Raw genomic sequence first — 70,357 nt, forward strand, 5'->3', positions numbered from 1 at the left:
GCTCAAACCACGAGAGCTCAGCCCCACAGGGTGATGGTGACTTGAGGCTTTAATAAAACACACAGAACTTTCAGACTTCACTCCAGCTTGGCAGATGGTAACAAGTGTCAGGAACATTTAATTAGTCCCTGCATTAGCTCATGATTTAATGAGCCCTGTCTAGCTGTGTACCTGTGATGTGTGGATCTGCAGAGACATAAGCTTCTGAAGGACTATAAAAAGCTTTTTAAGAATGATGGATTTGAGTATTTCAAATTCCCAGACTGCCATAAAAGGCAAAAGGCCAGCCCCCGCACCTCTGTTCCTCTTCTCTGTGCACACACAACAAAGTGAACCTCCAAAGGCAATGAATTCTACAGTCTCCAATTCCATGGGGGATTGTGGGCTGCGCACACAGCTTCATAGCACCACTGAGCCAGAGGGACCTCGCCCTATAATCCCTTGTGTTTATATGCCTTGGAAAGGCTTTTCAAAGCCAATTCGCTCCCACTATAATGTTTGAGCCTCATAAAATCCTGTTAAGTAGAACAGTTATTACCCCATTTGACAGGGGAGAAAACCGCTGTCCAAAGTCTGAGGTCAACAGTGAATGAGTGAAAAAGCTAACAGAGAACCCACCTGCCTCCGTGCTGAGCTGGGCCCAGGCTCCAGCCAGCATGGCACCAGGGTAAAGTCCTAAAGACAAGGACTGTACTTTTGGTCCAGGAATTCTGGCAGCTCAACAGTGCCTGGCACTTAGCCATTAATTTGGGGAGGGTGAATCCAACAATTCATAAGAACCACCCCAGGATATTGTTGTCTTGATGACCAGGAAGTGGAACCCAAATCCTCCTGATTTGCAGCAGGCTTCAGTCCTCTGTGGACCAGGAGATGAATGGATTTACATCCTCTTTGTGAGTGCTCCATATACCTGGCGGCAATAAGCAAGCCATGGCTCAGACAATGAGAAATTTCTCCCCAGGAAGACAAAGCAGATTCCTTAATCTCTCTCCATGGAGAAACGGTGTCTTCCACTCTCAATAACCACCGGCGCCGCCCCCCATCATACTACATGCATAGGGGTGAGATGTTCTGCGTGTGATCTCTGAATGTCCTCAGATCCCAGGCTGACCTCTCCACTACAGTGGGCGAAGGAATCAAGGAACCAACCCAAGATTCTTTTGCAGGCACACCTTTGGGAAGCGTACCCTCCAGCCCTGGCCCCTCCCATTTTGCCGACCAAGCATTTTCTAGCTGAGCTGGAAGGCTGCACTCTTTCACTCCTAGGTTTGTAAGGTCTGGTGCACTGGCAGGGACTACAGTGGAGGAAATGGTTTGGAAAGAAACATCAGTGGCAGCTGTGGAGGCAGAACAAGCAGTAGAGAGGCAGTATCAGCTCCCCGCAGCTCCTCCAGGCAGAGCAAATTTTACATCCTAAAGCTCCGTGGCTCACAAGACACCCACACTCAACTTCTGCTCTCTAATTCCTGGGGGTCTCAGAGAAGGGAAGAGTGATAACCACCTTAGAGCAAAGTTCCTCTGCCTGCACATTTGAATCACCTGGGCTGCTTTTGCCCCAAAGCAAGTCAATCACTCTCTGGGGTGAGGTTCTGGCATCAGTGTTTCTAACGTCCCCTTATGAGGGGGATTTGAATGTCCAGCCAGAGTTGAGAATCACTCCCTTAAGGGAACCTTTGATGAAAGGGTTTCTTAACTCTGACTGCATTTGGAACTCTCTGGAAGCTTTTCTTTTTCTTTCTTTTCTTTTCTTTTTTTTAAGTAGGCTCCACACCCAGCATGGAGCCCAATGTGGGGCTTGAACTCACGACCCTGAGATCAAGACCTGAGCTGAGATCAAGAGTCAGACGCTTAACTGACTGAGCCACCCAGGTGCCCTGGAACTCTCAGGAAGCTTTTTTTTTTAAATTTTTTTTAAAGATTTTATTTATTTATTTGACAGAGAGAGACACGGCGAGAGAGGGAACACAAGCAGGGGGAGTGTGAGAGGGAGAAGCAGGCTTCCGCTGAGCAGAGAGCCCGATGTGGGGCTCGATCCCAGGACCCTGGGATCATGACCTGAGCTGAAGGCAGACGCCTATTGACTGAGCCACCCAGGCGCCCCTGTTAGGAAGCTTTAAATAATACTGATGTCAGGACTGCTCCAGAGACTCTGACTTTATGGGCTGGGGGCACAGCCTGGGAAGCAGCATTTTTTTTTAAAGATTTCATTTATTTGACAGAGAGAGACACCGTGAGAGAGGGAACACAAGCGGGGGTGGGGGTGGGAGAGGGAGAAGCAGGCCTCCTGCGGAGCAGGGAGCCCGATGTGGGGCTCAATCCCAGGACCCTGGGATCACGACCTGAGCTGAAGGCAGATGCCCAACGACTGAGCCACCCATGCTCCCGGAAGCAGCATTTTTAATGCTCCCCAGGTAAGCCTAATGCTCAGCCGAGGTTGTGCTACTGCTCTAAACACTTTTATCCTTGTGCTTCAAAATGAGCTCCTAGAAACTCTGGGTCCCTCTGGCTTTAAGAAAGTCACTCAATTCTGCATAGCATCTGCCCACAGGTAAAACTGACCTTGAAAATCTTGGTGACTTGGCAAATTAACTGATAGACTGGACCCCCAGGAATTACTTGATTTCTTTCAAGAGTAATAATAACCCAAACTCTGTGTCATGTTTAAACACCATATAAACCCCTTTGTATATGTTCTCATTTGACCACGGGAAAGTATGACTCTTTGAACTCTTATTTCCGCATCTGTAAAATGGAGCTGAGTGACTTATTCATGATTGTTGGGTTTACAGGCCTCTGACTCTGAGCTCAGGGCCTTTCCACCTGAACTGCCTTATGACACACAGTAAATACAGGCCTAGGAAGGGATGTAGGCTGTGTAGGGGCAGAAGGGAGTGTTCTTTTCTGCAGAAAAAGAACATCAGGGTATGGGGAAACACCTGTGGCCACTGAGTATGTAAGGCTCACCCAAGGCTGGCCCCCAGGCTGGTATCCAAAGCAAGAGCTCATTCCATATGATCTTACAGAGGATATAAATCATGTGATCGGGTTAGCACTTGAGCAGGCTGGTTGGGAAGACAGGGATATATCTGCAAGGCCAGACCAGCTGGGGTGAACCCTGGGCAGATGCAGGAGACAGACTCCTCTGGAGGCTGAGGCCCCACAGCTTGTCCTCCTCTTGTGACACCTGGAACTCACCTGACTCCGGCCTGAAATTTGGTTCTAAATGACTTTGTCTCTTTGGATTATGGAGGGAGTTAGTGGGAGGACTGAGCAGAGTAGGGCCTTCTATATAGAAGGATTTCAGAGTCCCCAGGACACTTACCCCCACTTACCCCTTCTATGAAAGCTTCAGAGGATGTGCTCCAGCAAAATGAGGACATAAATCAAGTTAGACAAAAACATAGGATCCAAGTAACAGGAGATTCAGCACAGGAAAATAGTGAGAGGAAGTCTCAGAATGACAGAGAGGGAAAAAATGATGGAAAGGATGGCTCCAGATCAGAGCAAAAAGAGAGGTCTCCAAGAAAAGAATGGAACAGATATATTATCTAATGCCTGTGAACATTTGGAAGATATTATTGATAGGCATCTGAAACCTTTTCAAAGGATGTGGGGAAATATTATCAAAGCCAAACTGAAAACTATACAAATAAAAAAGTGAGGCAATGATTAACACCAGGAAAAACAAAAAGCTATAGAAGAAAGAAAACAGCAATATTTACATAGGCATAACAAGGCAAACACTGACTAATAATAATAAGAAAGTAATGTAACCATATTGGAAGGGCTGTGGGAAAGAAAGGGTGTGGTATTGGAGTATAAGAGAGCTAAATCCTCACCTACTTGAATAGGAAATAGACAATATCTAAGTTAATAAATCAAGAAAATAACAGTGTGAGCATAGCATTTAGAATCATGGAGACAAAACGCAGAAGTAAAAGATGAAAATACTGTAACTGGCTGTCCCACAACTGAGGGTTGGGCCAGGGTAAGGGTGGGGCTGCAATTTTGTGTTATTATTTGATCTTTTAAACTATAGGCATATTAACATCAACATTGGATTTCACTTAAAAGCAAAATGGGAAAGAGAACATTTTCGAAAAGGCAACCAAGAACAGACAAGTAGGTGCTTAGTCTACTCCACCAGGGACCCCAACTCTGGCCCTGGTTAACCCCATTAACCCATTATTGCAATGGAGAAGGAGTTAGAGCATGCTTGACTATGCTAAGGATGCCTCACAGGCACTCTCCTTCCTCCCTCGTTCACGCTCTGATGCCAGCCCCAATCAATTACCTAACATCTGCGAACATTTGGAAAGTATTATTGATGGGCACTTAAAACCTCTTCAAAGCACTAGGAAAAAAATAGCAGAAGATAAATCGAAAACTGTGCGAATAGAAAACTCCCTCAGTTGCACTGTGATGTCAGCCACATCAAGGCCAAGTCTATCCAAAAAGCAGTGACAGAAGCTAAATTCCAGCCTCCTCCACCTCCCCACGTACCCTGTGAGCTGAACAGAAGTTGCAGCCTTGCAAGCAGAGCTGCAGGCTACCTCCCTGCCCTGCCAGGCCTATTGGTTTAAACTGTCACTTTGAGGGGCGCCTGGGTAGTTCCGTCATTAAGCATCAGCCTTCGGCTCAGGTCATGATCTCAGGGTCCTGGGATCAAGCCCCGCATCAGGCTCCCTGCTCCGTGGGAAGCCTGCTTCTCCCTCTCCCACTCCCCCCTGTTTGTGTTCCCTCTCTCACTGTCTCTCTCTGTCAAATAAATAAATAAAATCTTAAAAAAAAATAAACTGTCACTTTGAATACTACCTGCTGTCCCTGAAAAGGAGCCAGGCAGGCAGTCCAGGGGCCCAGGGACCCAAGCATGATGCCCATCTCAAACTGTACCCCAGCTGCTCAAGGCAGGGTCTCCTCTCCAGGAGGCTCCACTTCAGGATCCCCGATGAGGAGCTTCTCCGCAGGGCTACTTCCCAGTCTATGAAGATGAAGAATGAAGAGCCAGAGGAGATCCTGGGAGTGGGCCAGCTGAGACCCTGGGTCAGCCACATGGCACTGTCTTCCCATCACTTGCTGGAGACAGCACGGCCAGTGGTGAGGTGTGGAGTCTTTGCAGCCAAACAGACATGGGTTTAGAGACAGACTCCACCATCCATTAGTCTGTGTCTGTGGATGAAGGACTGGCCTCTCCAGCCTCTGTTTTCCTCATCCACAAAATGGGAAAAACACTTGACTCTGAGGGCAAAGTTGAAAATTAGATGCAATTCTTCTTGCAAAAAGCACCTGACACAAGCCATGCACTAAAAAAGCTCTGATTATTATTGTTAGTGAATATCCCCTATTCTTCTTGAATTCCTTGGAGAAACAAGTCAAGGAAAATTTCTACACTCCCCCCCCTCCGCCACCCTCCTTCCAGCCCCACCCCCAGCAGTACCCAGTTCCCATCGAGACCCTTCGCCCACAGCTCTGCTTCCCCAGGACTCTCTGCCCTTTGCTCAGGCCAGATTCCCAGGGACATTCTCTCTCCTCTCGCTGTGCAGCCCCACTTCATTCAGAGCCCCCGCCTGCTGTCTTCACCACAAAGGCCTATCAAGGCATCTTCCTTGCAAAACCAAACACGCATGTTGAATTACCTCCTCCTGACCCTGTTGGTGAGAGAGGACTAAGCACATAGCACCCAGCCCTGGACAGAAGAGATTATCCATGGTTTTTTAGTCCCGTGTACTCACAGCCTGGGGGGAGGACCCTGCACGTCATGCAGGGCCACTCAGGGGTTGTACTCGGGAACAGAGTGAGCATGGCTATGGGCTGTGGGAGACAGACTCTGTAGTATCAAAAGGCTAAGGTGACCTCTGTTTCCACGGTAGGATGTGATTGGTTTGTTTGCGTAATTCCATGGACCAGTAGAAAGCTAAAGCCCACGACTTGGGAAAAGCAGGAATTATGCTTGGTCACCTCAGTAAGAACAGTTGTTTGGCTAGGGGACTTACCTGGGCTTTAATTTTAGGCCTTGTACCAGAACCTTCCCCAGGGATGGACAGAAATGGGTGCACTTGGGTTTCATTTAGTGTCGTCTTAAATGCCAATTTTGTTCTTCCCACTATAGAAGGAACATGCTATCCCCAGCGTGCTGGGGTGGGAGGGGTATGGGAGAAGGTGTCCATCTGCTGATCGTCTTTCCCCTGTTTCGATGGATCCCAGGGCTTCTGGAAAAGGTCCAAACTCTTCAGCATGACACGTGAGTCCTCCCCACTGGCAGCTCCCACCCCCACCACCTTCACAGCGCACCAGCTACCCTGTGCCCTTCTGTGTCAGGAGTTCCTTGGGGTGATGGACCGCTGCGTCTTCAGTCTTTGTAGAGCCGTGCCTGGTATTGCTCCAGGCATGCTGGTGCTTGAGAAACGTCTCCCAAAGGAATACCTTCATGGCTTCTCACGTTCTTCCCTCTCCCTGAAATACTCACTGTCCAGTCCTCATCTGGAACTGTAATTCCATTTCCTTGTCCATAAAACAGTGGTTCAGGGGCACCTGGGGGGCTCAGCCCGTGAAGCATCTGCCTTCGGCTCAGGTCATGATCCCAGGGTCCTGGGATTGAGTCCCGCATCGGGCTCCCTGCTCAGTGGGGAGTCTGCTCTTCCCCCTGCTTGTGCTCACACGCTCCCTCTCTCTATCAGATAAATAAATAAAATCTTAAAAAAAGAAAACAAACAAACAAACAGTGGTTCAGATAGCACTGGGCTCGCTGGCTGTGGAGGAGTAAGGCAGAGGGAGCATTTGGAAGAGTCTGGCCCAAGGTAGGCACCCCCGAGCCCTCAGCTACCACCGCCCTCCACGTGGTAATGATCACCGCGCTCCGGAGTCAGAGAGCCCTGCATTCAAATCCTGCCTCTGCTCTTTCTGCTTTGGGGAACCTGGGCTGCAGGCCTGACCACACGGCCTGCCCAGGCAGCAGCATCTTGAGGGAGGACAGCCTCAGGACCAAGCACTTGGAGTTCAGGCTTCAAGAAGGTCAGGCTTCATCTTGAGTGCTGAGGAGAAACCTAGTGAGGAGGGCTTGGGCAGTCTGAGGGGCAGGTCCAGGCCGCCCCTTCCGGTGAGTACCAGGCCTCTTGCTGGAAGCCCCGAGCCCCTTCTCATCCTCCAGTGGGCTGCCTGGAGCAGATATATGGGAGGCTGGGCTGTCCTGCCCTCCCCACGCCCCTGTGTGGCCCCATCCATCTCTCCCTTTCTGCCCATTCTGGTCCCTGTCACTGACCTGGTGCTGCCGTCTGCACCCTCGCCCCTCACCCCGGGCCAGAGGGAACCCAGGGCATCTGGACAGTGGTCTGGGGTTGGGGCCTCAGAGCCTCCGGCCAGGTCAAGCAGCGTGTCTGTTGCCTGCATGTCACCTACAGGCTCTCCCTATCGCATTGGGGCCCAGGTGGTGTGAAGACACTCTTAAGGAGAGAAGGTCTCAGTGTTGGGGCATTGCGGGCTCGCGGTGTCCAGAAGGCGGCCCAGTACAAATACTCCTGCACTCTCCTGTGGGTCACCTGCTGTCCATCTCGGGTAACACCTGACTGGAAGGCCCTGCTCTCCCTGGCCTCCGCCTTCTCTCCCCCCCACACCCCCCTGTCTCTTTCTAGTTCCCTGGCTTCTCTGCCTCCACGCCCCTTCTCCACCCCAGGGTCCCAGCTCCGTCCTGGAGTCAGACCCCGTGGGACACCTCATTCCTACAAACCTCTGCAGGCTAGATGTTCATCCTCTTCTGAACCAGCTCTGCCTGGAATCATGCAAAGGAAGCTCTCCTTACTCCTTCTTATAGAAAGGCCCCTCCCAGGATGAGGTGGGTGGAAAGAGAAGAAGGGGCAAATCCCATGAGAAAAAAATAGGTTCATTAAAAAAAAAAAAGTGTGCAAGGAGGGAGCAGGTCTTTGAAGGACCAGAGAAGAGGGACCTTGGGGGTGGGGGGCCCGAGAGGGTGGCTGTGCAGCCTGTGTGCTGGGGCCAGAGAGCAGAATGTGAGGAGAGAGGAAGGTAGAGTCCAGGTGGGAGAGGCCTCAGCCGAAGCCAGAGGAGGCTGTTCTCTAACAGCCGAGAAGCTGGTGAAGGCAGTAGCCTCCGCAGCCCGGGGGATGGGGCGGGGGTGCCCCCCCAGCATCCACGGTGAAAACAGACAACTCCCAGCTCTGTTTTCAAGGTTTCACAGGTCACTGAGCAGAGCCGGGCCGAGGTGACAGCTCTGCAGGCCAGCAGGAGGGGGACATCACCCTGCCTCTCTGTCACTTGCCCTGGGCGGCGGGGGGGAGGGGTGTTCAGCCAGCTATGCCATCAGCCTGGCCAAGCCCAGGTCTGCTCCTTTCTTCCCAGGGACCCAGCTCCCCAGCTCGGTGAGGAAAAACACAGCCACCGGGGCAATTGACTTTAGGGGCCCTTCAGTGGCCTGTCAGCAGGCAAATCACTGGATTTCCACTTCACTCACCACTTGGCTCCATGGGGCTGATTATGTGGAACCAAGAACCTGCAGGTTTGGCTTGTACCAGCCTCCACATTTTTTTTGTTCATTCTGGAGTGTCTTGTCATTACCTCCAACTGGGAGGTTGGCGTGTGCGTACCTGTGGGCCTGTGTGCGCGCGTGTCTGTGAGCGTACCGCGGGTGTGCGTGTGCGCGTGTCTGTGCGTGCCCGAGTACGCATGTGTGTGCGCGCGTGTCTGTGAGCGGACCACAGGTGTGCGTGTCTGTGCATGCCCATGTACGCATGTGTGTGTGTGCGTGTCTGAGTGGACCGCGGGTGTGCGTGTGCGTGCCCGTGTACGCATCTGTGTGTGCGTGTCTGTGCGTGCCCGTGTACGCATGTGTGTGTGTGCATGTCTGTGAGCGGACCACGGGTGTGCATGTGTGCGTGTCTGTGCGTGCCCGTGTACGCGTGTGGGTGCGCGTGTGTCTGTGAGCAGACCGCGGGTGTGCGCTGTGCATGTCTGTGTGTGTCTGTGCGTGCCCGTGGATACACGCATGTGTGCGCGCGTGTGTCGACCAGCTCTGGGCGATCCTCCGGTTCTCTGCTGGCCGGGATGAGATCAAGTCTCCTGTCAGCAAGCCCGGGGCGGAAGCATCCCGCCAGCACCAGCCAGGCGCCCTGCCGGTCGTCAGGACACACGATGTGCAGTCACACGCGCATGGCCACACTCGTGCACACCCTCTCTCACACATTCCCACACACACTTGGGTATTCTGCTGCTGCGTGGCGGAGGCTCTGGAGAGCCCCAGCAGCCGGGCCTTAACTTTGAGCAGATGTTTTTCGGGGCCCAAGCCCCACTGTTCACCCCACAGGCTGCCGCCCTCGGGGACCCTCCAGGCTGCCCGACAGATGGGCTGGGAGGGGCCAGCTCTGAACCCCTCGGTCCTCTGGCCCCTCTGGGCACCCGAAGCCTCTGCCTCCTGCCTCCCAGCCTCCTTCACAAGCCTCTGCTCTTTTGGGGAAGAGCACACATCCTCTGCGGATGGCCTTCCACCTCCAGGCCCTGTCCCGAGGCCAGGCAGAGAAATTATTCCAAACCCACTCCTAGCCACCCCCTCAGCCGCTCCTCAGCCCTGCTTGCACCACCCGGTGTTAGGAAGGATCCGCGGCGGCGAAAGCATCGCCCCTCGCCTTAAGAAGATGATTTTCCGTCTTCTTTTACGGGAGGCGCAGCCAAGCTCCGGAGCTCCCCCTTGTGGCAAAGCTGTGCAGGCACAGCGGCTGGACACCTGGGGTCGAAGAGCTTTCATGGATGCCTGGAAACGATACCTCCACTAGGCGGAAAGCCACCCTCAGGTGTCACCCTGGACTCCAGCCCGATGCAGTTGTAGACCTGTCATAGCAACAATCAGCTGAAAGCACTCCGAAGCCCTCTGAATTTCTAGAATCTATAGGGGACCTTAGAGGAGACATGGAATGAGGGGAGGCTCTCACCCCATCCTGGGACAATTGCCAGGGACAAGAAGGGCTGCCTTTCTTCCCACATCCGTGGGGCCAGCCGCCGCCCGCCCCCCAGGACTCCCCACAGACCCTCCCTGCCCTCTCTGGGGTGCACACTCCAATCCTCAGGAAGGGTGGAAAGAAGTATTTTTTCTTTAAAAATGGTCTGTTTCTAAGCAGAAATCATTATAACGAGAGCAAAGAGTTCTATTGCAGTTACTCTGCAGCAAGCCCAATTCTAAGTCTTTCAGATGCATTAACTCATTTAATCCTCCTAACGTTTTCAAAGCAGAAAATTTGTAGAATACAAAATTACAAGGAAGGGAAATAAAGCTCATAGTCCCATCATGCATTTTCTCACAGCTCTTCATCTGTGCACAGGGATTTTTCAACCAAATAATGATCACATCGCATATTAGACACTGGCATTCTGCCTGTTCTACTGAACATAATCTCATGACCCAGAGCCATCAGTCTTGGAAAATTGTCCTAATGGCTGCATCGTATTCCATATTCTGAATGTACTATCACTTATTTGGCCATTCTCAGGGAGGAAATTCTGTTTTTACTAAGTATATCTCTGGGATTTGGTCTAACAGTGCGGTCCTGGAGCCTGCATGATGCCAACGCATAGGGTTCATCTCATTCCAGTCCCTAAACTGCTTGTATACCAACTTGGGGGTGTAAGAGCAGTAACATTCTGGTTTCGCAGATGTGTGTGTGGGCACGAGCATGAGCAGGCACATGTGTGAGCGTGTGTGTGTGCCTGTACGCTTAGACTTACCCTCGAAGAACTTCCTAGAAACATGTCCTAAAATAAATAAAATAAAACATGTCCCAAAGAATTAAAAACAGGTATTCAAACAAATCCATGTACATGAATGTTCAAGCAGTATTATTCATAAGAGCCCAAAGGTGGAAACAACCCAAATGTCCATCAACAGGCGAGTGGATAATCAAAATGTTGTATATCCAGGGGCGCCGGTGTGGCTCAGTCGGTTGAGTGTCTGCCTTTGGCTCAGGTCATGATCCCAGGATCCTGGGATCGAGTCCTGTGTCCGGCTCCGTGCTCAGTGGGGAGTCTGCTTCTCCCTCTCCCTCTGTCCTTCCCCCTGCTTGTGGGCTCTCTCTGTTAAATAAATAAATAAAATCTTCTTTAAAAATGTGGTATAATCAGAACAAACAAACAAACAAAAACCCCAAAATGTGGTATATCCATACAATGGAATATTATTCAGGTGTAATGGTATTCCGGAGTGAGATACTGATACACAATATACAGATGAACCTTGAAAACATGATTCTAAGTGAAAGCAGCCAGAACTAAAGGTCACATATCATATGATCCCATTTTTATGAAATATCCAGAATAGGTAAATCCATAGAGACAGAAGATTGGTGGTTGCTGGGGTAAGGAAGGAAGGGAGAGTGACTTGCTTAGTGGGTCTGGAGTGTCCTTCTGGGGTGACTACATGTCTTGGAACTAGTTAGAGGTGGTGGTCACACAACCTTGTGAATGTACTAAATGCCATTGAATTGTTCACTTTTAAGTTGGTTATTTGATATTATGTGAGTTTTATTGCAATTTTTATACAAAAAAACAGAGTCCCACTCATGACTCCTGATTCACCGATGAGTAATGACTTCAAGCCTGGCTTTCACACAAATTACCCCTTTATGGTCAAATTACTTCTTCCTGTTTCGCCGTCCGCTTCCCAGAGCCCGGCAGCAGACGCTCTGACCTTGCGTGACCCAGGCACCCAGCTCCATCATCATCTTCTCTCCCCTTCCCTCGCTCTGTTCCGGGACCCGTGTTTGTCAGAGAAAATACTTCAGTTAAGCTGTGGCATCTGAATGGCCTTTGCTGAGGACTTTGGACCTTACTTTTTTATTTTTAGACCATGTCCAAAAGAAACAAAAAACCTTGCAGCCCAAGGCAGGGTTTGGACAGTGGCCAAGCGCTTTTGCGATTCTACTGTCCTGCTCACTAGCACCCAAAGCAAAGTTGGATCAGCCACTGCCCCAGCGAGGCTAATCCAATAACTGAGGGTTTATTTGTCTCCTTAAGCCATACCCAGGAGAGCAAATCCCTTTTGATTCTCCTCAAATTCTGTAAAGCAGTCTCCCCACATGAAATTAGTGAGGAAGCAGCCCCACTTCCCCTACCTCACTCTCCACGGGAGCTTAAAAGAACTTGGAGAGCCCCCTTGGCATCCGCCCCTCCCCTCAAATCTCTTGCTAGCCCGGGGCACCCGTTATTGGACAAACTGAAACCTTTGTTTGATCCAATTTTTGCACAATGCAGGTGCGCACAGCACTCCTAACACTGGCTACCAGGTGGTCCTTGCCGTTCTGACCTTGAAACTTGGGCACAGGGAGAAAGATTAGCATCCTCTCCCACCTCACATGCCAACATCTGATCCCCACATCATCACCAGCTCTGTCCATGAGAATCTTCGTGAAGCACCTAAGTGAGCTGTGCCAGGTACTGGGGATAGCTCCATTCTAGCATATGTCTCGCCGTTTGGCAATTGCTTGTAGGTTGGTCAGCTTAGGTGTTTTTAGCTGCAGTCACAGAGGCCCTGAATCCATTTGGCTTTCTTCATGAGGGACCTTGCTATCTCCAGAGCAAGAGAAGTGCCGGAAGGGCAGGGAGCAAGCTAGTGTCAGCTGATCAGCAATGTCACAAGGACTCGGTCTCTTTCTCTCCCGGCTCTCTCCCCCGGGGGGCTGGCCGTGGCGCCAGGCTGGCTCCCCCCAGGGCTACGAGATGGCCGAGGTAGCTCCAGGCACCAAGTCCAGAGAAGAGCATCCAAAGGAAGAAAAGAGGCAGAAAACCCTTTCCTAGAAGCACTTCCGCAGACTTCCTCAGCACTCATTGGTCAGGATGGAGTCACATGCTCATTGCTGAGCCAATCACTGGCCACGGAGACAGGGTTGCCCGGATCAAACTGACCAGCGGTCGTCCAAGTGTGGTGGTACCCAGCCCAGCAGCCTCAGGACTGAGGGAGAACTTGTTAGAAATGCAGATTCTTGGACCCCATCCCGGAGCCGCTGAATCAGAAGCTGTGGGGGTGGGCCTCAGCGGACTGCACTTTTTAAACTATATTTCATTAGCTATAATTAGTATAATTACCATGGTTTGACCACTGTTCAACGCAAGATGAACTTCTAATTTCCTAGGGAAATAAAGATCTCCTAAATACAAATCCCTAAGATTGTATATGTGAGAAGCACATGATTTTATATAAAAACATTTTATCTAGGTGAGACCTGAAAATGCTACTCCTTTTTTCAAGTGGCATCTTAATAGGCTTTCCAGGAGATTCTAACACATGGTAAAGTTTGAGAATCCCTGGTTGAGACTAACAATTTGGGATGGTGCATCATTACCTATTTCTGTAGAACAAACCACCCCAAAACTTAGCATCCTAAACAGTAACAATTTTATTTGCCAGTGACACCATAGGTTAACAGTTCAGGCTGCACTCCACTGGCTGGATCTTCTATAGTCTCACCTCTGATAGGATTACCAGACTTAGCAAATAAAAATGCACGATGCCGCGTTAAAGTTTAATTTCAAAGACACAACAAATAATTTTTTTTTAGGATAAGTATGTCTCAGGCAATAATTTATGCTAAAAAATTATTCATTGTTTACATAAAATTCAAATCTAGCCAGGCATCCTATATACCTTCTTTGGCAACCTAGCCTAGGGTCACTTTCACGGCTGTGGTCGTCTGGTGGTCGGCAGAGCCTGGACAGTCTGATGGCCTCGCTCATCCCGTCTGGCAGCTGGTACTGGCGGTCAGGTGGCATCTCCCTCCATGTGGTCTCTCACCCTCAGGGAGGCCAGCCTGGTGATAGGAACATTCCAAGAGGGCTCAAGTGGAAATTGCTAAGGCCTCTTGAGGTCTAGGCTCAGAATAACCTCGCCCGGAGAGAGGTCTGGTGTCCGCCCTCCGCTACTGGGAGGTGATCTCTAGGACCCTGCAGTGTCTTGCCTGATGGGGTTTTGGCCCCTGGGAACTCCGACAGTGTGATTCATGGTGGGCTTTGGGACATGCCACAGCACTTGCAACGCCCAGAGGAGCTGGTGACTGAAGGTCAGCGCGTGGCAGTGTGAGGTCAAGCTCCAGAGAGACTCTGGACGCCAAGGCTCGGCGAGCTTCCCCCGTGGCAATACTCTTGTGTGCGCTCACAAATCATAACCAGGGGGATGTTACACCGCCCAGGACTCCACAGGGAGGGTGACCGGAAGCTTCACGTTTGGACACCTACCTGCCATTCAACCTTGTCCTTTGGCTGGTTCTAATTTGTATCCTTTTGCTATTATAAAACTGTAATCCTAAGTATAACACTTTCTTGAGCTCTATGAGTCATTCTAAATGAATTGTCCAACAGGAGGGTGCTTGTGGGGAGCCCCAAATTCATAGCCAGCCCCTGAACTGATGTCTGAATTGAGGACAGTTATGTGGAAGACAGTGCCTGCAAACCACATGGTTTGCTTAAACTCCAACACACATGCTTCTGGAACATTCTGTTGGTCGAAGCAAATCACAAGGTTAGACCAAGTCAAAGCAATGTACAGTAGACTCACCTCTGGATGGAAGGGTTGGCAAAGTCACACTGCAAGGGACACTCCTGCAGGGATGAAAGGAATTTTCATTTGGCCAATTTTTCAAATTTACTGCAGACACAGTGGGTGTTGGGGAATAGACACCAGGACTGTGGTACTGGGCGGCCTGTTTTCCCCATGGGACTTGCGCTGTAAGTTCCTCAGGGCTGGGACAATGGCTTCTTCACCTATTTCCCCAATGTCTGGGTCATACCAGGGACTTGGTACACAGGAGGAGATCTGTGTTTGATGAATGAATGTTTGAGTGAATTAACTAATATGAATCACATCTCCAGCTCCGTTGCACATTAAACCACCTCATGAGTTTTTAAACCACCCATTGTTGGATGCACCCAAGAGCCAATAATTCTGAATGTAGGGGTAGCATATAACCCAGGCCTCAGAATTTTTAAAAGCCTCCCAGATGATCTCAGCGTCCAGCTGGGGTCCAGGATCACTAACCGGACATCCAGGAGCTTAAAACCTCCAACTAACATTCACCCACCACTGAGATCCCCATGGAGGCTGTGGAAGCGGACCAGAAAATGTAAGTCGGGACCCAAAGATACAAAGTATTAAATCATGCACAAAGAATGAGTGGGAGGGTGTTGAGGGAAAGGTAAGCTCCTATTTCCTGGACCAATGCCTGCTGAGGGTCTGCCTATTCTGTGTCTCCCTCTCCCGGGGGTTGTGTGATCTCAGCGGAGAGCCTTGCTAAAAAACCCCATTCTTCAGATCACACTTCTCAATGGCTTGGCTCCTGTCCAGCCGCCCGGCTTGGAGCTGCTCTGGCTTTTATATCTCTGGGATTTTGTCTAACAGTGCGGTCCTGGAGCCAGCTCCTACTTGCTCACAAGATTGTGAAAATCTCAGGACTCTGGCAAAGCAATTGTGAAATGCAGTCATTATTAAAAAATAAATAAGTAAATTACGCAAACTTACAGTGACATGGATTCTGTAAAAAGATCATGAACACTCAAGCTCATCACCTTCTTAACCACTCCATTTTGCTGTTCTCTGTGCTCCTGAGGTTATTTACGTCTATTGTATCTATAGGGTGGAAATACTAAATGAACGGTATCTGGTAACTCTGTGTTCACGCTGATAGATTGAAATCAACCACAGTGGGAGTATTTACAACACAGAAATTGGTAAATACTATAAATCATGGCTTTTTTTTTTTTACTTTTGGTCCAGAGAGTCAGTAATTAAAATTTACCAATGCACCCCTAGATCTAAAGGTTAAAAAAAGAAAGCGGAATGCCAGCCCTGGGTTTCCTGGAGTCCATGTTGAAACCAATTGCTCTCCGTAGGAAACGCATTTGGAAAGATTCAAGCACTCTTACCAGGCGCCACACACCCGCGGTTGCTGCCGGCACCTCTAAAAGGCTCTGTGGTCTCAGGACTTGTCCAGACTCTGCCTCCCTGCCTCCTTCTTGCTCATTTTCAGCAGAACCCTCCACTTTGAATCCCCCTCCTGCGTTCTGCCCATCCATCCCTTAGGACTGATGACGGGAATGGTGCTGTTCCCCAGGTTTGCCCCTGGGGGCTGGGCTTCCCCTAGGCACACACCCTGCAGCCCTGACCCAGACCTTCCTGGCCTCCACACACCAACCCTGTCAAACCCTCCTCAGTCCTGCCAGAGCCCAGGTCCCTGCCGCCTGGGAAGGGAGGTCGGATATATCCCTTCCCCTTCATGCAGTTAGAACTGATGCTCCATGGACCTGCAGGCAGGGCCACCTGAGCTCTCTACCCCCACCTGCCCCCTCCAAAGGACAACGCTCCCCCCCCAAGGTAAGCAGGCATAGCCAGCTCAAACCCAACCTTTAATGTCAGCAGGGATCACCCAACACTATAACACCCCAGTGCTTGAGGAAGTGTTTTCTCAAAACCAGGGAACCCCTCTGAACACCAAACACCCTCCCAGTCTCTCCTGCACACGAATGGCAGCTGGGTGGTGGTGGGGGGGGGCCCCAAACCCACCTGACAGGCACCTCAGAACATCCTGTGCTCCAGGCCCCGCTTTGGGAAGACCGAAACCACATACCAGAATTTCCCATTCTCTCTCAGCCCGTGACGCATTGATAAACTTTCCATCCCGTCAGACCCACCAGGGACAGAGCAGCAGAAGTAGACCACCTGTCTGTCACCCTCGGACCCCAGAGCCAATCCTGCCCATTGAAGTGTGTTATTTGGACGCTGGAGAGAAATGTGTTTTCTTCACCTGTAAGTCCGTAGCACCTCTCCTCTAAGTGACCTAGGCTTGTTCACAAGACTCAATTTTTTTCCTAAGCAATTATTTTACTTTTTTTCCCAATCTTTAATCCAAGTAGAATTTACATACATTGAAATGTATATACCTTAAGTATACAACTGGATAACTTTTGACAAATACATATCTCCGTGTATCCCACCGTCTTACCAAAATATAGAACATTTCTCTCCTCCAGCCCCGTGCCAGTCGATCCTCACCCCCCTCCCAATGCCCCACCCCCACCCCCACGCCCAAGGCAACCACTTGTCTGATTTCTGTCACCAAAGATTCGTTGTGCCTCTCCTAGAATCTCACAGAAGTGGAATCACACAGAATGAGCTCTTTTGTGTCTGGCTTCTTTAACTCAGCATAAAGCCAGATAATTATATTTCAGCAACTTTAATTTTCCATGCAGTCTGTGTGCTAGAGAAGGCTTCTAGATTTGGAATCTTTGTGTTGGAATCCAAAATAGCTTTTGTGGGGCCAAGCACATCTTCCCTGCCTCCCTGCCTCTCCTTCCAGGCTTCAAAGACCCTATTTTATACAGACAACTTCAAAAGGCCCTCTGAGCTTTGGCTCTCAGGCCTCACCCTTGGAGCCAGGGCAGAGTGAGACAGCCTTGGGGACACTACAGATGGGGCATGACTGCAGGGGGATGGCCAAAGATCCTGCGATTAGGTCCAGAAAACAGAAATGGAAAGAATCCATGCTGGGTGAGTGTGTTAATTTCCCATTGCTACTGCAACAAATCGCCACAAATTCAGCAGCTTAAAACAACAGAAATTTAGTAGGTCACAGGTCAAATGTCCGGGCTCCCCTGGTTTCTCTGCTCCAGGTTTTACAAGGGCAAATCAAGGTGTCAGCCAGGCTGGGCTCTGCTCAGGAAGTTCTGGGAAGAATCATTTCCAAGGTCATTTGTGTAATTGCCAAGTTCAGTTCTGTGCTGTGTAGGACAAGGAAGGATCCCCCTTCCTTGCAGGCTGTCCACTGGGGCCAGTCTTGGCTCCTAGAGGATGCTCACAATCCTCCTGTGCCCCCTCCCCCAACCATGGCAGGTCGAGTCCCTGCCATCCATGAAATCTCTGCTTCCACTTCTGACTTCAGCTGGAAAAGAGTTCTCCACTTTGAAGGGCTCGTGTGATTAGATCCCCGACCCCCTACCAATAATCCAAACTGATCTCCCTATGTTAAGATTTCCAATTTTGATTATACCTGCAAAGTCCCTTTGCCATGTGCAAAGTTTGGGAGTACCCAGGACCACCTTCTGGTTTGATAATTCACTAGAAAGACACACAGAACTTAGGGAAAAAAAAAATGTGTGATACTCATAGCTTATGGTTTTTGACAGTGAGAAGACACAGATTAAAATCAGCCCTGGGAAGAGGCTGGAGGGAACGGGAGAAGCTAGGCGTGAGCTTCTGGTGTCCTTCCAATAGGGCCATGCGGACAGCTCTTCATTCTCCCAACATACATGGAATATTGCCAGCCAGGGACACTCACCTGAGCCTTGTGTCCAGAGTTTTCACGGGGTTTCAGTCATGCCAGTATAGCTGACTGTCCACAGGGCTGACCTCAGTCTGCAGCCTCTCTAGAGGTCAAGCTGGTACCATGTGGCCCAAAGCCCCAACCCTAAAACTCATTGTTATCAAAGACTATTGGCTGGCCCAAGGTCCCCAGGTAAACAAAGCTTTCTTATCAGACAGGACCTTCCAAGAGCTCAGAGGTAATGTCCCAGGAGCCGAGGGCAAAAGCCAAAGGCCAAATCTCTCTTTGGGCAAGGTCAATCTTCCTGCACACCACAAAACTAACATTTCCACGGGTTCCAGGATAGGGAGGACGTCTCTGGGAAGCCATTATTCTGCTAACCCCCCAGTGGGCGTCAGTCTTCCAGATTCCAAGAGAGCAATGTTTCCCAAAGTGTGTGCTTTGGAACCCAAGTCCCACCAGCCGTTCCCAGGAAGGCTCTGGGGTCGAATAGCCTTTGGAACCATTGTGCCTCTGTACCCTCCTTTCTCAGAGACCCACTTGGGCTTCAGTAGAAGGGAAAATCCTGCCACAAAGGGCCCCACTGTACTGCACTTAACCCAGCGTTGCCCAAACTGTCTCATCTGTGGAGCTGTCCTCATGTGATATTCCGGGTAAGGTTCAACCCAAGATATTTGGGGAAAGTGGAACCGTGCCTTAAGCAATCTTTGCAACATATAGCCTTTCCACCAACCCTCTGGACCTCAGTTTCTTCATCTGCAAGATGAGAGTTATTGTTTCGTTTCCTATCTGAGCAGGTCATCGTAAATTAAATTAGGTAACACACACAAAATGCTTGGTTCATGGTATACATCCGGCAGATGGTAACGATTATTGTCGTATTTATTTTTAGGAACTAAAATGTCTTTACTAACCTTCCCTATTGTTTCTTCATCACTGTCAATGCCAGGTCCAAAGAGCCCATGAAGCATCTTACAGGGTGGTCATGATTTGGGCCCAGGGAAACATGCTGGCAAACGTAAGTGATTCTCCTCTCCAGGTTCCCAAAGATCAGATGAACTAGCTAACCTGGAGGGATCCTGTCTAATGTGCGTGAAGTGAATGAAGGCCAGGAGGCCTTGCACTTATACTTGCTGGCACTTTCTCTCATACAGCATTTATTGAAAATGAACACTCTGTGTGGACCTGCTCCTGGAAGGGACACACAGGCCTCTGACCGAACCCCTGAGCCCCCCAGCACCCACGTCCTCCCAGAGAACAAACAATACTCCCCCTCGAGCCTGCGTGGCACTGCTCAGCCTCGTTAACCAGCCATCCAAACCAGCGGCAGAATGACCCACAAGGCGGCCACTCCCCATGTTTTCTCTCCAGGGTTTCTCCCCAGCCAGTCAGCCCTCTGAGCTCCGAGCCCCGTGACCTTCCAGACCTTCTGCCCGGTCTCATTGTTTTCCCACATGGCTCCATGCAATGGCTCCCACTCTCGGCCTGGCCCTTAGGTCAATGACTGGTTTGAGGCTTGTTCTCTTGGCCTTGACCTCGGGGCCCCTTCAAGACACACCGCCTGCATCACTTTCAGTCATCACAGGTAAAGGCAGGTGGAGACCCCTCCCCTGGTGTCCCAGCACCTAGGGTCCCCTCCTTGACAGTCAGGGAGAGAGCTTGAGTACATCTGCAGACAATGCTGAGCCATCCATGGAAAGGGACCATCCTGGGAAGAGATCTATGAAGAGGTGGGGTTGACCACACTACAGTTCAAAGCTGGACTGCCTATGTGTGGACGGTGCCGCGAATGAATCAGGTTTAGTTTGGTTTGCTTTTTTTAACACCTGACTCATCTTCTGAGACAACCCTATGCCATTAAGAATAATGAGCATGAGGGCACCTGGCTGGCTCAGTTCGGGGAGCATGTGACTCTTGATCTCTAGGGTTGGGAGTTCGAGCCCCACATTGGGGGTAGAGATTACTAAAATAAATAAATAAATAAATAAATAAATAAAAACGTTAAAAAAAAAAAAAACAAGAAGAACAAGCATCATGAAGTTGGTGATGCTGCTAATAGCACATGCTCTGAGCTACGTTGGATCCCAAGTACTGTGCATCTTTTCCTTACACCGTCTCGTGTGACCCTGCCATGGCTACCCCAATTCATGGGTGAGGAAAGGGTAAGTAACATGTCTGGGGTCACTGCTGGTAGGTAGTGGCGCCAGGCTTCTCCCCCAGGCCCGTGTGCCCCAGCGGCTTCCACTCTGCCCTGCTGTGGGGCCGCCCCCATCTCCCTGGGTCTCCTTGGCCTGACACACAGATGTGCACAGTCTGGCAAGCAGCCTCCGGCTCCGTAATTCCTGTGAAGAACACCTGGGGCTCTGGAAAACCACCTGCTTCAAAATGGAGGAACCAGGTGGACTCTGCAAAAGACCTCCTTCCAAATCATCAGGCTCCCAGCTCATCCTCACCACACGTTGATCCTTTGGTCCCCCATCCTGGGTCCTTCATGAACACAGGTGGTTCGAGTGCCCTCCCTTCTCCTGCAAGGGGTTTTCTGGGTCTCCTCAGGCCCCCCCCCCCCTCCCGTCTCCACCATCCCCAACGGTGAGACTAGTCCAGGCTCGGTCTTTACTGCCATCTAGTGGCTCCCAGGCTCACCGCAGGGAGGGGTGTTCCACAGCAGAGACCAGAATTCTAGGCACCTTTAAAATGATGCCATGGTTGAGCTTGATCCAGCTCAGAGTCCCCACTGGGCAAACCCAGGGCCAGCTCTCTGGAAAGCAGGCGGCTGCACCTGCTCATCCTGCTGAGGTCCTGACCCATCTCATCTGCGGGAGGTTTTCCAACCTCGGAAGGAGGGCTCCACCCCTCTGCTCGCCGGAGCCCAGAGAGTGTGGAGGGCAGCTGGCCAGAGGCCAGGAGGGATGAGGAAGGGAGAGGTTGGCCCGGTCTAGGGGAGGAAGGTGTTGCAGAGGTAGAGGCGCTGGTGTGGGTCTGTGACCCCGCAGGAGAGGAGAGGCGCAGAGCCCTGGGCTGACCCTCTGGGGAGTCGGGTGGCCAGTGTTCCCATCCTGACCCTGCTGCTCACTCGGAGCATCTTGGAAAAAGAGCCTCTATCCACCTCCTGGCTGTCGTTAGACGCTAGAAGCCCTGCCATATCAGTTTCCTGCGGCTGCCATAACAAATGACCTCAACGGGGTGGCTTAAAGCAACAGAAATTATTCTCTCCCCGTTCTGGAGGCCACATGTCCAAAACCAAGGAGTCAGCAGGCTTGCTTCCGTCTGGAGGCCCTGAGAGAGACTGGTCCACGCCTCCTCTCTCCTGCCTCCTGAGAGTTGCCGGCAATCCACGCGGCATTGCCCCTGTGGACACGTGCGTGCATGCATGCGTGTGCGCCTGTGTGTGTCTGCGTGTGTCTCCTCTTCTCACAAGGACACCAGTCACACTGGATTAGAGCTCTAGCCCACGCTCATCAAGTGCATCTTCATCTTGATTTGATCACATTTGCAATGACCCTATTTCTAAATATAAGGTCACATTCACCGGGGGTTAGGGCTTAAACCTGTCTTTTGGGGGGAGGGACATCATTCAGTCTGCAGTAGATCGTGCATTATTGGGTTCCTCTCTTACCCTGGGGTCAAGAACAAGCTCCATGTGTGTCTGATGTCCCGTTCTCTGCATGGTGCCTCGGGCCCTCCGCGCTGGGTTTGCCTGCTCCCACCGCAAAACGTCAGGCCCATCTGGCTCGTTCGCCTCCCACATTCAGCTCCATTGCTCCCCATCTTTAAAAGGCTAGGGAGATGTCCCTAGCTCATGAAGCGTCCCCAGATCAGGCCCCAGGCCCCAACCTCTCTCGCCAGCCCCCAGGCACTGCGGGTCGCCGGGCACCAGCTGTCATCACGAGGGGTGGCACAACAGAGCTCAAGCCCCTCAGCTGAGGGGAAACTCCTCATGCTCAGCAGGGCTCAGAAGATGTCCGCACTGCCCGATTCATCCAGGCGGGCCTTGGAGGGCCAAGTGTCCAAACGGTTGTTCTGAGTGTGAAGGGATGTTCTAGAAAGTCAGGCTTTCTGAGTCAAGCGGTCAGCCACTTTTGTATGCTAAAGACACATTTTGCCCAAGAGCCTCGGGGAAGATGAAAGGCAGGTGGCCAGGGCTCTGCTGACCAGGTGGAGATGGTTGAGACCTCCAGGCCCCCCAGGACGGTCCGGAGGAGCTGGTGCGGAGCCAGACAGCAGACTGCCCTCACCCTTCCCTGGTCTCCCGCGCCATGCACCGGCTCCCTGAACCATCACACGGGGCTCTACTGAAATGCTGGTTTAAAAGCGCCTGGGCCGCAGGAATGTTCCAGGCAAATTAAATATACAGCATCCAAGAAGCCAAGTGGCTTGGAAAACCGCATTTACGGTTTAACAAAAGATGGAGCGGTTAGACAAGCGAGCAAGACACAGCACTAATTGGCAGCCGTACTTGGTTTGCTCCCCACAATTGCCTCATGGAATTGTAAAAAAAAAAAAAGAAAGAAAGGAAGAAAAGAAAAAGAACGTGTTGAAACCTTGAAATTAGACACTTTAAAAAAAATAGGCTAATGTTCTCGGAGACCATGTTTTAAAGACAGCTTATGTTGCCGACTCAGGGTTTTCTCAATCAGCAGAGAACACCGTCTCCACTCCACTCAACAGGGGCACCAGGAGAGAAGCTGGAGGCGTTGTCTTAAACACCTCAGGGCAATTTTCACCTCTATCTTATCACCACCTTCAAGACGCATTATTTTCATCTGAAGTGAGGTTCCAATTTTTGGAAGAAAAAAAAAAGCCTTTCCTCTCTCCCAACCTTATTTTCTCTCTCTCTCTCTCTCTCTCTCTCTCTCTCCTGAGGGAAGCGTCGGTAAAGAACATTCTTCCACTTGCTACAGTTTGGGAGTCCCATAAAACACACCAGCGGCTGGAGTGTTTTGCCCTGATAAACCCCCCTCCCGGCCCACCAGGCCGAGCTGGGGCGGGGGATCCACACGGCTGGGCAGGAAGCGGGTGGGCGGCACGAAGACTGCCACCCGTCCCCACGCCTCCCACCTGCAAAAGCCAAGGGGCCGAGGGGGAGGGAAGTGTGCTTTATCCACAAGCGTGTACCTCACTCCCTCCTCAGGCCCCGCGGGCTTTCTCAACACCAAGGGCCGCTTTTGTGTTTTCATTTACCCGTCACCAATGCAATTGCAAGCCAGCCTTAGCGCTCCTCTGGAGAAGCGCCTTTTCCTCTGAACCCGGTTAAGCAAATCAGAGGGCCTGGAGGCCAAACTTCCTGTGTCCGTCTTCATCTCTGCCCCGAAAATGAAATAAAGGAGATTTCCAGAACAACTTGAGGGGTGATGGAAGAGGCAGGCAACCCCGGGACGGTCTGAGCCTGGGGGGGACCTCAGAGACCACCCAAGCCGTTGGGGCTGATTAAGGAAAGGTGCCCAAGTGGGCCATGGTCCAGGGGGGCGTGATTCTCAAACTCTGGCACCTATGGGGTAAACATGTCCCAGCAACAGTGTCTTGTGACGCCTTCAGGAGTATTCACTCTCTTCCCTGTCGATTCCTTTCTTCATTCATTCCCCAAAGTATCTTTGGTACCACTCGGTGCCCCGCTCTAATTACTGAGGATATAATAATTTAAAACAAATCCTCCCCCACCCTCATGGAACCCAAGCTCTGTGGGGTGAACAGACAGTAGACCAAAACATTTACACTGATGACACTTGGTGACCCATCAGCAAGGCGTCGCCGGTGGATTAGTGTCGCGAGTGGCCACTGCGGAACCACGGCAGCGCATGAGGTCTCTGCGGCTGACACCTCTTCCCTCTGCCTCCAGCAGGTGGTCCCTCGGTCCACCCGCGTCACATGATCGCCCAGCATCATTGCTCGAGGAACCTTCGGTCAGGGCACTTATGCAAAGAGACCATATCTGGACCTCCTCTCCACTCCCTGGTCCCACCGCCTTCTGTCTGCAGGGGCATTTCCGGTAGGAAGGAGAGAGATCCACGTATGGGGTGTGGGTTTAAACATGCTGCTCCCTCCAACCGTGACTGAAGACGGCATGTGGCAGGAAGACGGTCAGCACAAATGGGTGACACGTGACCATACTCAGGCTGGTGCTGGGCACGGGCCCAGCAGGATTACTGTGTTTGCACATGAGCGCCGACATCCCCTGACATCCGTGGCAGCTTGAGAAATGAGAACCCTAGAGGGACAGGAATTGGACTTTATTATCTTGAGAGTCCTTCCTTAGGGCACGCATTCTCTCTCCCCTCACACTACCCCACCCCCCGCCGTCTGTCTGTCTCTCTTTTCCTCCCTGTCTGTCTCTCTCTGTCTCTGTCTCTCTGGCCATAACCATGAAACATGAGAGGCGACTAATGCTCTTATAGCTTTCCGAGATGATTTCAAGACCTGGCTCTTCGACACCTACGGGGCCATTCATATCTGCTCTTGGTGATTCAGACTCATGGTCTATAGCGAGCGACACTCTCAAGAGCTGAAGAGGTGCTCCAGTAAACCCGGCTCACTCATAAACCTTTACAAATCAGCTTTGCTGGTGTGTCTTATTTTATTTATTTTATTTTATTTTAAAGATTTATTTATTTATTTGAGTGGGGAGGTGGGCAGAGGACAGAGGGAGAGAGAGAACCTCAAGCAGACTCCCCGCCGAGTGTGGAGCCAGACACGGGGCTAGATCTCACAACCCTGAGATCATGAACCGAGCCAAAACCAAGAGTCAGATGCTCAACTGACTGTGCCACCCAGGAACCCCATTTTTTTTTAATTTTAATTTTATTTTTAGCAATCTCTACACCCAACGTGGGGCTCGAACTCAGGACCCCGAGATCAGGAGTTGCATGCTCCTCGGACTGAGCCAGCCAGGTGCTCCCCTACCCCCGCCGTGTGTCTATTTTACAGTCAGGAGATGGGTCCACGTGGAAATTAGTTTGTTCCAACCAGTTGGTGCCAAGTTGGTTCCTAATGTCTCCATTATTCTTTCCTCCAGGCAGACAGACACACGGGCTAGACATGGCACCCTGGGAAGGGCCGCGCAGGTGCCACTGGGGCTCCATTCCCCTCTGGGGTGGGCGTGATAGAGAATCCCTGCTTTATAAGACCCACACCCACAGTCTTGCCGTACCATCTCTGGCCCCCAAAGCAACCCACCCACAATGCCTTTTAACCTTTTTTTTACCTGACGAAATCATGTATCCTTAGGTTCCCAGCCCCAGCTTCTCTCTTGTGGAATTCAAAGGAAAAGGGAGGGAAGAAAAATGAACTAGCGTGTTGGCCTCTCCCTGGCACCGGGCACCGTCCTGGGAGCTCACAGAATTCTCACCTAATCCTTAGAGCAAGCCCAGGGACAGGCCTTGTTTCCAGTTCATAAAAGGAGGAAATGAAGGCTTCTGCAGGAGGATAGTTAACCAGGTCAAGGTGACTCAGCTAGACTAAGCCCGAGGCAGGATGTCAGACCCCAAAGCCCACGCTCCTGCTTCTGCAACGAGCTGCCCCTAAAATGCTGATCTTGGCTGCAGCGGAAACAGTGCCAACAGTCAGGCTGTCCTGCATGATATTTGGCCAGACTCTGCCAACTAACTACACTAACCTTCTCCCTTCTTCCATTAGCTCTCCAACCTGTCTGTCATCGTGAGGGCTGTCCTTCCTGCTGCCACTTCCTAGCCTTGGCAGTGCCCCTTGGTTCATGTCTTTACACCTGCTCTTCTCTTTCTGCCACTTGCCTTGGAGAACGCTGCCCTCCTGCCTACTCTGTCCTGGCCTCTCTCCTGCATGTCCTGCGTCTGGTTAGCTCTGCACAGGCTCCCAGGGGCGTGTCAGCCATGCAAATAGTACCTGTCGCGTGCGACAGAAGAACTGACACATTAGGTGATTCTGGGGAACACAGATTTGTCTCGGAATCTTGCTTCTTGGGGCGCCTGGGTGGCTCAGCTGTTAAGCATCTGCCTTTGGCTCAGGTCATGATCCCAGGTTCCTGGGATCGAGTCCCACATCGGGCTCCCTGCTCCGCGGGAAGCCTGCTTCTCCCTCTCCCACTCCCCCTGCTTGTGTTCCTGCTCTCGCTATCTCTCTCTGTCAAATAAATAAAATCTTTAAAAAATAAATAAATAAATAAATAAATAAAAGTAAAATCTTTGGGATGCCTGGGTTGCTCAGTGGGTTAGGCGTCTGCCTTTGGCTCAGGTCATGATCCCAGGGTCCTAGGATCGAGTTCCGCATCAGACTCCTTGCTTAGCAGGGAGCCTTCTTCTCACTCTCCCTCTGCCTGCCGCTCCCCCTGCTTATGCTCTCTCTCTCTCTGACAAATAAATAAAATCTTTATTAAAAAAATCTTTGAAGGGCGCCTGGGTGGCTCAGTTGGTTAAGAGACTGCCTTTGGCTCAGGTCATGATCCCAGGACCAAGCCCGTCATCGGGCTCCCTGCTCAGCGGGAACTCTGGCTGTCTTTCTCTCTGTCAAATAAATAAAATCTTAAAAAAAAGAATCTTGCTTCTTGTCTCCATCCTTACACCTAGGTTAATTTCCACTGGATCATCGATCTCAACGAGGAAAAGGAAACCATCAAAGTACAAGAAAAATACCTACATGGATGTTTTTAGGTTTTGGAAGTTGCAAAAGCTTTCCAAGGGTGTAGGACATAAATGCAACTCAACAAATTGAGGAATACAATTAACACGAATTCATGGTTGAAACTGGGTCTCAGATCACGCATGGGAACTTTTAAGGGGACAAACAGGGAAAGGGACCCAGAGAGAAAACAAACGTTTGGTTCATTTGGGCTCAGAAGTATAAACGGTCTTTTGAGCTGTGTTTCCACGTTTTTGTCACCCACGTAGGTCATAACCCGGAGTAGAATCCGGTGGGCGGTCAGGGAACCGCACTGACCCGCCCAGGGGAGATGGTAACAGGTAGCATGTGCTGGGCCCACTTGTGTGTCCTGGCAAATAGCCCCCCCCCCCGTGCCTCTCTCTTCCTTCTCTCCCTCTCCTTCCCTCTCCTTCCCTCCTCCAACAAGAGGCGGAAACCAGCGTGCAACGTTTTCCCCACTGGCAGGCAGTGGGGAGACGGGGTGGAGGGAAACCGTGAAGATGGTAATCAAACGTGTAACTGGTTTATGCAGCGGTCTCGGCCTCGGGGGTATAAACATAAAAACATAAAATGGTTTTACAGGTTCTCTAATCGATGCCAACAGCCTCACTCTGTCAAATTCCTCTTTCCATCCCCTACTGACATTTCACCCCCTGCTTTCTGGTCCCTCTCAGTTATTAGAAATTCCCTCTGGTTTCATACCATGACCTCAGTCTAGTTCTGAGCCCTCGGTCCCGTCCCCCACCCCAGCACAGCTGTGGCCTGAGGCAGGTGGGGGTAGGGCCGGCAGCCTGGAGCTCTCTGACTTGGTCAGGTTCCATCCACCCCCTAGGGAGCTCCTGCCCTTGAGGTGGTCTCCGTGGAGATGGCAGGCCCATCCCCCTCCGACTTCCCTAGGGTGATATTCAGACTCAGGCTAGACATCCCCATGGCTGAGAACACCCTCCAAAAAGACGCCTATGTCCCCCAGGCCGTGCCAATGGTCTGGGCCCTTAACCCTTTGTGGGGCATCCCTGGGCGATTCACAATTGCTGCCTGTCCTCAGTGTCATGATCATTCACAAGGACCCACAGGAGTCAGTGAGGCACTCCACAATCCTTCCTATGGCCTGGGAAGATGTGAGTTGCGGGACGCCCTGTCCTTTCTTTCTGGGCAATGGCATCCCAGTCCCTACCTGCTTACTCATCACCAGCTGCTCCAGCCAGAGTCCTGCCCTGGGAATGTTCCAGGTGGGAAGTGGACAGCAGTTCCTATGTTTGCATGCACACCACACTCCAAAGGACCCAGGCCTGGCTCTCCCGGGCACACCTTCCTCACACCTGGGTCTGTCCAGAGGGCAGAACGGGGAAGACTAGAGCCCAGCAAGCCCCCAGCTAGAAGCCCATCCCCCATGGCCTCTCTTCACAGACCCTGTCAATGCTGAGAGTTATCCCCTGGAGCCCCACTGTGTGATTTGCTGGGGAGGGAAACACGCCCTCACTTGGCACCCCCCCCACCAACTGGAACATAGAATAAAATCACAATAAACACTTAATCAAGCAATTCCCATACATCATTTCATTTACTCTAAGAGAAATATTCTACTTTTGCCTCCATCTTACAATGAAAAAGTTGAGATTTCGGGAGTGTGTTCTGTCCAACATTGCATGATCAGAACGGTGTATTAATCTGTTTCTCTGTATAACAAAGAAATCTTATGAACCTCAATGACTTGCTGGGGGCAGGGAGGTGGGTAGGCAAACCATGGCCAGTGAGCCAGATCCAGTCCAACACCTATTTCCCTAAGGCCCACAAGCCAAGAATGGTTTTCACATTTTAAATGGTCAAAAAAAAAAAAAATTCACAAGAGGACTATTTTGTGACACGAGAGATTTGTGTACACTCCAAATGTCGATGTCCATAAAGAAAATGTTATTAGACCCCGCCACCCTCATCTGTGTAAGGATTGTCTGTGGCTGCTTTGTCCTACACCGTCGGAGTTGAGGAGTTGCAACAGAGACCATCTGGCCTTCGCAGCCTAAAATAATTAGTAGCCGGTCCTTTAAAGAAAAAGTTAGCCAAACCCTGCCAACATTGATTTTTCTCACTCACAGTTCTCTGGGTCTGCGAGAGCTATTTCCGGGCTGCAGGCTGGGTTTGGGGGGGGGGGGGCTCCATCTGCACCTGCCTGGGGCCGGGAGGACCCAGGGCACATCCGTCTCATGGTGGGTGGAGGAAGTACAGCAGAAATGATGTTTTGGAACGTTGCTGAGGTCTGGAGCCACGGTCAAGAAAGAATTCTTGAGATGTCTTTGGTGCAAAAAAGGTGATTTTATTAAAGCAGGTGGACAGAATCCGTGGGCAGAACGAGCTACTGGGGCATGTGCCCCAGGATTGTGACGGGCCACTGAATATATACTTTGGGGTTGGGGGGAAATCAGGACAGAGGGAAGTTTCAAAAGGACTTTCACCTGCTAAAGAAGACTCACGGGATCCTGGAGGCCTGGCTACTGTCAAGCTAAGATTGTCTTTCCCTCTAGCAAGGCATTAATATTAAAACACTTGGGTGGGGGGGGATGCCTGGGTGGCTCAGTCGGCTAAGCTTCTGCCTTGGCTCACGGTCCTGGGATCCAACCCCCGCATCGGGCTCCCTGCTGAGCAGGGAGTCTGCTTCTCCTCCCTCTGCCTGCCGCTCCCCCTGCCTGTGCTATCTCTGTCAAATAAATAAATAAAATCTTTTTAAAAAATAAATAAAAATAAAACAGTTGGGAGCTTCCTGGAGGAACATTATATTCTGCCGGCCTCAGGTATTCGTCAATGGGCTGCAGGTTATAAGGACATCTCATTTTATCTACATTTCCTTCTACCTTTGTCTCCCACATCAGAAACAGAGGACTAGCTGAAGACTCTGCCTGGGGCCGCACGGTCCCTTCCCCCACAGCCACATGCCGTGCGCTCCTGGAGTCCCTCCTGCTCCAGACTCACGCGCCAAAGGGCAGCAGGGCCTAAATCTGATACAGGGAGTGAGCGGAGAGTTGGAAGCCAAGATCTCATTCATCGACCACGGGTGGGGACCCAGGATTTGAACTCAGGACCCTCTGACTCAAGAGCCTGTGTCTGTTCGTCCTGCCTCACTGACTCTTATCCTGGGCAATCTGTCATAGGTGCAAAGAGTGGGGAAAAGAATGCAGGATGATTTTCCCATCACTCTCCACCACAAGGGTTATTCCTGAGCACCACTAGGCACCATCTCAAGTAGCCACACAACCGGCCAGCACCTGGAGATGGAGCAGAAGGGCTTCTGGGGCCGCAGGAAAGCCTGGGGCCAGAGCTGGCAAGAGCACTCGATTCTTCAGGAATGCCATTGTGGGTAACTGAATAGCTGTGCCCACGGGAGGTCCAAAAATTCCAAAGACCATTCATTTCAATTCCCCGGCAGGCAATCCTCCAGAACAAACTGCTTTCAGAGTCAGAATATAAATAAGTCATGTGTGTCAGGAAGCCCTTACACACGAGAGCGGGGGGGAAAAAAAGGAGAAGGGAACTCTACGATGCCCCCAACCCCCTGTCCATTTTTCACCAAAGCAGGAAGGAACAGACCCAGTCCCGAGCCTGCTGGTTGTGACAGATGAGGCTGGGCGGAAGTCGGGAGCCACGAAGTGTTGGATGCGCTGAGCGGCGGGGCTGGGAGCAGCGTGGGAGAGGATGATGAACGGGTGCCCGGGCCTTACAACCGCGTGGCAAGCACCCCCGCAGCCCGCGGCTTGTTCTCCGTGTCATCGTGGAATCGGACGCTCGCCAAGCGATCGACAGGAGGCAGAAAGAATTTATAAAACATGTACATGCTACTCACTCCTGTAGCTGCTGTTTCAAAAGAAAGACACCGGGAGAAAAGAAATGTAGCAAATAATAGAGCGACGCTGACAGGTTGTGGAACCCTGGGAGACAGAGCCGATTTTCTTGTCAAGCTCCACTGAAAATCGAAGACGCCAGGAAGCGGCGGACGGAGAGGATCCGTGAATAGCCACGTGTCAGAAATACTGGGCCTGATGACATGTTTTCAGGGCTCAAATCCCTACATATGCTGTCCTTCCCAATCGTGGTCCCGATAAAATAAAATACTCTGGGGCAAGGTCTTTACTTCCATACGTAGAGGAACGAAAACTACCACTTACTGGGAACTCATCTGTGCCAAGCACAGCAGGTTTACAGTCAGGGTTCCCGTTAACTCTACATTGCGAGGGAGACGTAACAATGCCCACACGACACCCAAGGGAACGGACTGAAACAGAAAGGCTCAGTGACTGGCCTGAGGCAGCCCTGCTCATAGGTAGTAGAGCCCAAGGTTGAAAATTGGATTTGCCGGAGTCCAGACCAGTGTTTTCCATTTATGACACAGCCTCCCAAAACATTAGGTTAAAACACTTTATCTCCAAGTGGACATGATTGAGGCAATTTATGCTGCTGCAAAATTGTTTTGCAAAATTAAAAGCCTGTCCTCCCAATGATGAGCTCCCAGCAGCTCTGACTCACTACATGTCAAACCTTCAAGATCAGCAGCAGCCAAATCAACCCCCCAGTTTGTCCCGCTCCATTTATTACTACAATGAGCCCCACTCGGTAAGAGTGAGGCTTTGGGATCCACACCCAGGGGGCTTTCTCCCTAGCTATTTCCTACCCTTTTCCCCCTACGTTCTGTTATGAACATTTTCAAATATACAGCAGAGCTGAAAACATTGACAGTGAACACGCACAGATCTACCATCTAGATTCGACCTTTACCGCTTAACTGCTCTTGCCTTGTCTGTTCACATCTATCCCTCATGCTAGACGCTTGGCTCCTGGACCTGTTTTGAAAACATAAGCAGAACTATAGTGGTATTAGTTGCATTATTAACTTAGCTCCACGTTCTCTACTTAATTATATTTTATGCACCTCTTAACCTCATGCATGATCAATTATTAACTTTGCCTTTTTACCCCTACTCCCTGTTTACCCACTTGTTGTAGAAACCTAATGGGGGCCAGAAGGTGACATTTGTCTTGACGTATTTGATCATACCAGGTCCCAAATGGTGCTTCATTGTCCAGAAGATTGTTTCTAGAACCCCCTCTCTCAATGTTTCAAGAGCCCCCTTACCCAACCTCTCATGTATGTAAGCTGCCCTAGACTCAGCCGGCAAGGCAGCTTTGGGAATGATCCCCTGCCTTCTCGTTGTCCGGCTGCCCTTCTGGTGACAAAACTTTCTTTTTGCTTCAAAACCAGTATCTCAGGAGTGCCTGGGTGGCTCAGTTGGTTAAGAGCCTGCCTTTGGCTCAGGTCGTGATCCCAGGGTCCTGGGATCAAGTCCCACTTAGGGTTCCTTGCTCAGTGGGGAGCCTGCTTCTTCCCCTCCCTGTCCCTCTGCCGCTCCCCTGCTTGTGCGTGCCTGCATGTGCTCTCTCCCTCTCTCAATAAATAAATAAAATCTTAAAAAAAGAGAGAAAACTATAGCCAACTGAAGCAAGAGAAAAGACAAACAGTATCAGGAATAGAAAGGGGGACCTAACTCCAGACTTAGAAGATTTTTAAAATTATATATGAATGCTATGAACAACTCTATGTCAACGCATTTGAAAATGTAGATGAAATGGAGAATTTTCTAAAGAAATGTAAATTACCAAAATTGACTTAAGGAAAACTTGAATAAAACAATTAACATTAAAGAAGTTGAATCTGTATTCACGTCTCTCTGCTTCCCACTCCTCAAACACCAAGGAAAAAAATACTTGTTTCAGGGGCACCTGGCTGGCTCTGTTGGTCAAGCATGAGACTCTGAGTTTGGGGTTCAAGACCCACGTGGGGCATAGAGTTTCCTTTTAAAAAAAAATGAACACATACGTACTTGTTTCAGAAGAAAAAGGGGGAGGGAACAGGAGCAGCACCACCCAATCTAATCTAAAGCCAAAACCAGACAAAGGCCATCAGGAGAAGGAAAGTAAAGACCCAGCTCCCGTCTGAAGGTATGTGCAAGATATGGAAATTAAATAATGGCAAATTTAACTTTGCCGACATCAAACAAAATTGGTTGTGTTTTATTCCAGGCATGTAAAAACAATAAGATCACAAACTCTCTTAGTGCCCTTCAGGTTAAAAGAGAACAACTATGTGACCATCTTAATGGTCTGAGAAAAAATACCCAATACAAATCATAGTCACTCTTGAGATTAAAATACCCTAACAAACTAGAATTAAAAAGTAACTTTCTGGGGCGCCTGGGTGGCTCAGTCATTAAGCGTCTGCCTTTGGCTCAGGTCATGATCCCAGGGTCCTGGGATGAAGCCCCTCATTGAGACCCGCATCGAGCTCCACATCGGGCTCCCTGCTCCACGGGAAGCCTGCTTCTCCCTCTCCTACTCCCCCTGCATGTGTTCCCTCTCTCACTGTGTCTCTTTGTGTCAAATAAATAAATAAAATCTTTAAAAAAAAATAAGAAAAAAATGTAACTTTCCAGGGCACCTGGGTGATTCGGTCGGTTGAGCATCTGACTTGGGATCAGGTGATGATCCCAAAGCCCTGGGATTGAACCCTGAGCAGTAGGTTGGCTCCCTGCTCACTGGGGGGTCTGCTTCTTCCTCTCCCTCTGCCCCTCCCCCCCTTTATCCTTTATGCCCTCTGTCTCAAATAAATAAAATCTAAAAAAAAAGTAACCTTCCTACCTGATAAACAGGATTCATCAGAAGCCTACCATTAATATATTTAATAGTGACATTTTAGGAAGAATTGTAATAAAGCCCTAGGGAAGGGGCACCTGGCTCGCTCTTTGGTAGAGCATACACTGTTCATCTTGGGTTGTGAGTTTGAGCCCCATGTTGGGTGTAGAGATTACTTTTAAAAAAATCTTAAAAAGGGGCGCCTGGGTGGCTCAGATGGTTGAGCGTCTGCCTTCGGCTCAGGTCATGATCCCAGGGTCCTGGGATCGAGCCCCATATTGAGCTCCTGGCTCAGCGGGGAGCCTGCTTCTCCCTCTCCCTCTGCCTCTCCCCCCTGCTCATGCTGTCTCTCTCTGTGTCTCCGTGTCTCAAATGAACAAATAAAATCTTTAAAAAAAATCTTAAAAAAAAAGCCCTTGGGAAGACAAGGATGGCCCCACTTCTGTTCAACGTTGTACTGAACATACTGAGCGCACGTAGTGCCTACCTTTCACTCGACACTGTGTCAGGTACAGGGCATACAAATATCATAGGATCTGACCAGCAGGGCAAAATGCAGGCCCTTGTGGGCCCGATGCAGTCGGGGAGACAAGCAGGTAGAAACAGACCATGTAATAGGATGGAGCCATAGTGGGGTAGCGGGTAAGGTGCTGAGGGAGAGGAAGGAGGCGCACTGCACTCTCTCTGAGGGGGGCTAAATTATAATTTCAAAAAAAGTTAAAAACATGAGTATCACATATAAAATGAATACGTAGAAGTAATTTTTCCAACTTGCTAATTAATGAGGAAACCAAGAAGATGTTAAGACCAGTTGAAAAGAGAATGGGAAAATCAGCCATGTATGTCGGCAATCAGGAATGCTAGAATGGGTTTGCTAATCGATGCCACACTGCTCAATGTCTTACGGGGCACTAACACAGGATGTTTGACATCATTTTCTCCTGAGGACAGACACCAGTTGTATCTTTGTGGGACAAAATCCATTTGCATTGTTATGGACAAAAATTATTTCGGTTTTCTACAACTTAACCGCCCCCTCCCTCATTCGGAGCTGTGAAGTAGCCTCGTGTACACCCTCCTCCAGAGCCAGGCAAGCCCTGGGGAGGGGGATATGCCCACACCCTATTGAAAGTGTGCTCATATCCTTCTGCCCATTTTCAAGGGGACAATCCCTCTGGGCAGGGGACTATGTCAGTCCGTTCACACCTGCAAGACCACCTTAGAGCACCTCAATCTAGCACGGTAGAATGACCCAGGAGCTTTTACTGTTTATTTTTTTAAGATTTTATTTATTTATTTGACAGAGAGAGAGAGTGTGCGAGCACAAGCAGGGGGAGCGGCAGGCAGAAGGAGAGGGAGGAGCAGGGAGCCCGATGCGGGGCTCTATCCCAGGACCCTGTGATCATGACTTGAGCAGAAGGCAGATGCTTAACAACTGAGCCACCCAGGCAACCCCGTGAAAGGGGAGCTTGTAAACATCTTGATTCCCAGGCCACACCCCAGACCCATAAAATCAGTATTTTGGGGTGGGGGGTGCAGGGGAAGTCCCTGGTGTCAGGCTCTTTAAAGCTCCTAGGTGCTTCTGATGTGCTTCCAAAGTTAGGAACTGCTACTCTGAAGACATCCAAGCAAGAGCAGTTGGCGGGCTCCACTCTCCTCCCCTCCCACTCTCCACTTACCCCTCCTGCTCCTCCCCATCCCATCTCTCCTCTCCTCTCCTCTCCCTCCCAGGCCCAGCCTGGTTTCCATGGTGCCTCCGGGGGTGTGGGGGTGTCCTGAAACATGCCTACTTTTGTGCAGAAAGCACCAAGTGGGGGCAGCCCAGGACAACCCTCTTCCATCCCCACCCTGGGGGATGGTCCAGGAAGATGGCATCTTTTGAAAATGTTTTCCTCCAACACCCAGAAGGATCCCACAGCTTGAGAGCAGCAAATGAGAAGAAATCTATCACCCTCAGGAAATTGGTTCCGGCGGCCCCGCAGAGCGACAGTAATCAGAAGCCCTTGGAGTGCCCGGCTAAATAAATAGGTTTAAAACTAACGCACCAGCTGCTGCAGGAAAATGTGTAACCCCAAGATGGGTGGGCTGTGGGGCTGCCCTTATCTGCTCAGCAAGGGCATAAATCTGGGCACACGGAGGGGGGGGCCCAGCTCCCACTGGCTCCTTTCACAGAGCAAATCTGCTCTCAGCCTCCAGAACATGTTTTCAGCCTGAGAAGAGCTGCAAAGCCAGGGCAGAATGCCCACCTCCTCAGAAAGGGGGTGTGCGGGGTGGGGGGGTGTCGGGTTCAAAGTAGAACAATACCCAGGACTCCCTGGGCCCCAAAGGGAAGTCTCCTAAGGTGGGTACAGAAGACAGCTCTTGTCTGCTGAACCCTGGGCTTGCTCCAGTCCTTGGCCTCTGAGCAAGGACACCGAGAGCCACTCAGAGTGGTGACAGGGCTTAGCCAGGTCCTCCTGGGCCTCTCTGAGCCACTAGGCCGAAGAGCAATAGAGTCCTCATTAAGATGAGCGGGAGGCACTCCGCGAACCACTAGGCAGCACTCCAAGCCCAGGCATTGTTTCTACCCCTCCACCAGACTCTCGTAAGACGTGCCACTACCGGGCGAAGAGGTCGTTTGTTACACATCAAAGTGACGGTGGGTCTCGCAAATCAGTGAATCCCTGCCAATCTGCAGAGTTCCTGTTACAGGTATAAATGTGCCCGGCATTCAGAGGGGACATTTTGAAAAGAAAGACACAGAGAAGCGCATCTGCCATGTCCCCAAGGATTGCTTCCTGAGCACCAGCTGTCACCTGGCCCTTTCATCCTTGAGCCTCCAAACACCCTGCACAGCACCGGAGGCAGAGACCAGAGTCCCCGCCCCTGCCCCTCCGGCAACAGGAGCACCTAGTTAAAAGGCTGTACTTTGCGGGCACCTGGGTGGCTCAGTTGGTTAAGCGACTGCCTTCAGCTCAGGTCGTGATCCTGGAGTCCCGGGATCGAGTCCCGCATCGGGCTCCCTGCTCAGCAGGGAGTCTGCTTCTCCCTCTGACCCTCTTCCCTCTCGTTCTCTCTCTCTCTCTCTCTCAAATAAGTAAATAAAATCTTTAAAAAAAAAAAGGCTGTACTTTGCAAACTCCCTTGTAGCCAAAGGTGACAAATCAAGGTGCCTGCAGGGCTGACTCTTGCTGGAGGCTCCAGGGAGAAGACTTTCCTTGCTCTTTCCAGCTTCTAGAGGGCACTGCATTCCTTGGCTCATGGCCCCTTTTCCCCACTTTCAAGTTCAGCAGCTTCCAGGGTCAAGTCTCCTCTCTGTCTCTGACTCTCCTGCTTCCGTCTTACAAGGACCCTTGTGATGACATTGGGCCCACCTGGACAGTCCAGGACAATCTCCCCATCCCAGGGTTCCTAGCTTCATCTCATCTGCAAAGTCCCTTCTGCCCTGTGAGGTGACACACTCACAGGGTCCAGGGACTAGGGCACGCACAGCAATGGGAGCAATTGTCCTTTTCATCCCAGATCCACCATACCACTGTCCCTCTGGCCTCACCCATGCAGATGATTTCCTTTGGGAACTGTCCACTCTGTGCCGCTCCTCACCCCCACCCTCCCTACACCAGCTAGAGAGGAGAGGACGGAGGGGAGCTGGAGTCCCAGAGGCCTGACCCCACCGGTGCGGGGTTCCGGAGCCCCTGCAGCTGCTCCATCCCTGAACACATCGGGTACATGAACGAATAAGTCCACTTTTTAACATAAGTCGGGTTGGGTTTCTGTCACCTGTTCCTGCAAGACCCCACACTATTTCAGGATGTTCCTTGAGGGTTCTGAGAGGGGAGGCCAGGTGCCAGAGGCTGGGGCTTCACCTTCTCCGTGAGGTGGCTCCGGTGGCTCCGGGCGAGCCCCCTGCCGCCCCGGGGCTGCGGTCAGAGGGGGCTCCGCTCTCGGAAGGCCGGCACTGGACACTGAGGACCGAGGAGCCTGGGGAGGCCAGGCCCCAGTTTCCTACCTAGGAAATGCAGGAGACGTGCAGCTCCTGCCCTGGCTGCTCAGGCCATCTCTGCCGGGGAGGCCAGAAAGAAAGCAGAAGGCGGCAGGCAGGGCAGCTCGAGCAAGTCGCCATCTGCCCCGAGTCGGGCATTTGGCGCTTCCCCAGTCCTCTTGATTGGAACATAACCTTAAAAGCCCTGTCTATTAGCGTGGGATGTTATTCAGTCACAAACAGAAATGAAGCACCGATACATGCCAAAACTTGGATTAGCGTCGAAAAGAGGTGCCCCATCGCCGCGGACTAGCACCCGCCGGCTTCGGCCCCTTTAAGACGACCTTGGAGGACCCAGTTTCAAAGCCCAGGGCGACCCTCTGGGCTGCCGCCTCTGTGGTGTGTCGTCACTTCCGGCCGGAAGTACGTGTGCAGAGCGGCTCCGGCGCAGGGGCGGGGAGCGAGTGGAGGCGCGTGGTTCCTCGTGTCTAAGGTGGGGGGGACTCCTCCCGTCGGGCTGGTGGTCCACCCCGGCCCGCGGGGTGACGCGGGGGTCTCCGCCGTCACCGGCTCCAGCCTGAGCAGCAGGGCCCCGGACGGGGGAGGCGGAGGGGACTTGGGCCGAACTCAGGCTCCGACGCCGGGGCGGGGCTGCGGTAGGTGCGGCTGCTGCCGGAGGAGCCTCGGCGGCCGGGCGGTCGGGACCAGCGCGGGGGTCTGGGGAGCGCGTAGATAGCGGATGAGACTCCTCTTCCTAGAGCACCTGGTGTGACTCTTTCCCCAGGGTTTCCTCAGATAACGAGAACTTTCCAGCCCTCGGCGATTAGATGCAGGCAGGCAGCGGTTGGCCCTTTCCTCCTGGTCGGTGAGAGCACTCAGAGCGCGCTCAGTTTGGGGGATCCAGGTACGTCAGGCACCGAGACGAAGAGTCTTAAGGCCGATGGTCTGGGGGAAGGCTCCTGTGTTGCTGAACCTGCCCGGTTGTGGGTGCAGCCTTGTACCAGACAGCCCGACCCTGACCTAGAGTAAATTCCCGGGAGCAGTTTTTCCTGGGGTTTGAATTTGCAGTAACAGGTGTGAACATTCTAGCAGCAGTTTGATGATCATGTATGATACTGCAAACAGGACCTACGCTGAAAAGAAAACCCTTAGAGTTAGTATCGGGGAGCAGTGGCTTCCAAAAATCTGGAAACAGTTGACCTCATAAATATCGATTGATACTTGGGCGGTGCACCGTACTGAATGTTAGTGGGTGCAGAGATGAACAAGAACAGGCCCTTGTTCTCGGGGGGCTAAAGCCCCTTGGGGAGATGAGATCAAATGATTGCACTAAAGAGGGTATAATTCAAGCTGTGGCCGAAACTCTGAAGGAAAGCACATTCCTGTTAGCAACATTATGGGGAGCGTGATGGAGGCTTTCCTGAGGATGGGATCCTTGAGCTGGACTCTGAAGGATGAGTGGCCTTCTCTGGAAGGGCAGGGGGGTGGCTTGTGCTAAAGGTCCAGCGACCTAGCAAATGTGGCCAGTGGAGGAACTGAAAGAAGACCATTGTAACCCAAAAAGCAAGGGCAGTGCTGTGCGGTGAAGTTGAAAAGGTGGAGAAGGGCCAGACCGCACAGGACCTGTGGCTCACGCGAGCATTTTGGTCTTTCCTAAGAATGCAGGGGTCATTCTGGGTTTTAAACAAGAGGATGATGTGCTGAAATCTGTCATTTCAAGACAACACTATGTACAGAACAGTGCCGTTCAGTGGAACTCCCAGCAGTGTTGGAAATGGTCTATATCTGCCCCTTTCGTTAGAGCTTCCACAAGCCATATGTGGCTCTTGAGCGCTTGGCAGTGTGGCTGGTGCTGCTGAGGAACTGGATTTTTTCATTTTAATTTAAATGTAAAGAACCACGTGTGGCCAGTGGCCACTGTTGGAGAGCACAGGCCTAGCGGGTATTGGAGGCGCAGGAGCACCTTTATTGGAATCACGCCACCCAGAGACTCTTACATCTCCTGTACCTCATCCCCTCCTGGGTAAAGGCTGAGAGGAATTCTGCTTTTTGAGAACCTCCCCATCTTCTGAGGAGTTCACACATAGCAGGCAGCCTGCTCCTGGTGAAGTGGCTCCCTCCCTTTGTCAGCACATGGTGGAAGATGGAAGAGTGCCTGCTGTGGTCAAAGCGTTCTCTCTGTGCTGGGGAGGGGCACGGAGGGGGAGGGGAAGGAAAAGCGGTCGCTGGTGTTAAGGTGGGGCCGGGGGTGGGGGGCGCTTAGAATCTAGAGAGGTGGGCATCGTAAGTGCTATGGAGCCACAGGAAGGGACATACTCAGTAGGACCTAATGGAATGTGACCCCGTGAGGACATAAAGGCTGTTTCCAGCCGATGACACGTGACAAAGGGCAGGAGGGGTGGAAACGCCTGAGGATGTGGGCAGCTCTTGAGTTGGGGCCAAACTGGAGAACCATGTGGCTGGAAGCAGGGAAGACGATGTAGGAATACATAGGCTGGTGTGGGGTTTCAGGGCTAGCTTCACTGTGGCTTCTGTGCCGGCAGGTTTCTGAGGAAGGGCCCAGGCAGTGTGCAGATTACAGCCCGGAGAGGGAGGGGGTAGGAGATCACTGTGGTTGCCTCCACAGAGAAGGTGGCCAGCCCTCCATGGAGCCTGCGGACCTGGAAGGAGGAGGGGCTGATAGGGGCGGGGTCACTGCAGGGCACCTTCCACGTTGTATTCTGGTTAGTAGTTACTAGATCTTGGAGGGTATTTTATGCTGCTAACAGACTTGCTAAGGTAGAGTGAAAACTGATAAAAATGTACTTTCTTTGCAGGTGAGTTCACGGGAAGATCTATGTGCGGGCTGAATGCGTGCTGGCTTCTTTTCTGCCTGGTTCCGTGTACCCGAAGTGTAATTGTTGGGGGCTTGGAACTTTCCAGGTTTCTTTGGTTTCATTTACTCAACCATGTAACTTCTGAATGCTGACCTGCTTAAGACCCTGTTTTGTATGGATATAAATAAAAGGGGTCCGTCCCCAAGGAGACTTTTTCATGCACTTTATGGTTTTCGTCCCCAGGGACCTGTGTGCGGTGAGTCACCTCTGCTGCTGAGATGTACCACGGTTCCCAGCTGAAGAGACTGAGCCGCTGATGGTTCTCTGTAGGAAGTGTGAGCAGTGGGGGGACGTGGAGGGAGGTGACCATTGTCTCTGTGATCTAAGAGGAAGAGGGTGGCTGGTGTAGTTCAGGGTGGTGGTCACCTTGTGCAGACTTCCCTTTGAATAGAATTTCCCGGAAAGTGGCTGCTGGCCTCAGAACTGGTCACCAGTAGCTGCCGGGCACTGCCAACCCTGCTTCCTCACCTGTGTCTCTAGCCCCGTGTGGGGGCCGTCCAGAGAGTTCTCCCAGGCCTTCCTATCTTTTGAACGTTTGCCGCGTATTGATGTGAGAAAAGGAAAAACCACGTCAGTGGTGGTTCCTCTATTTCACGCTGTCTTTGTGTGACAGGGTACGGCATGTATGTTTTTACATGGCCTAGAAAGGTTGTCCAGACCTTCAGACCTAGTCATGCCACACCCAGGGTTCCTGCCTGTCCTCCTTGCTTGTGTCTGTGTTTTTCACGTACTTAGTGAATCTCTTAACATCCTCTGGCCCAACCCTCCTCTTGTCCAGTTCAACTCCCAGGAGGGTCTGGCTTGCGAGTGCCTGCAGAGCCAAGAGTGTAACTTCAAACCTTGCCAGGGAGGCTGTCGGTGGGCTTTGTAACAGAGCCATAGTCCAAGAGACCGCCGCTGTGGAGTGCGGGCATGACCACCCCGGGAGACGGCAGCTCGCGTGTCAGCACTGAAGGGCAGACGTACCCAACTGTCTGCACCCGAGGGGTTAGTGTGGGGCTTTCACGTCCCAGCTCCACCCCTGGCCTGCTGGGTGACCTCAGGCAGGCCACTTCCCTATTTCTTAGGAAAACAGGGACCATGATGACGGTGACTCCCAAAGGTGGACGCTTGTGAGGAGTCAGCAAATCCGGTGACGTGTTCGGGAGCACTTCAGACCCGTGAGCTGGCTGCTGCCCATTCTTGGATTTTCAGGGCACTTCATGGTGTCTCTGGCTGCAAGCTTCCAGGACGCTGCCGTGCGTCGGGTCCTGGGGTACAAGGTGCTGTTGGCCACAGGAGGGTCCTGCCTGCTACCGGGAACTGAGGTGGGTTTGCTACAGGCTCTTGGCTTTTTCACCCCGTTTGTGGTCACGTTTGGGCCTCTCGCGAGGAGCATGTAAGTCTCAGTGTGGGCCCTGCCCTCCTCTACGTGCTTGTGTTTAGAGAAAGTGTAATAATTGCCCAAATTAACATATTGTGTCCTGATACGTATACTGGGGGAAATTGTACATATTGGTATTTCTGGAAGAAACAGATTGGAGCCCGCTCAGTGCTTTGTTCTCTGCGGTGTTTCTCTTGAGTGTAAACGTCCATTTGGGCACAGCGGCTGTGGGCAGGGCCTTGTCTGGCCTTGGTGTGTGTCGTGGAGCAGCGGTGGGGCTCTATGCCTGCAGACTTCACTCAGTGAGTTGCTTCAGCCTTTGGTTCGATAGATTAATCAGAAGCATTAGCTCCTGGGCCCCCCTGAGCAGGAACACCGTGTTTCTAGCACGGAGAATGATGACATGGATGTGCTTCATATCAATAGAGTCGTTGGTGATGTGCAGGTACCTCTTGTTCTCATTTGGCATTGGCGTCAATGGAGGAGGGTGCCTGGGTGTCCCCGGTGCATCCAAATGGCTCGGTCTGAGACCTCTCAGGGTGGGAGAGCCTGCCGAGAATGGGAAAGATGGATAAGGAGAGACTGCTCTGATGCAGAGGGGCGTGGGCTGAGATCCTGCAGTCTTCCCTGGCAGCCCCTAGCCCCTCCAGATGTTGCTCCAACGTGGATGCTTAACCTTGAACCTCTGCCCCTTTCCTCTGGGGCCACACTCCAAGACAACAGCCTCCATCCATCCTGCACCCTGATGCGGTGTGCTGAGTGCCGTCAGTGATGGGAGGGAAGCCCAGAACCCACAGGAGGGGCTCGGGATTGCATTTGGCTGAGGCTGTACCGGAGAATATTCCCCAGCTGTCTCCTGCTCAGTCATTCGGTTCCAGCTGGCCTGGGCGCAGCAATGGTGTGCTTGCTCCCCCCAAAGAACACGTATCTAAATAGGCTGTGATATGACGTGGATAGGCTTCAGCATTTGTGGGTTTTGTTTCTCTGGATTATGTAAGAGAGAACCGGTTGAGGTAGGCAGGAGTCCAGTCTTTTCAAAGAGCTGGGCCTTTTAATAATAGCAGTGGAGAATGAAATGCACAGTCTGTAAGAAGTAATTTTTTTAATGTTAAAAATGGCTGTGGAACACAAAAGGCCTGTTGCTGAAAACAGAATGAAATTCCAACTAAAACAGAGCCAGGCATGGTTTTGAACTTCTCTCTTTGTCCACTAGAGGACGCAATCCTGATGAGTCACCCTGTTCTCGTTTGTAACTTGGTCCAGTTTTAGTTTTTGAATTTAGCCAAGCCCTTATTTCACCAGAAAGTTCTGCAGAAGGTTGATCTGCAGGGTTGGGCTCCTTGTTAGGACTCTGCCAGGAGGTCCCCAATGCACACAGTTCCTGGGAAGCGTTCATCGTGTTGTGGACGAGCTGAACCCCACCCAGGCACAGGACACAGCACTTGAGGAGAAGAGCATGTTCTAATGCAACTTGCCGTCCACACTTCCGGGACAAGTTGTTCTAGTCGGCATGAGAGATTTTCTTCAGTAAGGACTCCCATGCAACACATACCAGTACTTGAGGTCCCAGACAGTGTGTTAAGGGTTTAGAAGCATCTCCCGGGAGAATGTCACTCATACTTGCTGTTGAAGGTACACACCAACACGGAACAAGATCTGTACAGAGCCAGTGTGGTTTAGACTGCCAGTTGTCCATTCTAAAGGTGCTGTTGAATGGGAAAAAGAGAGTTATGGTCTCAAAGGTCATTTTAGGTAGAGTACTAAGGGAACCTCGTTGACTGCTCTCTGATGAATTAAACATGCTGAATTGAGGGGCGCCTGGGTGGCTCAGTCATTAAGCATCTGCCTTCGGCTCAGGTCATGATCCCAGGGTCCTAGGATCCAGCCCCGCATGAGGCTCCCTGCTCAGCAGGAAGCCTGCTTCTCCCTCTCCCACTACCCTGCTTGTGTTCCCTCTCTTGCTGTGTCTCTCTCTGTCAAATAAGTAAAATCTTAAAAAAAAAAAAAATGAATTGAGCACTGACCACTGGCCGTGTTAGACTGGGCCGGGGAGCCGGGCACAGGCAACTCCCCGCCATCAGAGAGCTCCCACTCCAGAAGTCACGAGAGAAGGGGAGAAGCGTGGGCTGTGCTCTGGAGGAAAGGAAAACAGGGCCGGGTTGGAGCAGGATGTGAGTTTCAGGCAGGGTGGTCAGGAAAGGGCCTACATCCTAAGGGAAGAGAGGAAGTCACGCAAAAGTCTGGAAGCGCATCCAAGGCAGGGGGAGCGGCGAAGGTGAGTGAACAAGACAGCTTTCTGAGGAGGGTTGGAGGCGCCTGGGCGCCTGGTCTTGCAGAGCCTTGTAGGAAAGTCTGACTTTTACTCCCAAGTAGGAGTCAGTAGCTCATATTTTTCCTCTCCTCTTTTAAGGACCGTTTCACCCTGCTAACAGAGTATTGGCATTAGAAGTATTTCCTGTTCTTGGCGCTAACAGATTTGCCCGTTGAGGGGATCCCTGATCTATGCAGAGGGACGGTGTGACTGTGGGAGGCTCCCTCTCGGCTCTGTTGAACCGGAACCCTGGTGTTCCCCAGGGAACCGACCTGGGAACAGACATTTGGATATAAGTTCCTGGGACAGCCTGGTGCCTTTCACCTTGTAGATGAAGCCAGAGACCGCGCAGACGACCTGTGGCAGCGTGGCAAGGACCTTGGGCCCCGGGCACGCGGGTGTGCCTCTGTCGTGGAACTCACCCGTTGTCTGTTTTCTAGCCTGTTGCCACCTCGTAGAAACTGTGTACTTGTTTTTTGCAACAAAGAGTAGATCTGTGTCATTTAAATTACTACCAAGAGGACAACAGAAAGGACATGCTCCTCTGACCTTCACAGGGCAGAGGCCTGTTTTGGTTTTACATGGTTGCACATAATGACTGTTTAAAACAACTCTTCGTGCCGATATTTTTTTCAGATCAATTATGCAACTGCAGCAGAAAACTAGTTCTTTTCTTGCAAGTGTAATTAAAAACGGAGCCGAGTGAGCCAGGGGGGAGGTCACGTGTCTGGGGCCTGGCAGCTGTGCAATTGTGTCCCGGTTACGCAACGCTGCTTTCGACCTTCAGCCACCAATGGCAAAACCTTCAGATTATCGTATGGTATTGAAATAAGGCTCTTACTTTCTTTGAACAACACGTTCTTTGTTAAAACCGGACTTGGGCTTTTAATACTGACTTCCACTAGAGGCTCCGTAAGCCACGTTCCGTCCCTGCAGCTGTCCCCGTGGAACACATTTCCTAAAGTCAAACTCCCGACTTTCGTGGCCCTTTGAAACTGACTCTGTTGTCATCCGTCCTGGAGACGTATGGGCAAAGCTCCCATGACCCCCTTCACTCCAATTACGTCTCTGTTCCCAATCGCCACACCCCTTTGAAAGTTAACGGAGGAAATAGGAAATACTAAGAAATCTAAATGAAATAAAGGGGTTACTTCCTCCAGTTGCTTTTTACATATGTGTAAGCACTGCTTAGTGTTTGTTTTCATTTTCAATTTTTTTCCTAAAGTAACAATGCACAAGTTTTTGTTTGTTTTTAGAGAGGTGGGGAAGGGGCAGAGAGAATCCTAAGCAGGGTCCGTGCCCAGCGTGGAGCCCAGTGCGGAGCCCAGTGCGGGGCTCGATCTCACAACCCTGAGGTCATGACCTGAGCTGAAGCCGAGAGTCGGATGCTTAACCGACTGAGCCACCCAGGCGCCCCTGTGCTTTTCCTTTTGACTCTTCATCTTAAGCCTTGCCTGTCGACTTCCTTTGTGGTGGATTCAGGCCAAGCACTCACAGACCCCCTCCGCTTCCCCTTGCGCATCCCCCAGTACGATCATCCTGTGTGAATTCTGCTCGGACCAGCATTCTGCATTGTCCTGCAGGTAACGATGCTTACCTGCCCCCGGCCTCGCCTTGCAAGACCCTCTTCATTTCCTTCTTGTTCTCCCCTAGTTGTCTTGCTGTTTCTTTGGTGGAGCTTTCTTTGGTCACTAAGTCTTGTTCCCACATGGCCCATAGCTTCCAGGCCCAACTTTACACAAGGTCAGCCACGTTACCTCTACCTTTGCACGGGGTCAACCACATGACGTCATGTACCCATTCTGCCTGTTTCTTAGATGTGTGAAAGAAGGCTTTTCAGACGGTGCAGTTAGGAGAATGTTGTTACGGTTTTGTTACAGTCACGTGCAAGGGAGAGGCCCCGCTAAGGCCAATTCAGAAGTTCAGTTTTCATTAGGAATTTTATATCTTACAGGAAAATGTAAAGGTTGGATTATTGTCAGGGCAAATACAAAAAGAATCCTGGCTGAAGACCTCACAGTTGGGTGGGTAGGTAACTGGTTTCCCAGGAAGTTCCTTACAAATTATGTCAAGGGGATGCCAGTCTTCCCAGAAGGAGGCTGTGAATTTTAATCAGGCAGAAAAAGGCTCTGTCCCAAGCCAGGTTTAGACTTTTTTTTTTTTTTTAGATTTGAATTTTAAGTAATCTCTACACCCAACGTAGGGCTCTAAACTCAGAACCCCAAGGTCAAGAGTCACACAGTCCACCAACTGAGCCAGCCAGGTGCCCCTAGATCAGTGTTTTATACCCTCTCTTTGACCTAGACATCATATCTGACTTGCTTAAGAATGCATCTTGTTGCATTTTGGTTCCAAGAACATAAAGGGACGTGTTGCCTAGTTCAGCGCTTCCCGAACAACCTGTGCAGAAATCCCCTGGGGGATTTGTCAAATGCAGATTCTGGTGCAGTGGGGCTGAGATGGGGCCTGGGACTCTGCATTTCTCACCAGTTCCCTGGTGCTGCTGGTCTGGGGACCACACTTTGAGGAGTAAGGGAGGGCATTTTTGGTTGCTTGGTACATCTCCCATTGATGGTAGACTTGGATGTAGGTTTAATTTGTCTGACACATGCCCAGTTGTGATTACTAGCAGTGTCTATACATATTCCTGAGCCAGTTTCCTATATTAAGGAAGAATTTCCCGACACAGCATGTAGTGGTCATGATTTCTTACAGTCTGTGCACTGAGGCCTCATATGTAAGCTGGATTCAGTGAGGCCTGTTCCATAGGTACGGTGAGAGGCAATGAAGAGCATCTCTTTACTGTTGGTCTAATAAAACTAAAGTCACATGAAAGATAATTTTAAAACCTCCCAGCTGTCAAAAATCAGAGCTGGATTAAAGTGGTGAAAACAGATTTTCTTGAACTATTGCAATAAAGGAAAAGAGACCTCAGTATAGAATGGGGTTCAGTTCCAAATGTAGCAGGGACAGGGAGCAGGAGCGGGGCAGCGAATGGAAAATCACTAAGAGGAAATGTCGAGGGTAAGGGGGCTTCTGGCTAAACTGACCTAGCGGGATTCTGACTGAAGGCCAGCCAGGGTGTCGGGTATCACCCCAGGGCCAGTGAAGGATGAGGAACCTGGTCACACATCCGGGAAGGTGGGGGGGTTGCGGGTTCTGATGAAACTGACTTAGCTGGGTTCTTGCTAAAACTAGATTTTATAAGGAAGTTTACAGACAGGCCTAGGAGATGGTCCAGGATTCTAACATAGAATCTTTGTCCTAACCTAACCTTGGTTAGTTCTTTTGAGGTTAGTTTGAATGTTCTCTAAACTTTGAGAGAAAAGGAAATATTGTATAATTGAGAGAGAATAGAAAGCAAAATTTATGACAGGTCCAGTAGGTGCCAAAAATTTGCAAATCTTACCTCCTTGAATCTCTTATGTGGGGGGAGTGGGCTCATTGAGGGCCGGTGACTGCCTAGGGTCACAGGCTGGTGTCCACTTTCTCATTCACAAATGTGGGTCACACACTTGGGCACCATGCTAGGCACTGGGGATACACGGGGAACAAGACCATCACCACAGCCCTGGAGCAGGCTTTGTAGTTGAGGGACGACCCCTCCCCAAAAAATAAACCATCACATAGAACACACAAAGAAGAGACCTTTGGGGAAGGTCCCTGCTTTGAGTGCTGTTGGGGCTCCTACTTTGGCTTGGAGGAGAGGGAAGGCCTCACTGGTGGTGTCTGCACTGAAAGCTGAATCACAAGAAGGAGTGGGCCAGGAATGAAGAGGGAAGGGCATTCCAGGTGGCAGGAACAGCAAGTGCAAAGGCCACATGGCAGGAGTCAACTAGCGGTGGGCCCGGGACCTGAACCTGGTGCTGCCTGACTCTGAAGTCAGTGGTCTCCCTGCTGAGGCCTCTGTCATTTTGCTGCCCAGTGTCAAAGAAACAGGTCCAGACGTAGGAAACAGACCATCTTGTTAAGGATGATTGTGGGGGGGGCGGGGCACCCCACCCGGGAGGATACTCTGACCAGGGATCTGCCCTGGAAGAGTTCGGCAAAAAGGAAACTTCCTTTGTGGGAGGAGTGGTGTGGGGGAGGGGGCAGAAGGGTTGCTGCTTGAGGGAGTTGGCCAGAGAAGGTGTTAGCTGAGGTCACCCTGTGAGGCTGCAGGGGTGGAAGAGGTTTCCTTCTGCCCTTTGCGGTTCTTCAGCTGGGCTGATAATTAAATTGACATGAGACATTAATGGGAGAAAAGCGGAAGTTTAATAACATGCATACCTCCTATATACATGGCAGGAGAACAGTTACGCCCCCAAATGGCCAAAGCCATCACCTTAAATACCACCTCCAGCTAAAGATACAGGAGATGTTGGGGTGGGGGAGTCAGTTGTGGAGGTGATCAGGAAAAGCACCGAGAACAAGGTGAGGGTGTTGTGAGGGTTTAAGTTCACACCTCCACTGATGAGTTTCCAGAGACCTCAGGAGACACCCGCACACATGGAGACTTCCCTCAGAAAGAAATGTCTCTTACTAAAGGGTAAGAGCTTCTCCTGTCACTGCAGTTTCTTAAAAATAACCAGTTTAAAGTAATATGCCAAAGAGACATATTTGGGGGTCTGTTCTCCCCTTCATAGCCATTTTGACTCGTGTCAACACACGTTCTCTGAGCAGAGGCTGGGCCCACAGGCCACGTGAGGCAGACACGTGCCTGTGGACTGGCGCTTCCTTCCAGTGGAAATGCTTCAAGTTGCTGCTCAAGGAGTGAACACAGCTGAGTGCTTTCACGAGCGCCCCATGCCTTTTGGTGAGCATCATCCATGTTTGGCTTTATTTAGCTCTCAGTAACAGCAGGAGATAGATGGGAAGCCCAGCAGCGGATGCTCAGATTCAGCAACTTGTTCAAGGTCTCCCACCTGGTTCTGGAGCAGAAACCAAGATTTGACCTTCATATATAAGTTGGCAGAGTCCATCACAATTTGCAAAAAATTTGACATTGATAGATGGGCCTGTCCACCGCCGCCTCCTGGCAGCGATCAAACAGTGCTGTAATGCCTCGTGTCCCCCCTACTCTTCCCAGCTGAGGAACCAGGTGCGTCATCAGTGAATTGTCCTCCTTCCTTCCAGGATGTGATTAGATATGTCTAATCCAGAGCTGATGCCAGAAGTGTCACATTTGGGAACTCGACTTCCCACGGGAAAAGCGTGAGCCCCGTGTGCCAGCCGTATGGGTGGTTCTGTCACTTCCGGCGGGCCAGGCACACCAGCGAGGTCTGGGAATCTCAGGCGAGGAGGGGCAGCCGCACGCCCAGCTGCTGTCGGTGGTCCTCGTTCCCTGGTCTCAGAGAACATGGGTGATTAAAAGCAGCTGGAAAAAAAAATTCCAGGACATTCCTGGTGATTCTGGAGTCTGGCTTCAGGAATCCTGTACTGCGTGAAAGGACAAATACAAACAAAAAGTTGGAGGTCTTGTTCTCCCTGTTGAAAACCAGGGAAGAGTGACAGGTGTGGTGATCATTTTGCAATATATACAAATATTGAATCATGGTGCTGGACACCTGAAACTCATATAATGTTATATGCCAATTATATCTCAATTAAAAAAAAAAGGATCTGAGACCCTGTAAAAATAAGCCCTTGTTTAAAAGTACAGAAACAACGGAGGAGCCTTCCCCCTCCTCCCTTTGCTCTCAGCCTTTCTTTCTCTGCGCTTCTCACAAGTATGCTAATCTGTTCCGTGGCTAAATTAGTCTCTGGCCCATCTCACAACTCAGGAATGTCTTCCCTAGGACCAGAGAGCCTCCTCTTTGAAATGTGAGGAGGATAATGCTGTCAGTGTCCTGGGAGGGGACAGCCCCACTCCACTGTCACCTGACTAATTGCAAACCTACACGAGGACCCATTGTCTCGCTGCAGCTGCTTAGCTCTATCACGGATCGTGTTTTCTGTGTTTTGGTTCCTTCAGTGGGTTTCGTGGGGTGCTCCTCATGTTGTGGTTGAACGCTTATCATTCATTGCTTTCTTCTCCCTTTGTGGAGAGCTTTGTTATCCAGGGCTGTTGACCAAACTTCAGTCAGGCTCCTAGACCGTCTCCTAGGCCCGTCCATGCGCTTCCTTATAAAATCCAGTTTTAGCAAGAACCCTGCTAAGTCAGCTTCACCAGAAGCCCCCTCTGCTTCCCGGATGTCTGACCAGGTTCCTCATCCTCCAGTGGCCCCTGGGTGATGCCTCACACCCTGGCTGGCCTTCAGCGAGGATCCCGCTAGGTCAGTTTAGCCAGAAGCCCCCTTACCCTCTACGTTTCCTCTTAGTGATTTTCCATTCACTGCTCCGCTCCCGTGCTCCCTGGCTATAAATTCCTGCCTGTCCGCGCTGCGCTCGGAGTCGAGCCCAATCTCTCTCCCCCACTGTAAATCCCAGCACACGGTCCCTCCGCCCATCAGCCCATCGTGAGGGTCCTGGAGGGAGCTGCCTCACCATCCTTAACAAGTCTCCTTGCATGTTTTTTTCTTTACTAGTAGTAGAGAGGCGTGAACTCCTCTACCCTCTTAGGTGCTTTCTTTGGAGGCCTGCAGATTAAACTGACAAAGACAGTTTAGCAAGAAAAAGGCAGATTTGTAGTGGAGTTCACAGAAACGTGCCTAGAGGAAGCTTAGAATTGAGAGCTCATCTACCATCTTAAGAAGGGGAGGGGAGGGGAGGGGAGACGGACGCGTGCAGGAAAGCAAGACTTTTAGGAGAGGTGAGTGAGCCTTTGGAATAGGTGGTAGATGTGGTAGTTCCTTGACAAGGCTGATTTCTCGTCTGGATGTGGACTGCTCTTCTCTGCTGGTAGGAGTCCGTCTTCTCGGCTTGCAGTCCCAGCCTGGGGAGGGCATTTATGACACTTGAATTCTTCTTTTAAAGATTCTATTTATTTATTTGAGAGAGGGAGAAACAGATTCCCCACTGAGCAGGGAGCCCGACGTGGGGCTCCATCCCAGAGCCCTGAGATCATGACCTGAGCCGAAGGCAGACGCTTGACCTTCTGAGCCACCCAGGCGCCCTGACACTTGAACTCTTTCAGGAGGCTCTGCGTTTAGGCAGATAAGGGAGTTCAGAAAATCAAACAGTACCCCCCCCAAAAAACCACCAAAAACCAAAAAACCACCCCTCTTATTCTGGGCCTGTTCACTGGCTTTCTTCTTATCTAATTTTGTTGGGCGTCAAGGAAATTCTCCACTTACCTCCTCCCAAGTGAGGGGAAGTTGAAATTACTCAGGTCTGCTCTAGAGTCAGACAAGAAGCCGCCCCCCAGCCTAGCCTCCAGTCCCCGGCAGCTTCCCCTTGCTGCGCCCTCGCCTCACCCGGCAGCTGACTGCCCGTGAGCATCTGCGTCCGCCCACCTGGTCTGCAGCGCTCCGGGAGCAGGCGTCCGCCTGTCACCTACGGGCACTCACTAATGCCCCCTGGGCTGTGATTTACCAGGAAGGAGTCCCTTCTGTCCTGGAGAAAACCAGCTGCCCACCGTGGAGCTTCCATGCCTTCAGATTCTGGGGCAGTGATGAGGGGTCTTCTTCATGTGGCCCAGCACCCCGTAGACCCCCAGGGGCCAGAACAAGCAGAAAGTAGCTTCCACCTCAGGACCCCTTACCCCCCGAGGGGCTGGGCCTGACGCTTCACCTTCATCTCATTTACTGCACCTTCGAACAACAGGTTTCTGAGGCCGAATGGTTCTTCTCTGCACCTTCTAGATAGGGGGACGGCGGCAGGGGGGCGGCCACTGCCAGAGGCCCACGGCTGGGCCACACCTGAGCCCACAGCGCCAGGGACGGCCACTGCCAGAGGCCCACGGCTGGGCCACACCTGACCCCACAGCGCCAGGGACGGCCACTGCCAGAGGCCCACGGCTGGGCCACACCTGAGCCCCACAGCGCCAGGGACGGCCACTGCCAGAGGCCCACGGCTGGGCCACACCTGAGCCCCACAGCGCCAGGCAGTGAAGGGTCTCACTCGGCCGCTTTTAAGCTAACGAAATAGAAATAATTACAAGTATGAGAAATACAAAATATCTATTATGTATTTCCATTCTCGGTCAGACTCCGTTAATGAGCACAAGGGAGAGGGGAGAGGGTGAGAACGCGGGAAGCCTGCGGGGCGGCCCAGAAGTCCCTCCCGCGACGCACACAGCGGGTACCACAGTCCGGGTGGCCCGTCAGCACTGAGCACCGTGAGAGGGCCTCTTCCTGACCTTCTGGCAACAGTGGCACCCGGACTAATCTTACAGAGGTCCTAGAAGTCCTTTTTAGGGCACCTGGGTGGCTCAGTCGGTTAGGCTCAGGTCGTCATCTTGGGGTCCTGGAATCCAGCCCCGCATCGGGCTCCCTGCTCAGCGGGGAGTCTGCTTCTCTTTCTCCCTCTGCTGCTCCCCACCCCCACTCGTTCTCTCTCTCTCAAATAAATAAAATCTTTTAAAAAAATAGAAGTCCTTTTATTTTAATATTCATTAATTTATTTCGGGGGGGAGGGGCAGAGGGAGAGGGAGAGAATCCCAAGTAGGCCCCTCACTGAGTGCAGAGCCCTACACAGGGCTTGATGCCACAACCCTGAGGCCATGACCTGAGCTGAAACCAAGAGTCAGACACTCAATCAACTGAGCCACCCAGGCACCCCGAGATCTAGAAGTTCTAAAGGTTCTACACAAGCGAATGGTGGAGTGGTTTTGGAACTTGGCTATATTGGAGTGTTTGAGCTCTGTCAGCAACCCCTGAACGTCCCCATGACAAGGGGCCTTTGCTGATGGGTTCCATTCCACAGTGTCTGAAGGGGACAATGTGGGGTTGAGATTTATGTCATTGTTTTCAGCCCCCTCCCCGCACACCCTTCCACACGTCCGCCCGCTTCTGCAGTTTTCCTCCAGCCCGTTGGCTCAGCATGCAGTGGGATCTGGTGGTGACGCAGCCTGCATGGCCCAGCTGTCCCTGCACCCTCAGCCCGAGTCCCCAGCTGCCCAGTTGAGGTGTCAGGACAGCCCGAGGCCTGCAGCCGGGTCGCCTGTGCATCTTGGACACAGGCAGGGAGGGCGGCCTGGTGCCAGGCGGCTCTCGCTCTTCCCCCCGGGACATGACGGGGGCCAGAGGGAGGGGACCCCAGTTTTATAGATTATCGTGTGCATCATGGCATTTCCTATCCCAAATGAGTTGTCATCCCAGTTCTGTTAGAACTGTGGTCATCCCAAGAAAAAAATTCTGTGACACTGTCACAAAGGGTGTTTGAGCAGAGTTGTCAAGAGCTTCCCTCTGAAGGAGAAAGAACTAAAACTCACTATTCAAAGCTATACTTTCCATTTACTTTTCTGTGGCGTTTACGTTCTACATCCACATCCTGCACCAGAAGCGTGCACTGCTCTTCACATACTGTACAAGGAACAAAATAATCTGCAAGTACTCAGCAGCCACCTGCTTCCAGCGCTCAGTTCACCACCCAGTAGCCCACTGTTACCGCTACATTCACTGAAGGCATGAAATGCTGATCTCCCAATATGCACAGTTTTTGAAAGTGGCGTCATACTTCATCATGATTTGTCAGCTTGCAAACATTTTCCTTGGAATATGCTGGGCTCCCCCGTGCTTCCTAATTCCGTACTTTCTGGGCAAACACAATAGTTGGAACCGACAGCAGGCAAACTGCTTTGGTTTTAACTTTTGTCCAGTTACCCAGAAGAGAGGTGTGGACTTGTTTACTTGGTTTGCATTCAGGAACATTCTTTGTCTTCCAAAGCACCCTTGAGAAAAGTTCCTGTCTTGGAACCCGAAGCTCTGCACAGTGATTTACCCACTGGAGTAAATAGATTGGCTGACCGAGCTCCGGGAGGAAAGGCCTCCTCGGTTGCCCGGCTGCAGGGACAGGCAGTAGCCTGAGAGAACAATTGTTTCAGCGGGGGACAGTCTCCCTCCTATCAGTTCCGGAAGGGGAAGTGACTGGACCTGCCGCTTGCCCTGGCGGGAGGGGGGGGGGGGTGCGGGGTGGGGGGGGGGTGGGTTGGGGGGAGGGGGGTGATATCCAAGCGCAAGAACCCGGCCCTGTGAGTGTGTCAATTTTGACCACTGGCAGGCCCGCCTCTGTGACTCAGAGAAGCCTGATGTGTCTCAGATACTTTGCTCTCAAAATTAATCAGAAATTGGAAGCAACCAGAGACAGAAAGGGGCGATCCAGTAAACAGATTGTGGGAGGGCTGTACAGTTGGAAAGGAGCTCCTGGTATTGTGGTGAGTGAGGAAAAGGTTTCCAAGAACTGTGGGATTCCATTGACATGAAGTCCCAAATCAGACAAAAGTCGCCGTGTGGTGACAGGAGGTCAGAAAACCGGTTTTTCTGGGGAGGGAGGGCACTTGCGGGACCTGATCCTTACCTTTCCCTTCTCAGGACAGTTCATCAGTGTGTGCAAACGTGAAAACACGCCTCGAGTTTGGGCTCTTCGCTGTGTGTGAAGGGTCGCTCCGTAGAAAAGGAAGCATACCGTGTGCAAATGGTGTGATTTCATCTGTGAAGGTCACGGACAGGAACCCTAGACTGTGGTGTAGAAGAGGTTCCCTCTGGGACGTGGGTGACTGGGAAGAGGGTGAGGGGCCTCTGGGGGGTGGTCATGGGAGAGCTCTTGGCTGGGGCTGTGGTCACACAGGTGCATCTCTCCGAGATACCCACCCGTTTGCTGAGGATCTGTGATTTTGCTTGAATGCTATACTTTAATAAAAAATTACTTAAAAATATAATGTACAGTAGGATGGTCCTGTTTTCTCGGTTGAAAATATATGTGCAGGGGCCCCTGGGTACCTTAGTTGGTTAAACTTCAGACTCTTGGTTTCGGCTCAGGTCATGATCTCAGGGTTGTGGGATTGAGCCCCGTGTTGAGCTCCTGATGGTGTACATTCAAAAAGATGAATTAAAAGCACTTGAGGGGCATCTGGGCGGCTTAGTCGGTTGGGTGTTTGCCTTGGGCTCGGGTCATGATCTAGGGGTCCTGGGATTGAGCCCCAGGTCGGGCTCCCTGCTTAGTGGGGAGTCTGCTGCTCCCTCTGCCCCTCCCCCTACTCATGCTCTCTCTCACTCTCTTTCTCTCAAATAAATAAATAAATCTTAAAAAAAAAAACAAAAATAAAAACCACTTAAGCCTTGAGGGGACCACCACCTGTTGTCACTCCCCTTGGAAACTCACATGCTCTTTCCAGGCCTGCAGAACAATCTTCTTATCCAGAAAAACAGATTTTTCTGCTTAAAAATTTGATCCAACTTTATTTTTTTCCAGAAGATTTTATTTATTTATTTGACACAGAGAGAGAGACAGTAAGAGAGAGAACACAAGCAGGGAGAGTGGGAGAGGGAGAAACAGGCTCCCCCCCGAGCAGGGAGCCCGATGCAGGGCTCAATCCCTGGACCCTGGGACCATGACCTGAGCCAGAGGCAGACACCCAACGACTGAACCACCCCAGTGCCCCTTGATCCAACTTTAAAGTTCAGATGTTGAAATAAAAGGATGCTTCACAATGGATTTTTTTTTAAATAGGTGAAACAAACAAATTACGATCCCTAGATGTTCCTTCTCCAAGCAAGGTGACCTGGTCACTTCCCCCGTGTCCAAGATGGGGCAGCGCTACCCCTCCTCATAGAACCTCGGAGTGCGCAGCGGGCACGGGTTTCTTCCGCCTCAACCCCTTGCCTTCCCTGCCACACACCTGCTCGTGGGTACCTTCTGGGTCACAGGCTGAATGCACCCAAAACGCACCTGCAGCAACAGACGGGATAAAGAAGTAGTTAGGAGGAGATATCAGCCAGGGGGAGTCTGTCTCTCTGCTCACCTACCCCTGAAATCCCGCCAGGCTGAGGGTATCACTGTCTTGGGGACAAACCACAGTTCCGAAGTGAAGATCCTGAAGGCCTCCGTGCTTTCCGTGAGTGCGACACAGTTCAACACAAGACAGTGGTTCTTCTCATTCCCACCTTATGCCTTAGCTGCTCCTGACTCCGCCATAAACACACAACCTCTTATCCTAACGCACAGGCCCGGAATACTCCCCAGGGTGGGAAGAAGGTGCCAGTGTCTGTGTTCCATCCCTGCCTTAAGTGGAACCTTTTTTTTTTTTTTTTGAGATTTTATTTATGTGTTTGACAGCGCACAAGCAGGGGGAGTGGCAGGCAGTGGGAGAGGGAGAAGCAGACTCCCCACTGAGCAGGGAGCCCGATGCTGGGTTCGATCCCAAGACCCTGGGACCATGACCTGAGCCGAAGGCAGACGCCCAATGGACTGACTCGCCCAGGCGTCCCAAGTGGGACCTTTTTTACAAAACTGTGTGGCCCACCTGGATATCTGTGATAAATGACATTATCGTAGAGGTCCTGGGAGCCGCTCCCCTCCACCCCACCTCTGGATTCAGGAGTCAGGCACAAATTCAAACCGTTAAGTAAGTCCCAGCGGGCTCGCATTTTCTGGAGCCCCACAGTCATAAACCGCGGCAACAAAGCTCTTCCCAGTTCCTAACTTCAGAGCTGTTTTCTTGTTTTGTCAGTAAGCATTCATTCCAGAGAACTATGCCCTTCCGGCTCTTTCCTGGGTCTGATGTCCACCAGCTACCAATAAGCTGCTAAATGCAATTGTGGTTTTTTTCACACGGGGAATGTCGGGCAGAGCATTTCTGTGGCCGTATGATCTGCCTAAAGCCCCAAGCCCTCTGGGTTCGCCTTTGGCAGCTGTTTGGGCAGGAGACGTTTCTTCCAGGACCCCACCTGTTTCAGACCCTTTTGGGAACCAGACCCTCGTTCTCGGCTCTGTGTACAGTGTATGGGTGGGAACGGCTCTTGGGGTCTTCACTCGGTGGCTACGGCCCTTCTGGGATGCTGCCCACCTCCCCAAAAGAGGGACGTTGTGAGTTCTGACTACCCTCTGAGTTGTTGCCACCAAAGCAGTGTGTTCTCTTGCTTTTCAAAAACCCAGAAAACAAGTCCCTGTTTCCTAAATGAAAAGGAGCAAACTTAGCACTGGGAGAGGTCGTGGGAGATGTTTTCCAAGGATCTGAGAGTGCTCGGCACTTACATGCAAAATCCTCTCCATCAGGGCCTGTTCTGAAGTCAGTTCATTGTGCAGGAAGGGAAACTGAAAGAAATTGAAAGAGTTTGACTCTTAAGTCTTTATAAACCCTACAAAAATTCACATAGCTGTAAAGATGCAAAAGAGCCCATTTTGGGGTGGGCGTGCTGCTGGAGGGGATTGGTGGGCTTGAGGGATCGCCCCCCAAGGCAGAATCTCCTAAGAACTTGAATAATAGTATGAGCAGAACCCAACCCAGAATCCGGAGGAAGGGGGAATGAACTCTGACCTTTGCATATGGGTGTTTAGTGGGGGAACTGAGCCATGCGGGACGGGGCGGGATTTCGTAGAGCAGATCCGGGGACAAAAGCCCTACCGGGCGGGAGAGGCTCAGACTTCCAGAGGGGGCAACAGGGAGGGAGGCACAGGGCGGTGCGTCCTCAGGCAGCAAGCAGCATGATGGCCTCGGCGCTCGGGGCAGAGGTAAACCGAAACCTGGTATTTTTATTGCTGTTTCTATATTGGGCTTCACAAGTCGGAGATCTAACATGAACATAAATTTGCTACAAGGTTAGGGGTTTTTTCGTTTGAAATTCGAAGAGACATTTTTATCAGCGACAGCATGTCCGAACAACCGTGGAATGTCACAGACTTTTCCACGTCCTCCCGTCCCGTTCCTCCAAGGAGGTACCAGGCAGGATACTCCATCTTCGACTGTAGAATTCACCCCTCTTCATGGACGGTGTGGGTGTGGGTAGGGGTGAGGCTGTGGGTAGGGGGAGTTTTGGGATCGTGATTTCAGGCTGACACCCCATCTTTACAAAATTAAATGTTCAGCCTCCTTTTCATGCCATAATTGGCGATCTCTGGGTCTGTTGAGCGCCACCTACCCCTCTGTTTCCAGCTTCTCTCTCTTCTTTGCAGTAAATGCTAGTGAACTAATCTGTGCGCAAAGACACTTTTTGGGGGCATGCAGAAACCCAACCAACATCTTTGCAAAAGATTGGTGTTTTTAAAAGCCCTAATAAGCTCTTCTCATCAGCTGAATGAATGTTTTGACAGCCTAATGGTGATCGATGTGTTCTACAGCTTTTAGACAGAGCTGCTGAATTATAGAGTAACTTCATAGATCAAGCCCTAGATGAGAATGTTCTCCATAGAGCTGGCCTGTCCCCAGTTATTGCTCAGGAAAACCCATCCCCCTGTTGGCCCTGGCCATCTCCTGTGGGAAGAAACACTGTGGGGCTGAGGGGTTAGACAGGCCTTCATTACCATGGAGCTGGAGGCAAAGGGTTAAGTTTGGGGGTGTCAGATCTTTGAGATACTCTGAAGACCCCTGCCCAGCCCCTCCCTCTTATTCCCATCTCCCTAGGTGAGAATCTACATAGAATGGTGCAATCGGCCTTGATAGGACCCGAAGACCAGTCGCTGCACCAGCCTGGCACTGACGTTCTGTGGAACCTACCACCAGAAGGCCTGAGGCTTGGAGGCCAAAGAGCAAGACCAGCATTTCATCTTGGTCAGCCGCAGGGTCAACTGGATGGCAGGCATAATGTGATGTTTCCAATCTGGGCATATAGAGAAGGCTAACAGGTCCACCTGGCTTAGGTAGGGCTCCCCAGTGCCTTGGGAGCTGGGGGTATGTGGGCTGCCTAGAGCCATAATGGGTGGGCGCATCAGACAGCTCTTTGGAAGGGTTTGGAAAAGCTGTTCCTTTCTTCAACCCAATGCCTCTGACCCAGGCAGGCTCTCAAGGGGGAGTCCATCCCTACAGAGAGGTCTTGTCTCCCTCTTTCTCAACAACAGTTACAAATCAATGACTTTAAAATTTACCGTCCAACCAGGTCACTTCTGAGAGTGACAGGGGGGCATTGTGAATAAGTACCTTGAGTCAACAGGCATACACGGACATTGTCTCCAACCGGGTCGTCTGTCACCCTAATTAGAAGGGAAGAAGAAGGGAAGGAATGTGAATGAGACCGGGCTGTCCTTTGAGCCACCAATTCCAAGTAACAATGGACACTTTTCTGTTACGGAAGACAATCCCACGCGCCACTAGGTCCAAAGGTAACAAAAGACAGTGTATTTCCAGCTGCTGTTCCAGAAATGGCATTTAACCTAAGGAGAGCCTTGGCCCCAGCCACAGCAGGTCATCTTTCCTAAGTCAAGGTTATAATTGTGCAGCCTCGGGAACCTGATTGTTCTAACGTGTGTGCAGGCACGCGTGGGGGCGGCGCGTCTAGAAGCTCTTGTCCCCGCTTCCTGCCATCAGCATTGCCTCTGTCGCAGCACGCAGGGAACACAGGCTTTGACGGGCAAGGTAATCCCAGGGGGTTTAGAACAGGAAAGAAATAACTAGTACCTTCCAGTAACCATCCCATCCCCTTCAATAAGAGGAAGGCAGCGCTGCCGGTGCTGTCCTCCCACGCAGAGTCCCAAGAGCTAGATGAACATGCGGGAAAATGAGCCTCTGCTTGCAGCGTTGGGGGAAGGACAAGAGTCTAGAAGATCACTTGGCCACCTCTCCTTAGGGATTATGGGTGAACTGCAGGCTTCTGTCCTACGCTGGAATAAACAGCTTCTTTTTGTTGTTGTTTTTTTAAGATTATTTATTTATTTATTAGAGAGAGAGAGAGAGAGAGAGTGTGTGTGTGTGTGTGTGTGCGCGCGCGTGCAAGAGTCGGGGAGGGCAGAGGGAGAGAGAATCTCAAGCAGACTCTATGCCGAGCACGGAGCCCGATCTCACAACCCCAAGATCATGACCTGAGCTGAAATCAAGAGTCAGAGGCTCACTTGGGTGCCCCAAGCAGCTGCTTCTTTCAGGAGTTGAAATGATGAGGCTCATGTCAGTGTCTTAGCTGGAGGAAAAGCTCGCAACAGAGCCCATACCTTGTGGGAGAGCAGACTGGGCTGTTGTCAGGGATGCCAGCTCCCTGGCAGGACAGGAAGCAGCCTTTCTTTTATCCACCTGCAGAATGAAGGAGTATTTGATGAAATCATTCATGCTGAGTGAGTGCAAAATATCATCTACAAGTGCAGGTATTTAACAACATCATCCATAAGAAGAGGGCCAGTCTGGCTTGTCCTGAGGGGCCCTTCCGTGGTAGTGGTTCATCCTTCTGCTCTGTGTGTGATCCCTGGATGACATGAGCCAACTGCACTCACACATGCTGGGCACCCTTGCTCCAGTGCAAAGGCAGGATTATTGGACAAATTTGAGGCTGCACAGACACCTTCTGATCCCATGCCAGAGAAGAGACCACAGCTTAGAAAAAACAGGAACAGTTTCAGGAACGTGACTGTGGGGACTTTTCCCAGGCCTCACTGACCCTCGGGCTACATTTGCCCCTTACTGACAATACTTTCTCTTATTGCGCCAAAACCAGTTTCAGCTAGTTTGTTACACTGCCCGAGAGTTCATCAACTGGAGATTAGAATGGACAAGCACAGGGAGGGGGAAGTTTCCCTGGACTCCCTTAGGGTCCCCAGCTAGGCCTGAAAATGAAACGGACAAAGACAGTCACAGGAGAAAAACGTACGTGATTATTTAATAGACGTTTTCTGGGACATGGGAGCTGTCATAATGAAGTGAAGAGTTGAAGAAACAGTTAAATCTGAGTTGTTTTTTTTAAGATTTGATTTTTAAATAATCTCCATCCCCAAAGTGGGGCTTGAACTCAACGACCCTGAGATCAAGAGTTGCACGCTCCACCAGTCGAGCCGCAAACCTGAACATTTTTGTGTGGGGTTTGATGCTGAGTGGATGGTCGTGGAGGAATGTGATAGGTCGAAGAATCTGAGGTAAGGGGCAGTAAACGGGTAAGCTCAGCAAGGTCTGTTGGTTGGAATTCCTCCTGGCATCCCCGTCACCAGAGGTAAGGATGCTCCTTTGCCCGGGTGTAGAGAGGGCCCCTCTCATGGCAGAATTTTATGACCTGTGTCAGGGGAGAAGCCAGGGGAGGTGGGAGTGGACTTTCTGCTTCTGCTGTTTTCTCAAATCCCTTCAGTGTGCACTATTTAATGTGCCAAGGTGCCATATTTGGGGTAGTAGGTCCTAAACGCCATCCCAAGCATGTTCTTAAAAGTGTGAAAGGTGAAGGACCCATCAAAACCTGTGCCCTAGGAATGGCCTGATCAATCTCCTGGTTTTGCCTCTTGCATCTGAGCTCAGCTGGGGTTGAACTGGATCACGTCCCAATACCATCTCCGATGGACCAGGATACAGGTGCGAGGCTTGCAAGCGTGTATCCTTGGTCTACTCCCCACCATACTCTGAGGCTGCCCCAAGGGTTTTGAATCTTCTCTCCACACTCTAACTGTGCTCAGATTTCCAGATTGTAGATAGCCCCTTTCCAAGGTAGACACGTAAACCCCGCTGGGGCTCAGAGGTGTGATTTAGATTTAACTAACTGCACGCTCTGGCAGGAGACTTTGATTCGGAACTGGCTGGTGTGGAGGCAGGGGACAGGGCATCGTTTTGTTGGCATGGATTGTTGGCAGAGCCAGCCCGGTTCTGGAGGCGGGAGCCAAGGCAGCAACATCCTGACTTGGCAGTTCCCTAATCCCGGGGAGGTGCAGCCAGGAGCTGGTTCTTCGGTGTGACTCGGGGAGTCGGTTGTTCCTGGAAGCCTGCCCAGTGCCTGCATCTCCGGCCGTCTCAATGGTTCTGTGAGCTTTCTGCCCCTTCAGAAATCCCTTTGGCTTGAACCAGCCGTAGCAGATCCTGTTGTCTGCAACTAAGAACCCCCGGCTAATGCAGAGGGAGCAAGACAGCAGAGGGCAGGGGAAAGGATGTTCAGCATATGGTAGAAGAGTCGAGAAAGAGATATAGGAAATTGACAAGTATTTTGAATAATGGTCATACCCTGCACATTATCTCCAACCTTTACAACAACTCTGTTAGGCATTAGTATTCCTGTTTTACAGATGAGCACATAGTCTCAGAATGGTTAAGGGACCTGCCCAAGGCCACACAGCCTTCGACTGTGACTCAGGAATTTGAACCCAGATCCTTTTGCTCAAAGCCCAGGATCTCTCCACTCTGTTGCTCTGCCCAGGCCAGCCCTTCGTGCAGAAGGGTGTGGAAGCTCCCGTCCCATTCTGTTTCCTCTTCTTGACTTCCCCTTCCCCCACCCCCATGGGAGGCACACTACAGTTTATGTATGTATGGACCTTCATTGGTCAGGAGCAGAGCATACCTCAGAAAACACCGCAAAGGGTCCACCACTGAGGCGACGGTGGGGCGGGGAGGGTTCCCCAGCAGCTTTTTCCTTTCTGCATAAGACAATTGCACTGTTGGAACTTTTTTACAGGAAGCAAGTGTATTACTTATGTAATGTAGACATCAAAATTAGCACTGCCGAAGAGTGATGGAAAAGCACCAAGACATAAATTGTGGTTATTATGGCATGGTGGGTTATAGGGGATTTTTATTTTCTTCTTTATCCGTTTCTGCATTTAACCATATTTCTAAAATGAGGATGTGCTCAGGTTGCTTTTAGCCACAAGGAACAGAAAAAAACCCTTCGTCAAACTGGATTGCCCAGTGAGGACGCTGATGGGTTCCCAGGCCTCGATGTCTTGCAGACGAAGGACAGCCCCACACATGACCAGGGCATGTCACAAAAGACTCCACCTGCTTCCTCCTCCTCTCTTCTCTGTGGCCCCAGCATCCTCCCCAGGAAATGCTGGCTCCCCTCGTGCACACAGTACCCTGGAGCCGTCCCAGGAGAGAGCAGGCACAACAGTGTCCACACACAGAAATAGGGGATTTCTGTTCACGTGTCTCCTTTGTCAGGGTGCAGGGACCCTTCCAGAACCTCCTGGCAGACTCCCCTGCCGGTGTCATTGGTCAGAACTGGGTGACACGCTCGCTCCTAAATCAGTCCCTGGCAGGAGGGATGCCTTAGCCGTACCTGGTGCACCTGCTGGAGCTGGGGCAGCACCCAGCCTCCCCGGGAAACGGAATATGGACAAGGGCAAATGCCTGAACAAAGGCGGGCTTTAGGAGTGAAGCCATGGTGATATGGGTGCCGTGTGGAGAGTCTCCTAGGGCAGGTATTTATTTGATTATTTAAAACACTACATTAATTTTTAAAAATTTAAAATTACCCTTGTGTGGTTGGACCTGCTGTTGAGGGCTTTGGTGGGAACTGTGTTGCTGGGTCTACTCTGTTTATGAAACCTGGCTGCTCCTAGTGGAAGATAATCATGGCCTCGGCAGCAACAAAAACCCTGTGCTGTTTCTGCTCCAGGATATTGTTTTATCTCTGGGAACATCGGGAGCTGAACGGGACCCACCTGGCAGTTGTGGGGCCCGAAATTCTGTAGGTACATCTGTCACTTGGGTCACGTGAGCCAGACCACTGATGGGGGCTGCCGGGCTGGGCCAAAAAGGTTCCTGACTCAGGGTGTTAAGGCTCAACGTTAAGTTTTGTTCTTGGCCATGAAGGCTGCTAAGCTTTCACCAAACATTATTTGATGCAGCCTTCTTCAATGTTAAAGGCTTGATGAAGCTGAATGAAGGGGTCTTGGAAGTGCTCCAGGTCCCAGTGTGGCAAATCTGAGGGTGAGGGTCGAGGTAGCAGAAGCCCCTTGGAGGCCCCTCGGGTTTTCCTGAGTCCATAAACTTCCTCAGGGTTGTTCTGTTTTTGTTTTTGTTTTGTTTTCAACTGAGTCTGATCCAACTGCCTGGAAATCATTGTTTCCTTTCAACTTGCAGAGTTGCTCACCTGTTTAAAGCAAGAGTTGCAGAAGTTAAGCCAGTGGGTTCGACGTCTTCCATCAGAGAAGAAGCTTTACTCTGCATTGATATTCAAATTGTCCTCCAAGTCTTTGTCTCTAGGACATAAGAATAAGTGGACTTATTTTTTTATATTTCTATAAGTTTAAAAAAACATTTTTTAAAGTAATCTCTACACCCAGTATGGGCCTCGAACTCACAACCCCGAGATCAAGAGTCGCATGCTCTCCTGACTGAGCCAGCTGGGTGCCCACTTCTCTTTTTCTTTAAATTCACTTATTCTTGGGGTGCCCGGTTGATTCCATCGGGAGAGCATGCGACTTTTGGTCTTGGGGTTGTGAGCTCGAGCCCCACGCTAGGTAGAGATAACGAGAAAAAAAAGGGAGGGGTGATGAAAGGTAAAGAAAGAAACTTCCCTATTATTTTCTCCAAGTTAAGGGTACCTTTCACTTCACTCAGCATTCTAAAACTCAACGTATTCCCTCGCTTGCAAAGTTGTGGAGTTTTTCTTCCCTCCATTATGTCATGTGCTAGGCACCCAAGGAGCCCCACGATTATAAATCTCAGAACAACAGACGGTTGGGAGAATAAATGGAACATTAAAAAGTCATACAGGATCTTGCCACTTGTTATTTAAAGAATTTATAAGTCAAGACAGTTTGAACTGCTACTCAGGGCCCATACGGAAAGACTTGAAGGCCAGAGAGGTTCTTGGTTCGCTTGCTTGGCAGAATGTCCGAGGATGTCCGGGCACCCACATCCATCCGGTGTTTGCGCACCTGGCATCCCCATGCCTTATGTGCTTATGGCTGATGGGCTTTTCACCATGACACCTGGGCATATGCAGCTCGAAGCTGGGAAACTGGAAGAAAGACCAAAGTGCAAAGAAACTGAGTGAAGCAGAGAGAAGTTAATGCAACGGAAATACCCCTGTGAGCATAGGAGTCAGTGTTGGGTTCAGATTCTCTGCCCTGGAAGTTACTTACCCTGGGTGTACCTTGGTGTCCCCATCTGTGAAATGGGCTCCTCTGAGGATCGGTGATGAGGCGTGGAAAGTGCCTAGCACCGGCCCAATATAGTTGGTCGGCAACAGAGGAGTTGTTTTTTGTTTTCAGCTGGATGTCTTCATTTAACTAAATTAAATAGGGCGCCATATTTAGATGTCGTGGAGGGGGGGAGAGGCACAGTCGGCTGGCTCCAAAGTTCTGAATACTCTGTAGGGATTAAACCACCTGGCCTCCTTGTGCCTCGGTTTCCCTGAGTATGGAATAAACTCAGGTTGCCAGCATCACAGGGATTCCTGGAAGACTCTCCTGAGCTGCCAAGAGGCTGGTCCCCAGAGAAGTCCTTTGCATGCCTGCCCGTGACAGGTGCACGTGCCAAACCTTTGAATAAGGCCAGTCCGGACACAGAGCCCAGCCTTGGTCACCAAGGACAGTGACGTCTTTGTCCTCAGGCTGCGGGGGCTTGCTGAGCCTGGTGGTTAAAAAGTTCTCTCTCCTGCTGTGTAAAGTTCAAAGGTGTACCTTGTGTCCCTGGGGTATGGAGGAGGGTTGCACGGGCTCTTGGTTTTGCGTCAGCGTGGTTTCTGGGGAGCAGTAGAACACCCACCCCCGCCCCCAATGTCCTGGAGGCAGCTAAAGGTCATGCCTTGGCAAGAGCACCATACCTGACAGAGGCCACCATGCGAGGCAGGGCTGGGAGGCGTGGTCCCTTTTAGGGACGGTTATGCATTCACACGTTAGCATTTTAAGAGTGGAGTGGGCTCTCTGAACTTGGAGGGTGGCAGGAGCTCTCGTGCCCAGCTAAGCAAGACAACTCTCTCTGCCTGTGGTCCCTGACACCTTCAAGTCCTATGTAGCTTGTAATTATAGAAGGTGGTTTACCAAGAAAGAGGTAAGGTCTGTGCTTACAGCCATTCACGTGAGGACTGGTCTTTTGATCAGCACCCTTTGTATTATTTTTCCGTTTGGGAGAAATTTCAGATGGGGAAGGACTTATCTAAATAAATAGAGGATGATACTACCAACCAACCAAAGGGGTAGGCAGGGTAATAATAATCTATGGTTACAGAATGTTCTGGAGGCAGAGCTGTGAGATGCCTGGCTATGGGAAGCGTTCACTCAGAGCCTAACCATTTACAAAGTGTTTTCACGAACATTCTCTTATCTAAGCTTTACAACCCTGTGAGATACATTTTCTGACACCAAATCCCATCAACATCCAATTTAAAACATTTTTTTTTTTTTCCTTTGGAAGAGAAAGGTCTTAAAAGCTGCTCTGGGCTACAGGGATGGTTCAGTTGGGCACTGCCAAGGTGGGAAGGGCTGAGAGATGGGATTTTCGGCGAGGTGTGAAATGAGCAGATGTGTGGTTCTCAGCGGGAGGTCACAGAACATTCTGGAGGCAGAGCTGCGGGATGCCTGGCTGTGGGTTGCACTCCAAATAAGGAATTGAACAGAAACACCCCCCACCCCCGCACCATGGCCAAAAGCCTTTGGGGTGACAGGAGATTTCGGGGTCTGAGGTGGCCCTCTCTTTCATCCATGTCAAAGAGAAAGTGGGGGAGATCTGGGCCCTCTCTGGCTTTTCTCTGTGAGGTCCACTCTCTGCCCACAGGACTGAAAGTGGAGCAGGCGTTTCTCTTCCCTCTGTAGCCTTGGGAAAAAGGCATCACTGATCCCACTTAGGATGCTCTGCTTCTGATCCCTCACTTGGTGTCATCTTGTTGTGTGACCTTCAGTCTGTCCCTTGTTGATACTCCGTTGCTCCTGCCAGGCCAACCCCACCTCCATCTTGTGTGACCAGCAGAGGAGCAGCCTGGGGAGCAATTGCTAACTTGCTAAGTCCCGATCTAGCTTACCACAGCTGCATCAGGTCCCAGAAGCGAGGACTCTATTTTGTAAGCAAACAAACCAAAAAGAAGTATGATTGTGTTGGCTATTTGTATGTCTCTGAGCTGGAAGCCGAGAAGGGCCTCAGATCATCTCCTTTGTTGTCCTAAATCTCATCGGATGAGCACCCTGCTTCCCAGGGCACAGGGTAGCAAGTCTCTTACGCTGGGCTGCTTCCCTAGGCTCGGTGTCCTAGCTTGGTGACACGGAGGACAGAACAGGGTGAGGAAAGCACCACCCCCAAGGATGCCTCCGCTCAGCCCATGGGACGGAGAGATGTGTCTAATGCACCCACAATAAAGATCCAATGCAATGTAAGGCTCATGACTTCAACCCATCCGATATTTAATAGGGTTCTGGAAAATGGCAGGTGCCATGACAAGGAGAAGAAAATGAGTGGATACGGTCCTAGGACCCAAGCAACTTACAATCTGATGGAACACAGACCCGCTTCTCTTCCAATCTCATTGAAGGCAGTATGCCTTAAGTGGAAGTGCCAAGTTCATAGGCGCATATAGAAAAAGAACAGGTGACAGGAAAGGCTTTAGAGAGGGCTACAGACCTTACCAGCTACATCTTCCATGTAGGAAGTCTTATCCCATTTCCATGGCTGCCCTGTGCAGTAGGCTGAGCACCTGGAAGGCCAATCTGCTTTTCTATAGTGTATCTTCCTACACTCCTGTGCTTAATGTGGCGTCTGAATAAATTAAGGAGCTGAATAAATGTTTGCTGAGTTAACAAAGGGATGAATAAATGAACAGACAGAGTGGAGGTGGAAAGAAAGTCTTTCTGGACAAAGGAAAGCTGGGGACAAGATTTATAGAAGATCTCAGATGACAGGCTTGGATGCTTCAATTTATTTCTGTCGTCCATGTAGGTTTTGAGCCAAGGTGTGAGTTTGTGTTTGTGTTGTTTTGAAAGAGAATTCTGCCAGCAGCATTAAGAGGGCCCTGGAAGAAGGAAGGCTTTTTGGCAGCGAAACCAATTAAGGAAAGGGGAGCTTTGCCTCTCCAGATTGAACTGAGGTATTTTAGAAATGTGTCAGGTCAGATGATAATTTTGCAGATCTGGCTTCTTGGCCTGAAGTTTTCCCAGGTTGGGAATGATGCAATGGTATTAGCTCAAGGCCACTGGATGACTGCCAGCTCCATTAGGAAATTGTGCCTGTGGGATAAGCTACATTTTCCACACTTTTCCAGGCTGGAAAATTTGCCAGATGGCCCATGTCAGGAGAATCTGTCATGTTTTGCAAGGCTGTCTTTTACCATCAAGTGAGAAGGTAATCTCTTCCAGACATGGAGGAGAGTGGACATGTCCCTGGGACTGACCGATGTGCAAGGGGCAAATGCCAGGGTGGGTCGGGCCCCGGAGAATAAGATTAAGTGCCACTGGGCCTCTCACACAGCCTAGATGTTTAATTGACCCTAAGTCTTAGTTACATTCAAAGAGATTATTCAGCCCTTTATTTCCTATTTCTTTGGCTGTGGTGGGGAAGAGATTGGGGCTCTGCAGGCTGAAATTTGAGCTAAGACTGTCACCTGCCTCCCAGGGTCTTTCCTGCAATGACCCTCCCCTTAATCCATACCCCCAGTCCTCTCAGTGTCACCAACTTCCCATGCTTTCCTTGGGATGACTCCTGAGAGCACTAAGAGCAATGGAGAAGATGTGGCTGTAGGGACCAGGGACAGTGTCCCCAGCTCCGGTCAATCCTGTTGGGAAAGATGTAACAGCCACAGCGTCGGTGTCTAGGCAGGTGTGAGCAGGCCACTGATACCACGTCCTGACCACATCAGCCAGAGGTGGCCCCACGGAACGGCAGCTTCAGCTTCTAGCTCCTAGTGGTAACTCAGCTGAGCGACCCAAAAGAGCCAGAGGGTCTCTCTGTGGATGCCAGAACTTAGGAATCTTCGGTCTCCCTTCCAGGCCACCCATCAAGGCTTCCATCCACCAAATGAGAGGTGACAGCAGACAGGTGAGGAGTTCACTAATAAAAATGCTCATCGAGCTGGGGCTTCACTCAGAGTATTCACTTAGAATACTCTCCTAGTACGACTTTCAAGAGAGTCTGAAGAAGAGAGCAGGGTTGCTGTTGCAGACCAGGGAGGCCACATCGTGTCATCTCCACTAGAGTTTCACGGTCCCACCAGTCCTGCCCTTTGTTCTGTGCACACACACAACCTGCATTGACAAAGTGCTATTCGAGGAAGGGTGTTTGATCCTCTTTGCTCGCTCCTACCTGCTGGCTGGGGGCCAAGGCGATACTGAGATAAGGGCAAGGCAGCGAGACAGAAGGAACCCATGGTCCTGATGATGAGAAATGAGACCACCTGAATCCACACAGCTTAACTGTCAGGACTCCTGTGTCAATATGACTGACTCTTCACCTAGAGAATTCTTGCCTGGGGAAGATAAGACTGTAAACCAATAAATAGCTTCACTCTTTGCTTCAGGATACTCATGAAAAATAATGTCTTCTAACAAAAGGTGGCTCATCTTGGCAAACAACCCCCCCCTCTCAGGAGGTTAGGTTGCTCACTTGGGCAAACAGCTTGTTTATCAGACAACTGTTTACTTAACAAGACTAGAATCTTCGAGACCTTCGGCTTGTTGTGTCCACCAGGCGTCCACGACTACATCACACATTGGCCCGGTCCTTCTGAGGCCTCAGCTTTGAGAGACCTGCCTTGAACACTTAAGCTGAGACCCATGCACCCTGAAATGTCTCCCCTGACCTCCCCCAGCTGATGCACCAAGAGCGTCTCCAGGTTGACTCTGGTCCAGGTGGAGCTCTCTCCTGCTGTTGTTGCTTCAATCACCTTGGCCTTCGTTTGGTTCATCAGCACATTATTCTGATGGTCCTTTGGGGGAGCTGGCCGTTGATATTGGTGATCGAGGCACCATACCAGCCCTGGACCTCATTCACAGGTGAGGGACATACACTGCTATTTTGTCATGACACTTTTACTTTGCGGTTCTGGTCACCGGCCGCCAAAGCTGATCCCCTGACTTCCCTGCTTTCCCCTCTACACTCTACTCATCTTTATGCCTCACCCAGGGTCTGCCATATAGTAAGAGCTCTGCAGACATGTGCTAACAAGACAGACTGCTTCTTTACATTTAACTCTGTAGTATGTCCCTCAGTAGAGTTTCTTGTAGGTTTTGGACACTTGCGCAATAAAACTGATTTAAAAACAAACATACCATAATTTATACATCTAAACAAGTGTTGTTTCCTTCAAATTAGATTCCTTGGGAGTCTGTTCTTGTATCCCAACGATACTACTATTGCTTGAGACATTTTCAAATACCTCTTTTGTAATTATGTCTTGATTTGCCAGCCTCAGTGGTGACAGACCATCTTTTTTTTTGTGAAAAATGTTTTATTATTGTTAATTACAAACATATACAACAGTGGACACAATCATACAATGAACAGTTATCAACTTAAGACCAGTCTTATTTCATCTAAGCCTTTACTCCCCCTTCTCCCCAGCTGGCTTATTTTGAAGGTAATCCTAGACATCACATCATTTCACTCCAAAATATTTCAGCATGTCCCTAAGAGACAGGGCTCCTTTGAAAAAT

General features: G+C 50.9%; 1 long non-coding RNA gene and 1 other non-coding gene across 9 annotated transcripts; both read left to right on the forward strand.

The window, feature by feature from the left end:
* The first annotated feature begins 37,935 nt into the window (after positions 1 to 37,935).
* On the forward strand, positions 37,936 to 59,726 carry LOC113939478. Of its 8 annotated transcripts, none has more exons than XR_003525259.1 (6): positions 37,936 to 38,032; positions 38,324 to 38,443; positions 40,599 to 40,690; positions 41,483 to 41,722; positions 55,619 to 56,003; positions 58,509 to 59,726. It is a non-coding gene; the product is annotated as an uncharacterized LOC113939478 (long non-coding RNA). The 8 variants fall into 8 exon arrangements; XR_003525254.2 differs by lacking the exons at positions 55,619 to 56,003; positions 58,509 to 59,726 and adding exons at positions 40,356 to 40,461; positions 54,481 to 54,927; XR_003525257.2 differs by lacking the exons at positions 55,619 to 56,003; positions 58,509 to 59,726 and adding exons at positions 40,356 to 40,461; positions 54,481 to 54,928 and having other exon boundaries at positions 37,981 to 38,195.
* On the forward strand, positions 38,480 to 38,666 carry LOC113908375. The gene has a single exon (XR_003515448.1).
* Positions 59,727 to 70,357: the final 10,631 nt, after the last annotated feature.

This window comes from Zalophus californianus, chromosome 16 (assembly GCF_009762305.2).
Source record: "Zalophus californianus isolate mZalCal1 chromosome 16, mZalCal1.pri.v2, whole genome shotgun sequence".
NCBI lineage: Eukaryota > Metazoa > Chordata > Mammalia > Carnivora > Otariidae > Zalophus > Zalophus californianus.